Source organism: Salvelinus sp. IW2-2015, linkage group LG20 (assembly GCF_002910315.2).
Source record: "Salvelinus sp. IW2-2015 linkage group LG20, ASM291031v2, whole genome shotgun sequence".
NCBI classification, from domain to species: Eukaryota; Metazoa; Chordata; class Actinopteri; order Salmoniformes; family Salmonidae; genus Salvelinus; species Salvelinus sp. IW2-2015.
In genome coordinates this window covers 6629565-6701099 of record NC_036860.1, presented here as the reverse complement: position 1 = coordinate 6701099, position 71535 = coordinate 6629565, and the positions used below count along the sequence as shown (strand labels likewise).

General features: G+C 42.8%; 5 protein-coding genes, 1 long non-coding RNA gene and 1 other non-coding gene across 8 annotated transcripts in view; 4 read left to right on the top strand and 3 right to left on the bottom strand.

Annotated features, from left to right (window-relative positions):
* The first annotated feature begins 16389 nt into the window (after positions 1–16389).
* LOC111981834 (estradiol 17-beta-dehydrogenase 1-like) lies at positions 16390–20354 on the top strand. The gene is made up of 6 exons (XM_024013289.2): positions 16390–16571; positions 16943–17104; positions 17294–17473; positions 17620–17713; positions 17817–18000; positions 18186–20354. Exons 1-6 carry the CDS (start codon positions 16475–16477, stop codon positions 18351–18353), a joined length of 885 nt encoding a protein of 294 aa, XP_023869057.1. The 5' UTR covers positions 16390–16474; the 3' UTR covers positions 18354–20354.
* Positions 20355–30057: 9703 nt separating this feature from the next.
* Positions 30058–35227, top strand: LOC111982000 (coenzyme Q-binding protein COQ10 homolog, mitochondrial). Its single transcript, XM_024013507.2, has 5 exons — positions 30058–30257; positions 31653–31805; positions 32073–32265; positions 33840–33941; positions 34653–35227. The coding sequence occupies exons 1-5, from the start codon at positions 30154–30156 to the stop codon at positions 34815–34817; spliced, it is 717 nt and encodes a 238-aa protein (XP_023869275.1). The 5' UTR covers positions 30058–30153; the 3' UTR covers positions 34818–35227.
* Positions 35228–36705: 1478 nt separating this feature from the next.
* Positions 36706–37866, top strand: LOC111980483 (uncharacterized). Its single transcript, XR_002879475.2, has 3 exons — positions 36706–37023; positions 37187–37325; positions 37403–37866. It is a non-coding gene; the product is annotated as an uncharacterized lncRNA (long non-coding RNA).
* A 1374-nt stretch (positions 37867–39240) lies between these two features.
* Positions 39241–40484, top strand: LOC111980482 (complement C1q-like protein 2). The gene is made up of 3 exons (XM_024011223.3): positions 39241–39518; positions 39684–39824; positions 39904–40484. Exons 1-3 carry the CDS (start codon positions 39257–39259, stop codon positions 40188–40190), a joined length of 690 nt encoding a protein of 229 aa, XP_023866991.2. The 5' UTR covers positions 39241–39256; the 3' UTR covers positions 40191–40484.
* A 226-nt stretch (positions 40485–40710) lies between these two features.
* Positions 40711–60036, bottom strand: LOC111980481 (myosin light chain kinase, smooth muscle). 2 transcript variants are annotated; one of them, XM_024011220.2, is made up of 17 exons: positions 59744–60036; positions 56249–56404; positions 55590–55742; positions 55166–55345; positions 53245–53289; positions 51832–51956; positions 51570–51723; positions 51175–51492; positions 50652–50754; positions 43605–43808; positions 43228–43445; positions 42806–42929; positions 42485–42637; positions 42207–42336; positions 41996–42083; positions 41503–41643; positions 40711–41186 (listed from the first exon to the last, which is right to left on the bottom strand). In XM_024011220.2, exons 1-17 carry the CDS (start codon positions 59916–59918, stop codon positions 40981–40983), a joined length of 2673 nt encoding a protein of 890 aa, XP_023866988.1. In that variant the 5' UTR covers positions 59919–60036; the 3' UTR covers positions 40711–40980. The 2 variants fall into 2 exon arrangements, with proteins under 2 accessions (XP_023866988.1, XP_023866989.1); XM_024011221.2 differs by lacking the exon at positions 55166–55345.
* Positions 51025–51094, bottom strand: trnae-uuc (transfer RNA glutamic acid (anticodon UUC)). Its single transcript has one exon. It is a non-coding gene; the product is annotated as a tRNA-Glu (tRNA).
* Positions 60037–67109: 7073 nt separating the features above from the next.
* LOC111981375 (EF-hand calcium-binding domain-containing protein 3-like) overlaps positions 67110–71535 on the bottom strand; it is a 4466-nt gene continuing 40 nt past the window's right edge. Inside the window, exons 1-9 of the mRNA XM_024012606.2 lie at positions 70650–71535; positions 70469–70539; positions 70147–70290; positions 69804–69878; positions 69517–69628; positions 69103–69251; positions 68762–68946; positions 68542–68667; positions 67110–68457 (exon numbers count right to left, since the gene is read on the bottom strand). The exon at positions 70650–71535 is cut by the window's right edge and continues 40 nt beyond it. Of these exons, the coding sequence (XP_023868374.1) occupies positions 68110–68457; positions 68542–68667; positions 68762–68946; positions 69103–69251; positions 69517–69628; positions 69804–69878; positions 70147–70290; positions 70469–70539; positions 70650–71535 (2096 nt within the window). The 3' untranslated portion in view covers positions 67110–68109. The remainder of the gene's footprint in view (positions 68458–68541; positions 68668–68761; positions 68947–69102; positions 69252–69516; positions 69629–69803; positions 69879–70146; positions 70291–70468; positions 70540–70649) is intronic.

Genomic DNA, 71535 nt, shown 5'->3' with positions numbered 1-71535 from the left:
TCTCTGGTAGGTAAAGCCCCGCCTTACCTCAGCTCACTGGTCACCATAGCAGCACCCACCTGTAGCACGGGCTCCAGCAGGTATATCTCACTGGTCACCCCCAAAGCCAATTCCTCCTTTGGTTGTCTTTCCTGCCAGTTCTCTGCTGCCAATGACTGGAACGAACTACAAAAATCTCTGAAGCAGGAAACACTTATCTCCCCCCCTCTAGCTTTAAGCACCAGCTGTCAGAGCAGCTCACAGATTACTGCACCTGTACATAGCCCATCTATAATTTATCCCAAACAACTACCTCTTCCCCTACTGTATTTATTTATTTTGCTCCTTTGCACCGCATTATTTCTATTTCTACTTTGCACATTCTTCCACTGCAAATCTACCATTCCAGTGTTTTACTTGCTATATTGTATTTACCTCGCCACCATGGCATTTTTTTGCCTTTACCTCCTTTATCTCACCTCATTTGCTCACATTGTATATAGACATATTTTCCCACTGTATTATTGACTGTATGTTTTGTTTATTCCATGTGTAACTCTGTGTTGTTGTATGTGTCAAATTGCTATGCTTTATCTTGGCCAGGTCACAGTTGCAAATGAGAACTTGTTCTCAACTAGCCTACCTGGTTAAATAAAGGTGAAATCAAATAAAAGATTAATAAAATGGAGCCAGGGTCCTCTTATTGTTGTTTTCACGGTTGACGTACATGTCTCATGCACTCAAGCAACAATGGTTTGAATTATGTCATACTTGTAAATGAATGTTAAATGTATGGGGTTTACCTGATCTGACCTGTGATTTAATGATGTAATGAATCTATGCAGAAAGTAAAATGGCTTGTCGTTCCCATGTATAACATCTAGCATGACAGATCTCACTGTAATGAATGAACAGGGAAGATACCTATTAGCCCTGCTAATTCGGACATTTATTTTTTATACCTGTCAATCTGACAGACTCATTCATCAGAAAAGCCACCATGATGCTTCAGCTGCATAGCCAGGTCACGTATCCCCACTAGCTCTGTCCTCCACTGACCCAGACCATGACTTAGTCAACAGCCAAGACCTCAGGGCTGAAAACAGGCTTGCCCCGGGCCTAGAGCAAACTCAAGAGCTGCCGGACTAAAAGAGAAGCCGGGAACAGGATGTCCCCAACATAACTGAAAATAAAGAATGGCTGGCCGTCTTTTCAAGTAGATGGGGGAAATTTCCCACGACACAATCCCCGGCATTTCCTGGAATGCTGGGACTCTACACAGAAACTGGACTAGTGGAATGCCAAACTGCTGGGTGCTGTGATGGCCCCAGGGGTTAAAACTGACGCACTGAGACTCTGGTCCCGTAAAGGACATTTCCATACCCACCGTTGCCCCATACATCACTCTGCAGACCTGCACCTAGGCTCCCTGGGAAAATACACATTCATAATATATGACCCTCTGCTCCATGGCCGTGACAGGATCTGAGTGACCTTTAACTTTATCCTGTGGCATAGGATTGGCCTGTGGCTTCCCTGGGGACTATTGCTGGAGCCATTGAATGTCGAATATGTTTTTCCTGGAAATGCAGTTGCAGTGAGCTGTACAATTTATCATTTATTTGTCCAGTTCTCAGATTATTGATATTAGCGGTGCCACGGCACGGCTTCAAATACCAATAAGATTATCAATGTTCTGAAAACGTATTTCATTATGACGTATTTATTATCATGCATTATCACTTCAGTATGGCATGCTCCCTCACTTCAGTATGGCATGCTACCATTTTTATTGTTTTGTCAAGTGAGTAATTTAGAAAACATGTGAATTTAACTAATTCCATTTAATCTAATGTGCACAGTATAAAAGTGCTGATTGTGCTTCGAAGTGAGTCTGTTAGCTCAGAGCGATCCATTCTTTCCACCCTTCCTCTTGTGTTTGGGCCTTGATGACTTTACCAGAGAGGAGTGAAAGCTGCTCCCTCCGTGCCAGCTTGTGAAAAATGTGCTGTGCATTTCTCATGCTCTTTCTTCTCTCTCTGCCTCTGTAAACCTGCCATCTACTCCATGGTAGCAAGAATGGAACTATTCCTACTCTCCACGTTTACCACCTGTTTGTGGTTTAGAAGCACTAAGCAGGCATATAAAGTTATAGCTCCTTGGTTTTTACCATTTTGGATAAAATTCTCTCAAAGAGGGGATTTCTTTAAATCTCCCACCACTGTCCCTGCAGACCTGATGGGTTTCACAGAATGGAGAAATACCTTTCATTTTTACCGTATATCTGTAACGGCCATCTGAAGAAGAAGGAGTGGACCAAAGCGCAGCGTGGTAAGTGTTCATGATTTAATAATAAAACGGAACACTAAATAACAAAACAACAAAGAGAACGAACGAAACCGAAACAGTTCTGTCAGGTGCAGAAACACAAAACAGAAAACAACTACCCACAAAACACAGGTGGGAAAAGGCTACCTAAGTATGGTTCTCAATCAGAGACAACGATAGACAGCTGCCTCTGATTGAGAACCACACCCGGCCAAAACCAAAGAAATACAAAACATAGAAAATGAACATAGAATGCCCACCCAAATCACACCCTGACCAAACCAAAATAGAGACATAAAAGATCTCTACGGTCAGGGTGTGACAATATCACACCAAAATCTACAATATGTGACCGACCGCCTCTATTCAGGCTCATGTAGCAAAATTTTAAATTGTGTTTTTTACATTGGATAAAATTAGAGACTCAGAGCTAGAAAATTGTATATCATACACTGCAGTTGAGAAACAGTGGGAAAGTAATTCTGCTTTGAAAGTTAAACTCTTACACCACTTTTGAGAAAATGGCCCTTGAATGTTTTGGTACACCTACGGGAGAGCTCTTCTTTGTCTACACCCATTCAGCATCGTTCACACCCTCTTAAGCCTTAGCCCCATCCACCTCTTTAAGGATTCACATGTGAGGATTCACAAATGCATAGTAGCAATATCAAAAAGAGAAAGTGTCCAGATAAAAAATATTGTATAAATATTTTATCAATATTAGATGATGCCTACCCGACACACTTGTCTAAATTGATGGGTCATGTGAAGGAAATGCTATAATCACCCCCCAGCCACATCTAGTTAAGTGGATGGGTCACTATTGTCTAGACATGTACACATGTTCATGAAATACATAAAGGGGCGTAATCACCCCCAAACATACCTGGCTAATTTGATGAGTTATGTAATAATCTGGACGTGGAGTCTTTTGTTTAGACATGTAGCTAGCTTGCTAAAGAATGAACCGGCATAATCCCAAGTCATACTATTACCAATACAAAACATTGTCATAGCTGTAGTATGAATCTGCAGGTAGCTAAAGCTAACAATCTAGGTTCAATGTTAGCAAGCGAACATTAGGCTATACCTAGCAATGCAAATGGGCTTCTGATTCGAATGATAGTACTACACAGATCATACACGTAACATTAGCTAGCGAGCCAGCAAGCTAACGTTTGCTAGCTAACCAAAAGTACGCTTTAACGTGCAATAAAAACAGCTTTCTGACCGCATTTTAAACTTATATCTGAAAATGTAGCTAGAATCTTATCTGTATACATGGATGAACGCTTCATGGAAGACTGGAACCACTGAACTCCGTTTTGTTTGTAGCTACATCTTGTTTGGCCAGTGTTGTGCCAAGTCACTGAAACGAGTCACATATCGTATCTCTTATCAGCTCTCTATCAACTCTCTATCAATCACACGGCAAGGCCACAAGTCTCATTCACAAACTGTAAGGGAAATACCTTCCAGTAATCATCATCATTGTCACCAGGGTTATCATTATTCTATAATAATAAACACTCATTTCTATGATGTGGTTACATTCCCTGTGTAAAAAAAACAGCATAGACCAGCATAAATTTCAAGCTGGTCAGTGCTGGTTGGATGCTGGTCTGACCAGCATGGTCTAGCTGGTTATCCTGGCAGACCAGCCTTCGTTGTGTATTCACTGGTGATCAGCCTTCGTTGTGTTTTTCGCTTTTTGTTTTTCATTTTGGACACTGGTGACCAGCATAAGCTAACGCAAAACCAGCATCAAATCACATTATGATGGCTTGCAAAGTGCTGTTTAAAGCCTATTGCCAGAGTGGATTCCCACAATCTGCATTCAGAATGACTGCCAGGATAAAAATTTAAGGAAGATATGAGGGTACTGTAGCTAAACCATCTAAACTGGAACTACCATTTCAGTAACGGGATTGGATTAGTTTAGGAAAATGATTGTAATTTATCTTTGTGTGTAGCATGAGATAAATTAATTGATTAATAAATCAATCAATGTACATGCAAAAACACAGATATTGAAAAACGTTTCTAAAAATCAAACTGCAATAGAGCATGCTGGGAAATATGATCATGATGGGTGTGGTTTTGCAGACCAGTAAAATTCTGATTATTTGGGGTCGACCTCGCAGTTGCCAGCAATCTCATTTCCTGCTACACCACTGGATCTGTGGGTGTGATATAATTGTTAAAAGATGAAAACCAATAGACATCCTGGGGGAACCCTTTTGGGTGCCACATAGAACCCTTTGATTTGTCTCTGTAGGTAGGGAAAGACTTTTGAGTTCCATTTAGAACCCTCTCATGAAGAACCCTCTGGTTCCAGGTAAAATGTATTACAGGTTCACAGTAATACTTATACAATACATCAGATGTGCTTATGACACACACTGTTAAAAATTACCTGTAATTTGACATTAAGTTACTGACTGGGAAGCAGTAAAAATACAGTATTTTTACAGTTGAATTAAGGTGTTATTGTTGTAAAATGACTTGATGTTGTTTACCTTACAAGGGAGGAGTAGTACTGTTATGTACCAATGTACTGTTAGTTGATAATGTTAACTTTGCAAGCTACCGGTAAAAACTTTGTTCAGTTGGCTACACATAGTGGTAAGTAGACCTAATGTACTTTTTTCTCCAACCAATGTAGGCCTACCTAGCAAAGTTAACATCATCCCCTTTTCAACATTGTTTTAAGATTGTTGACTGACATGATAGGCTACATTGGCTAGCTAGCTAATAACAAATCACGTCAATATTGCTAGTTAACAAGTTAACTTTCAGGGGATAAACTAGATGGCTATATCAAAATATTGTTTGATTTGCTTGCCATCTATAGTGGTGATGACAGAAGTCCGACTGACAACTTTACCAGGACGAGGACTTGCTGATGTCATGCTCTTTCCAAAAGCCTAATCTCTGTGGAAGCAAGCCAGTTAAATATAGCTAAATGACACGTGTTGTTTGCTTGTGTTGTTTGCTAGCAACATGCCAAATGGATATGCTACCCTCACATATCTGAAATTACATGACCAATTGATGTTTACTGATTATGAAAAGCATGCAGTTATTTGCTTCATAACTCTGATAATTACATTTACATTTAAGTCATTTAGCAGACGCTCTTATCCAGAGCGACTTACAAATTGGAAAGTTCATACATATTCATCCTGGTCCCCCCGTGGGGAATGAACCCACAACCCTGGTGTTGCAAGCGCCATGCTCTACCAACTGAGCCACACGGGACCATAATAGAGCTAAATGTGGAATAATTAGATATGTATAGTTCTGACTATGCTCTTCAAGAGATGATGATATTAAAACCAAATAGGGTTTATATAACAGTTATTTAACAATCCTTTGAAAACAGCACTTATTGTCAATGTTTTTATCTGCGCCGGAGGTCTCCTTTCACCCAGCAGCTAAATCGAACGCTCTGCACAACATTGTGCATACACAGCGTGTACTTGTTTGAGCTCCTGTTTGACAGATTCGATTGGGTTTATCAAGGGGAAGCTGCCCGGTCTTTCCCTCTACTTGCGTCCGTTCAGATAGATTAAGCCTGATACAGAGGCTATTTCTTTTGGGCTATATCCTGTGTATATTTGCTAAATCTACTTGTATATTTTTTATGATATGACACTTTCAACATTGGGTTATCAGTAAATTACAGACTGAGCACGTCAACCTTCCATGCTTTCTGTTGATTTCATGCCCTTGTGCCTGCTACAAGGTCCCACAATAAATAGACAAAGCTTTGTGGTCAAACAAGTTGTTTGCATGTATCCATTTTTATTTTACTTGACTTGAGACTTGACTTGAAAAAACTTGACTCGACTTGCTCTTAGAATGCACGACTTGGACTTGACTCGAGACTCGACCCATTCTACTTGGGAGTCGACTTGAGACTCGGACTTTGTGATTCGCAACTTGCTTGTGACTCAAATAATAGTGACTTGGTCCCACCTCTGCTAGTATGTTACCAGCAGTTAGTTGCCAGTGAGTTACTATCAGTAACTGGCCATTAAGTTACTGTGAATTTTACAATAACTTACTGACAGCTGGTTGCCAATTCAGTAACACAAAAATGTATAGCAACTTCCAGGCTACTGACTTCCATTAAGTTACTGTGAAATGCACAATAACCACTTAACAGTGCAGCTCTTTAATGTCACATATTCTTACAACAATTACAGAACAGCCAGTGTAAATAAAAATAAAAATAATAATAATAAAAAAAATAAAAATAATAATACATTAAAAAAAAAAGCTGCTCAACCTTTGACAGCAAAACCATCAACCACTTAAACTGGTACACCACTTCCAGTGACGGTTGGCACAGATACAGATATATTAGACCATGCCCCCAAATATGCTAATTGACCAACCCAGTACATTGGCCCCACCTACATTTCAAAGCACAGTGATGATTGTACCTTAGACTAGATTATCTGCACATGTACCCTAAAAGGAACCAACCAGTATCATGTGAGTTCCTATGTGTACCTTTGAGGGTACTTTGTTTACCTTTGACCTTTTTGTACCCCAGGGAACCACACTGTACTCTAACTGTACCCTAATTTTGAGTGTGTGGATATATGTTCTTGGTAATGAAAATGTACCTGGTGGCACTGCTGAAACATTAATGCACCATCCACTGGTCTCTACCCACTCATACACTGCTGCTAAAATTATGATTGATTAGATGTATTACTCCAGTACACTGCTGTCCATTGATTATTGATTGCCATTAGTATTCATCTATTTATCCTGCTACTGGTCACTATTACTCCTGTTTACATGTATATATTACCATTAGTGTATTAAGTATTTATGATAAGTATTTATATATTCCTGCTACCAGTCACTTTTCAGCCCTGTGTACATGTATATGCTGCTACCAGTCACTTTTTATGTACTGTATAAACTCACCTCAACCACTCCCGTACCCCTGGACATGGAATAAGGTACTGGGAGTGACCTGTATATACTTGCATTCTCATGTTTCTTATTCACATCATAGTTCGTGTGTTTTTTATTTGTATTTTATTTTGTATTCAATTTTCTATTATTATCTATACTATTATTATTAGCACTGCATTGTTGGGAAAGTGCTCTCAAGGTAAGAGTTTCACAGTACTGTTTTTCACCTGTATCCTATGCGGGTGGCAAATAAAGTTTCAAACTTGAAACTTCCACCCAAAAGCTTTCAAGTTCAAATCCCCAAGGCATTTATGCACACTTTACATCAAGTGTCCCTGAGCACTGCTTTTCTTTTTACATTGTCGAATAATCAGATCATTTTTTACTTGAATCTGGGCAACTTTTAGTGAAGTGCAGAACTGTAATCATGCCATTAAATCTGTGTACAATCTCTGTCATGCCCACAGACCTGGTGGCGTAGCAGCAAATTCAGGTCACTAGCAACCAACGGTTCTGAGTTCAAATCCCAAGAAATGTATAGTCTCAAGTAACCAGCATTCAGCAGCATACTATCCTTTTACACCAATAACACCTTCATTCAGCTGTACAAATTCTGTAACTTGTTGTTTACCTTACTTTCACTGCAACCAGTGGCCTGTAGTGTACCGTTCAATTACAGGAACTTTTTAACAGTGTAGCATTTAATGCCATAAAAGGAAAACATGGTAGAGAATGAAAGAACCGGATGAGTCTTCACAACCATCACAGCAGTAAAGAACCTTTTTTTATGTGTGTATGCTGGTCCAGCATGGTCAGATACCTTTATTTACGATACCAGAGACAAAAGGTAACCAGCATGCCCTCCTCTGTCTGTCAGTTTCAGTAAACATCACGAGAGGATAATGTCTCAACCGGATGAGACAAATCTGAGGTAATTTTCCTATTACAAAAATGAGCAAAAGTTAACGGAAAATTCCACCCCAAAACTATATTTTCGTATTTGTTTCATTAGTCCATTGTTGACGTTGTCCTAGCGCGTTTTGCTTGTCAGCAATCAAGTTTTCAAGATGTCATTTTTTAAATACAGAAATCATACCCATATGATGCAAAACACAGTGTTACGGCTCTCATCGAAGGGAGTGGACCAAAGCGCAGCGTGGAAAGTGCTCATGATTTTTATTTTCAAAAAACACTCAAACAAAATAACCAAAGTGAAAATGAAAGCGCACAGTTCTGTCAGGTACAGACACGAAAACAGAAAACAAGATCCCACAACCTAATGGTGGGAAAAAGGGCTGCCTATGTATGATCCCCAATCAGAGACAACGATAGACAGCTGCCTCTGATTGGGAACCACACCAAAAACAAAGAAACAGAAAACATAGAATGCCCACCCAAATCACACCCTAACCTAACCAAATAGAGAAATAAAAAGGCTCTCTAAGGTCAGGGCGTGACACACAGCATGATATGATGCAACATGCATCATACCGGGATGAATTCTTAATTCTAAAATCTTCATATTGATATAGGATGTATATGTTTATCTAAACTCATAAAGTCATGGCTGTACTGTACCATACTGTGCCTATTACCTTGTCATAATCAGAGGAAAATCAAGGTCATATTTTTTACAAACGTTTTAGAGATCGAATGACTAGCCTAGCAGTTAGAATGTTCGGCCAGTAACCGAAAGGTCGCTGGTTTGAATACTCAATGCGACAAGGTGAAAAATCTGTCGATGTACCCTTGAGTGAGGCACTTAACCCTAATTTGCTCCAGAGGTGCTGTACTACTATGGCTGACCCTGTAAAACAACACATTTCACTGCACGTTGCAATAAAACAGATTTTTCATTCATTTTTTACTATCACACATAGCTTCTGTTCAGTACCAAAAGAATTCAACGCTTTCTTGATTGTTGTTGTGCCTAAACTTATAGTCAGTGGTGCCACCAGCATCTTCATTGTTTAGGAAAGAGATTTAGTTGTGGATATAATCATCCTATCACGTGATCACATTGGAATCAAGCAGAGGCATTATCTCAAAGTAAAACCCTTACTAAACAAGCCCCTATCTCCTTCCTCTAACACTGCCCAGGTGACACAAAGCCACCTGCACGGCCACTATCAGCCAATCACAGACAAGATAAACAGCCACAATGTCACCCTCGTCTGAGCTGAGAAATGAGGAACATGCTGTTGATGACAGCAGAGCAGGTTTTGGTTTTACGCATGTAAGCAAGAGAGTGGGCTGTTGGTGAAGTTAGCAGGGAAGACTGTATGTTATAAGAGTGTTATAAAAGGCATATTGATAGGGGCGGCAGGTAGCCTAGTGGTTAGAGCGTTGGACTTGTAACCGAAAGGTTGCAAGATCGAATCCCCGAGCTGACAAGGAAAACATCTGTCGTTCTGCCCCTGAACAAGGCAGTTAACCCTAAGCCGTCATTGAAAATAAGAATTTGTTCTTAACTGACTTTCCTAGTTAAATTTTAAAAAAATAACAGTGCAGCAGACCTTAAAGATGTAAAGGATTAGGATGAGAGATGATGCAATGAGAATTGATATAGCATGAGGACTTCATCACAGTTAGGCCATTTGACATTTCAAGAATGTTTGTTCAGTCTCACCTTAAGAAAACTCTCACTGTGAGAGATCAGACTCTCACTGCTATCTATAAAGGTTTGGTAACGTGATATTTCAGTTCAACCTCAGTCACCACAACACGTCTGCAGTTGTTTCACTTCTGCTCATCTTTCTCACACGGGACATCCTATTGAGCATGTGCTGCTGTCTTTAAATGTAGACTTTTCACTTTAGTCTACATATTCAATGCGTTTAGCTTCGTTTGATTAGCCAAACTCTATGTGGCTTAGCCTGCTCATAGACCAATGACAGTGACTCTTTCCTCAGTGTGCCAGACAGACATTTATTGTTCATTTCCAAAACATCCTCCAAATTCACTCACATTTCTACTGAGAGAAACACCCATACACAGAGCCTAACACATCGGGAAACCGTTCGGTCTCTAAGCAGCCCATAGGGCCTCCTGAAGGAGGTGTGTATTTTGTGTTGTGTCTGGTTGTAGAGGTGGGCCGAGGAGGGGTATTTTCCAGACCTCCATACCCTCCTAAATTCGCTGTGGGCAGTGGGAGAGGACACGAACAGAAGCACCAGGCTGTAGCATCATCTGATTCTGACTATATGGAAAACAAATCCTTACAAATGACACAGTGCAATCTAATCTACAATCAGTCATCCACAAACATGGATCATAATCCTAAAAAAAAATCATTCTTGAAAATGGGGCAATCCAGTGAAAGAAAATAAATACTGTATTGGAAACTGAGGCTTTATCACCACCTAGTGAGTATCTATGAAGTCTATGGTAGGACACACAGACATAATACACACAGACAGAGACAGACAATACTGAACTTAGGGCAAACCTAGTCTCGGCTCCCAGGCTTCTCTCATGAAGGTGAAGAGAAAGCCTGTGACAGTGTCGAGGGCAAATCCCACTGTGTGTTTGTTCAGTAATTGGGACACAAACACCACTATGCAAGCACTCCATGGGAGGTCTTTCTTAACACACTACACACTATGCATGACCTGATGCATCTATTAGGCCTACAAACCTTAGGACTCACTCTACACCACAAAGCATGCACATAACAGCATAGTAGCCTAATAATAGACCCTCTGTATCACTGGGGCCCTCTTGTTGCTGGCAGACAAACAGGGATGGGCAAAAATGACAAAATACCATAAAGATCAATGCATTAAAATAAACTACAAAATACTATTCTTTTGAAATGTATTTAAAATACACGTATTTTGTATTTTAAAATACAGAAATACATTTGCAAGTAGCCGGCCCGAACAGTAACACCATTCTCAGTAACGGTTCCTTGCTATGACAGTGATATATGTTGTTTATCTACCACTGTCTATAAGTCACTCCGGACACTTGTCACGTTCCTGACCTGTTTTCTGTTAGTTTTTGTATGTGTTAGTTGGTCAGGACGTGAGTTTGGGTGGGCAGTCTATGTTTTCTGTTTCTATGTTGGTTAATGGGTACCTAATATGGTTCTCAATTAGAGGCAGGTGGTTTTCATCTCCTCTGATTGAGAATCATATTAAGGTAGGTGTTGTCACATTGTTTGTCGTGGTGGTTGTCTCCTGTGTCTGTGTCTATGTTGCACCATACGGGACTGTTTCGTTCGTTCGTCATTTTGTGTAGTCATTTTCCTGTTTGTGAGTTCTTCATGTTTCATGTAAGTTCGTTGTCCAGGTCTGTCTACTCCGTTTGTTGATTTGTTAGTTTCAAGTGAAGTTCGTGTTTTTGTGTTTCTTTAATAAATAATGTCATATCAAGACGCTGCATTTTGGTTCAATCCCTGCTCCTCCTCTTCGGATGAAGAGGAGGAGGAACGCCGTTACAACACTGGGTATTATTATTGGCCTTGTTTCAGGGTCATGTCTAGATGGGATACAGTTTAACCTAATTCTCCTAACCTGCTGCGTAAATTCTCCTAAACCTGATACAAAAAGTCAATTTTGATAAAAACTGTATCCCTTCTAGACAAAACCTTGTTTCAGGGCAGAGCTCATTAGAATAATACTCAGCATGCTTTGCAATTGTCAATTTTTACATACACATTTATATTTAATTAATTTAGCAGACGCTCTTATCTACAAACCATAGTGTCATCAAATTTCTGATACCAATGCAGGGTGAAAGGGGGCCACAAAATGGTGAACCACTATAAAAATGGTATAGAAAAGTAATTGGTATTTTGAAAATACCAATTACAGCTCTCGAAAATATCTTGTTACAAAATACATTGGAGTGTAGTTCAGCCCAGTGTAATATAAATGACAAAATTCTCAGAAGTAATTGAAATACATATTTCAAATACATGCAGCAGAAAAACTGCCCATCTCTGGAGACAAGGCCTGTACTGTACACTTTTCTGACAGGTGGAGATTAATGCACTTGGCATGCAGATCCAATCAGCAAATATCCGCGCTAAAAATGAATGCGTTTAATCGACGGCCACTTGGGGCTTTAGGGAGCGCTGCTGAGTGACAGAGTGGTCGAGCGTGGGCTTATGAGGGCCCTGGAATTTGCGATGGCCGTGGGGGGAAGAGATCTATATCGGAGGAAATCAAGGGCTGTCTGGATAGACGCCTTCTTGGCAGATGAACAAACCCCATTTCTCTTTTACCCAGAGGAGTTGACTGGAGACGGCCATTGTGGATGAGGTCACCGTCACCACCATGCGAATATGTGCGTGATGGATTGAGCCCCTGGTTTATTTGCATTGAATAATAATAGTGCACTTATGTTAAATTATTACTCGGCCAGGCGCCACTGATCTGAATACCATATTTAATACTGACCTATATCACGTTTCCCCATGCGCTTCTGACTCCAAATGGAAATGTAGGACAAACTCAAATGTCAGGTGACCTGATGCAGGCACATAGTAAATTAAAATAATAGGCCTACGATTATTGTGAATACTCAAAATGATTAAACAACTCCCCTAAAAAACAACTTCTCACTTAGAAAACTGCCTATATGTGGCATTGATATGAGTCAGAAACATGTATTCTACTGTCAAAATTGACTACAATGTGTAAATAGGATCATAAAGTCAGTGTAGGATTATTTTATGATAAATATACAGGACATAGCACAGCTCAGGCTGTAAGCAAGGTGCCAGGGTTCTGGTTGTAGAAGCACAGTTTCGACTGCTCCTACAGTCTTTTTAACTGACACCCGGCCCAGAAAGAGAATTTCCATAGACGACACATAGAGAAGTTCCTAATAAGACACTTTATTCATCACATTTGTGCACTAAACATCCACAGAATTATTTAAATTGTCACTGAAACAGTTTTTTTTCCTCCATTACTTGCAGCCAAAGATGTTAACATTTTATATTCATCCAATGTCTGCAATGTTTTTGGATGACATGAAGACATCGTCACTGCTAGTGCTGTTCCCTGTGCTCACTAAGTGCTAGTGCGCATGGGAAGTTGGACCATGTAAACCGGACGCAACCTGTATATAGACGGTCCATGAATCGGGGTAAAACAACGGTCAGACATCTTGGGATGCAGTCTCCCAGTTCTTTATACCTCAGTAGCTGTAACAATGGTCACTTGATGATTAAATCTACAAAATAGTCATCAGTCTCCATGCTATTTGTATCCACATAGAGAGTCATCCATCCCCCATTGAAAGAACCTTCTAACTACATCAGTCTCGTCCAAAACGGAGTTTTGTGAGATTTGTGTTCCAGACTGCACACAATGTACATGAAGGTTGGGTTTTTTCAAACCTTCCCACATGCCACAGCTGGGAGCACACAAGTAATCATCAATTCGGAGTGCAACTGCATGTGACCCAATCGTCATGCCCGTGGTAAATTTGGGTTGACTTTGGATATCCCAATGGGGCTAGTTAGGGACCATCGGTAAATTACACAATGTACAGGAGACAATATGTTAAAAAAAATCCAATAGCTCCAAATTTCAATGACTTAAAAACCTCAAACCAACTTTAAATTGTAGAAATTCATATACAAATATTGAACGCGTTTAATGAAAAGACTAAAAGGTGTGCAACATGAAAACATTGTCTCATTTACATTGTGTAATTTATTGACGTCCCGAACAAGCCCCGGAGATAGGCTATCCAAAGGGAAAACAATTTTGCCACAGGTCGCACACCAGCCGGCTGAAGCTAATTGGTGAAATAATTTGTCTAACTCTTCCCACCTGCGAACACACACAAGCGACACCCACATCAAACCACACCCCAAAACCAACTCAAGTTTGAATTCATTCATGGCATCTAACAAGTCTACTAGGCAAGTCAGTTAAGAACAAATTCTTATTTTACAATGACGGCCTACCCCGGCTAAACCCTCCCCTAACACAGACGATGCTGGGCCAATTGTGCGCCGCCCTATGGGACTCCCGATTACGTCCAGTTGTGATACAGCCCGGGATCAAACCAGGGTCTGTAGTGATGCCTCTAGCACTGAGCTGCAGTGCGCCACTCCGGAGCCATGCAGAAATTCTCCAATAAAAATAAACGTTCAACCACACCATGTTATTATTTGGAAGCCTATATGATTTGGAGTTCGGGCATATAATGTTTGTATGTGAAAACTATTTCTAAGATGCATACTTTCAATTTTTCCGAACCAACCCTAACCCTTTTCCTAAACTTAACCTAATTCTCCTAACCTGTGGCATAAGTTCTCAGAAGTCAAATGTCAAGGTTTCAGCACTGGCCTCTGCTATCTATTCCAGCAAGAGAATGCATAGGCCTATATATTAACATTTGTGCTATAACTTAGTTCCTCTGGCTAGAGGTCTGGACTTAAATGGCACAGTTCTTAGGATGGATTTGAAACAATGTTTCAGCCTACCCTACCATAGCACTAGACTTCAGCTTTCCAAAACAAAGAGCATCTACATGACACTCACTACGAACCCTATAACTATCCTACCAGGGGTTTACAGGCTTTAAATGACTGGCTATGTAGTCATTTCAGCCAATGCATTTCTGGTAATAGTGGGTGTCAGTTGGCCAGTATAGCCAACGAGAGACTAATTATACTCTAAATGTCTCTATTCTTCCTTTTATCCAAGATCCTTTTGTGTTCTTCACTGGCTGTTCTCAACATTATTGTTTTAGGTGGAGTGTTAGTGGTCCACTGTGTATTCTAGAAGAATGTGTGGTCAGTGTGGGTTTGAGTGTGACCAGATACTGACCAGAGGGCCCACTGGCTAGGGCTCCTGTGCTGCACACATTGATAATGACAGTGCTTCCATCTCCTGGATAAAGTAACTAACTGCTGTAGGGATCTTTATTGTTCCAGATCATTTTCCTCAGGTTTGGGAGTTTTTTTCAAATGATGTGATAGTTTGGCTGACAATGAGGACAAAATCAAAGCTCCAGTCTCTATCAGTGGGTCATATTTATTTTATTTGTTTGTTTGGATCCCCATTAGCTTTTGCAGAAGCAGCGGCTACTCTTCCTAGGGTCCACAAACAAAACACAAAACATGACAAGTAACAAAACACTGATAGACTGATAGACAAGGACAGTCACACACATTTTAAATACAACCATATACACACCATACAACAAAAAAGGAATACAAACAATACAACAACAAAAAAACGTGTGTGTTAGAGTGTGTCTGTGTGTGTCTGTCTGTCCCCTCACAGTCCCTGCCGTTCCATGAGATGTTGTTTAATTTATTTTTTAAAGGTAATTTTGTTGTTTGCTTGAGTAATTGGAGATGGAAGGGAGTTCCATGCGATCATGGTGTGGTATAATACTGTGTGTTGCCGTGAATTCATTTTGGACTTGGGGACTGTGAAGAGACCCCTGGTGTTATGTCTTGTGGGGTATGTATGGGTGTCTGAGCTGAATGTTATTTGATTATGCAGACAATCAGGAATTTTCATCACAATAATATTTCTCATAAAAACTAGAAGAGAATCAGTTAATCTCTCGTCAACCCTCAACCAGGAAACACTGGCCTGCATGTTGTTGATGTTAGTTCTGTATGTGCAGTTAAGGGCAAGGCCTGCTGTTCTGTTGGGAGCCAGCTACAGCTTGACCATATTACCGGACAGTAAACAAGATAAGACAAGACCAGAGCCTGAACAACTAGTACAGTTGGTTTAGGTGTCAAAAACGCAGAACATCTGTTAAGAACAGACATACCCCTCCCCATCTTCACAACAGCTTTGTCAATATGATTTGATCGTGATAAGTGACCATCCAATGTTATACCTAGAAGTTTAGCTTCCTCAACTTGCTCAATGCTCCACAACTCCAGTTAAGGTTTAGGTCTTAGAGAATGTTTTGAACCAAATAGGGAGTGAAAGGGCTCGGGTGATGGGTTGATGGCCACAGACAGACCTCATGGGAACACCTGGCCTAGCAAAACTTCATCCTGGGCTGGGAAATGAGATCATGTTTACATTCTAGGGACCTTGTGATAGGGATGACAGTGAAAACATGACTTTGAGCATCAACAAACAACACAAACTGTATCTCTTCCCATACCATCTCATCTCACACCCCTCATCAAGCCCTACAGAGCTGCTCCGTGTATCTCCTCGTCTCCTTCCCTCAGACCTCATCTCTCTGTTAGCTACCAGACCCAGAAGACGTGTAGACCAGCAGCCCAATGGAGCAGACAGTGGTGCTGATCACAGGATGCTCCTCGGGGATAGGCCTCAGTCTGGCCGTCCGGCTGGCCTCGGATCCAGCGAAAATGTACAAAGGTAAGCAGTTACTGACTTGCAAGGGCATCACTGTACAGAAAGCGTTTATTTTATTCAGTGCCGTAAGATCATGCAATAAACAGTGTGGGTACAATACGTGATATGTTTGTTGCATAAATGCTTTGAGCAGTAAGCTGTCTGAGTTTTATGCCAGTTTACTACACGGCATCCACATATTAGAAACAGGTTTTGGTTGGTTTATCTGCGTCACAATTTAATTACAGAAAATTCTAGTTTTGGAAACTATGGTGACAATATAATGTCAATGTCAAGCCCTGTATTTCATCTGTTTTGTTTCGTACATGTTTAATGCTAAATCTTTGATGGCGAAGTCTCTGATGTCCTTGACCACTGATATCAACTCTGTTTAGTCTATGCCACCATGAGGAATCTTGCCAAGAAGGAGCGTCTGCTGGACTGTGTGATGGGCCTGCACAAGGACACCCTGGACATCCTCCAGATGGACATCACTGACCAGCGGTCCATTTTGGATGCCAGGGACAGGGTCAGGGAGAAGAGGGTGAACATTCTGGGTATGACCAGAGTCATGACTTACAGTAACAGTGTTATATTGTGTGTGTGTGTGTGTGGTTGTGTGTGCGAAACAGAAAAACAGATGTCCTTCATATTATTACATCAACGACAATTTCTTTACATGTGTACAGCATACAGTATGTCATGTGCTCTGGCTTTCTGTTTATCTGTGGTATTCATGTTGACAGTGTGTAATGCTGGTGTGGGGTTGATGGGGCCGCTCGAGGCCCAGTCCCTGGCCACCATGAGGCAGATCCTGGAGGTCAACCTCCTGGGCACCATCAGCACCATCCAGGCCTTCCTACCAGGGATGAAGGCCCAGGGCCATGGACGCATCCTGGTCACTGGCAGCATCGGTGGGCTACAGGGTRAGAGAGAGAGAGCAGGGCTGGRGTGACAGGRGGRGGARTGGRATGAAATTRCCYTTAGACACTGCTCTGAGGTCAGATTTGGKGGTTTGTTTAGTATTTATTGCCATGATARTCACATATCTMTGTGTRTTATTGTATTRTAGGACTCCCCTTTAATGAGGTGTACTGTGCCAGTAAGTTTGCAGTAGAGGGCGCCTGTGAGAGTCTGGCCATTCTCCTGCAGCACTTCAACATCCAGTGAGTCCAGACAGAGGTCATCAGCTCATGTATCCCTTTGTTAGTGTTTCATTTTGGATGTGCACTGTATTGGTACTGATTGACTCCATCCACCATCATGCAGTGTGAGTCTTATTGAGTGCGGCCCTGTCAACACGGATTTCCTGGACAACCTGCAGAGGGCAGAGCCAGGGGACACTTCGCTGCAGCAGGTCGACGCCCACACACGCAGCCTCTATGACACGTACCTGCAACACTGTGGGATGGTGTTCCAGAACGCAGCTCAGGACACAGAGGATATTGTGAAGGTACAGGTACTGCTTACTTGACATCTATTAGTTATTTAGCTGATCTTATAAGGTGCTCATCCCTGTCTCCAGAGCATACTGCATGTACATACGTATGTATATGATACTAGATATTTATAGATTTTCTATGGAAGTGTAAGTAGTACTGATGAGTAGATTTAATAGCTGGACCCCTCTCAATACAGGTATTTCTGGATGCCATCCAGTCATCGAACCCTGCATTCAGATACTACACCAACAATGCCCTCATTCCGCTCAGCAGCCCTAAGATCTCAGCACTGGACGGGTCCCAGTACATCAGAAATATGAGCAAGATCATCTTCTCAACCAATGGGAAAGGGGAACAAAAATAGCCATCGAACTATGGAATGTAATATAACCCTTTACTTTATACATACAGTACCAGTCAACATTTTTAGAACACCTACTCATTCAAGGGTTTTTCTTTATTTTTACTATTTTCTACATTGTATAATTATAGTGAAAACATCAAAACTATGAAATGACACATATGGAATCATGTAGAAACCAGAAAGGTGTTAAACAAATCAAAATATACTTTATATTTGAGATTCTTCAAAGTAGCCACCCTTTGCCTTGATGACAGCTTTGCACACTCTTGGCATTCTCTCAACCAGCTTCATGAGGAATGCTTTTCCAACAGTCATGAAGGAGTTGTGCTGAGCACTTTTTGGCTGCTTTTCCTTCACTCTGTTGTCCAACTCATCCCAAACCATCTCAATTGGGTTGAGGTCAGGTGATTGTGGAGGCCAGGTCATTTGATGCAGCACTCCATCACTCAACTTGGTCAAATAGTCCTTACACAGCCTGGAAGTGTGTTTTGGGTCATAGTTCTGTTGAAAAACAAATGATAGTCTCACTAAGCACAAACCAGATGGGATAGCGTATCGTTGCAGATTGCTGTTGTAGCCATGCTGGTTAAGTATGCCTTGAATTCTAAATTAATCACTGACAGTGTCACCAGCAAAGCACCCCCACACCATCACACCTCCTCCTCCATGCTTCACGGTGGGAACCACACATGCGGAGATCATCCGTTCACCTACTCTGTGTCTCACAAAGACACGGAGGTTAGAACCAAAAATCGCAAATTTGGACTCATCAGACCAAAAGACAGATTTCCACCAGTCTAATGTCCATTGCTCGTGGTTCTTGGCTCAAGCACATCTCTTCTTCTTATTGATGTCCTTTAGCAGTGGTTTCTTTGCAGCAATTTGACCATGAAGGCCTGATTCACCTCTGAACAGTTGATGTTGAGATGTGTCTGTTACTGGAACTCTGTGAAGCATTTATTTGGGCTGCAATTTCTGAGACTGGTAACTCTAATGAATTTATCCTCTGCAGCAGAGGTAACTCTGGATCTTCCTTTCCTGTGGCGGTCCTCATGAGAGCCAGTTTCATAATAGCGCTTGATGGTTTTTGCGACTGCACTTGAAGAAACTTTCAAAGTTTTAGAAATGTTCCGCATTGACTGACCTTCATGTCTTAAAGTAATGATGGATTGTCGTTTCTCTTTGCTTATTTGAGCTGTTCTTGCCATAATATGGACTTGGTCTTTTACCAAATAGGACTATCTTCTGTATACCACCCCTAACTTGTCACAACACAACTGATTGGCTCAAATACAATAAGAAGGAAAGACATTCCACAAATTAACTTTTAACAAGGCACACCTGTCAATTGATGTGTATTCCAGGTGACTACCTCATTAAGCTGGTTGAGAGAATGCCAAGAGTGTGCAAAGCTGTCATCAAGGCAAAGGGTGGCTACTTTGAAGAATCTCAAATATAAAATATATTTAGATTTGTTTAACACTTTTTTTGTTACTACATGATTCCATATGTGTTATTTCATAGTTTGATCTCTTCACTATTATTCTGAGTTGGTGTGTCCAAACTTTGGACTGTACATAGGCTGTATATAGGCTATACACATGATTTGCATTGGAGCCACACACAAGGACATCATTTCAGCAAACAACATAGATAGCCAAAATCGTCTTCTTTACACACAGTGTTCAACCACCAACTTCGAGGTGGAGGTTTTGCTATCATGTCACAACTTTCTTATACATTTGAAGAGTTTATTTCCAAAACTCTATATCCACCAATCAGAAATGATAATGGGTACCTTCATGTGTGTGTAAGATATTGCTGTTCTTAGATTTTATTGTATGTGTATGAAAATGCGTATTTTTTTGCAAATCTCGATATATCCATTGTTTAGCATGGAATTAAATGATTGTATCCTGTATATTGGACTGTGATGTGTGGTTGTCTCACCGAGCCATCTTAAGACGAATGCACTTTTACTGTAAGTCGCCCTGGATAAGAGCATCTGCTAAATTATTAAAATGTAAAATATGTACATCTTATATTACTGTATTGAATGCTTTTTAAAATATATTTTTTAAATATTGATGTCACAAATGTATCATTCATACAGTTCTTTATAAAAAATTTAGTTATTTTTACATTTGACTGTGTAAAACCTAGCAGTACTACTCATTTATCTGAGAGTGAGGTGAATGTGTCTCTCAGGGATTCTTGAAAGACGGGACAATCCCAACTCTTTCTTTTACAAATATTTTTCTTAAGATTAACAACATTTGAAATATAAATGTTTATAAACCAAAGTATCAGCTACCACACAACGTAAAGGAACAACCTCCTAACTAAAACCTTTTTCATAAAATGCACCTAACTGTATTTCTCTCAACTTAGTCAGACACCATAAAAGGCATTTTATTTGTATATTTATTGTCCAACAAGCGTTTAAGGACATTGGTTGTTTCAGTCTAACCTTAGATTATTCAAATATGTAATACAAATCTTCAAATGTATTTTTGTTTTGTTTTATACTACTGTATAATGTACCAGGGCTAATTTTGTTAGCATTTGGCACGTTTTTCTAAATTCAGAACATAAAACAAGATTTATAAAGCATGTCTAGCACAGCAAGTACTGTACTTCAATAGTTGACATATATTGCAGGACAATGATGAACATATTTTTCCTGAATATTTACAAAAAAATCCATCTTAGCAATCAGTGACGGAGTTGACAAGCCACTGACAGAGTTGACAACAGAAACTCAAAACAGACATATTCTTGTCTTTAAAAATACAAGTTAAATTCAAACATTTGTAAAAATACAGTAAATCATTTATTTAACAATGCACAACAAAATATAGCCATTCTACCATTTCAGCACTCTGACAGAGTTGATGTTTGACAAAAATATGACAGAATGTTTTACGGAGTTATGGCTTCTTTTCTTCTTCATTCAAGTGTTATACAAAATACCAATTTAGTTTTTTCTCAGTTACTTTATGACTCTAAAGCCTACGTATTTCAACCAAAATTCATATTCTATCTTAATATATAATGTAGATGGAGTTGACAGGTTATGGTTGTGACCATGGTGATATCAATATTGTTTGTTTAAATCTATCACAACTAGAGAACTTTCAGATCATGGGTGGTCTTGTCACACTACAGTTAATCAGGAGATGAAGAAGGGAATATCATGGTATAGCTGAATCTGTTAAATTCTGATTCATTTAGGATTTTAGACAAATCTGATGGAATTGACCAAAATTCTGGACACATTTTGTAGAAATCACAGTTTTTAGAGAAATATTCCTTAAAGTCAGAGATGGCTATTGCAAGAAACTACATGTGATACTTTTCAGTTAATATACATTTTTGCCAGTTATTAGAATTTTTTTACTTTTTGGTGGAGTTTGAAATTGTGATTCTTTGCGCCAGACAAGGGCATTTCCGGCCAGAGAGCCGACATGGAAATGAATACAATTTAAAATGTTTGGAAAATTACAAAAACACATATTTTCCCCAATAGAATTCCACTAAATGTAATTTTTAAGATCAAATATTGAAACAAAATTCCCTTTTTTCAACTATAAAAATGAAATTTACCTGCCGGACAATGATTGCCCTGCTCTCTGAAATTAAATTATTAGATAGATTTTAAACAAATTCATGTCTGTCATTGAGCAACCCCATGGCATGATTAGATAGTGAAAAATCACACCAATCTATTTTATAATTTCTCTAAACAATAAAAGCTAATTTACCAACATTTATGAAAATGATATATAGCGTTTTGGAATGAAACTCTTAATTCGTTTAGTTTTTTTTAACCTCCGACTCCATGATTAGATGTTTAAATAAAAAAAAATATATATAATAATATTTTGCACTTATACTGTATTTGTGTTTGGGTTCATATATTTTATTATGGCACACATTGCTGGTACTGTTCCCTCCCACAAGCCTCTGTTGCTGACTGGTGTTTCATGGGTGTGATCAAATTCTCAAGGGCATGACAGGGATATGAAACTGTCATGGGTATTATTCCACCCAACAATTTACTTCTTGGGTCACTCTCTCACAAATGTGTGTATGCCCGTATGCCTGTGTGTGCCCACCGTGTGTGCCCCCATGTCTGTGTGTGTGTGTGTGTGTTCAGTTCAACCAGCCCTACTCCGGCTGTGACAGACTATACCCCCAGTCAGCTGCCAGGCCTTTAGATAAGGCTAACTCAAGGACTCAGATCAGATTATCAGGCCCTGTCTGTCTGGCACTCGTCTAAACATACCAACATTTCGCTTGCACAATATTTCCTTTGAACATCATTTTTTTTCTATTGATGATTATCATGGGGAAGAGCGCGATGTCAGGGAGAGATTTCATTCCAAGACAATGATTGGTTTGACAAGCAAGGCATTTATCATGTTCTGCCCGTATGAGAGAAACTGTTCTTGTATTTCATTGTTTGTGTCAATCATTAGTAGTGTTAAGCAAACAATTACTTCACACTGGAAGAAGTTAAGCCACCCTTAACAAAAATGTATTTTACTTAACAAAAGTTACTTTGAAAAAGTAGTTCACTACATGCAAACTACTTTGTGATAAATTATCATATCTAAATGTCATAGATGACAAATTGCAAGGGCAGATCACTCTAGGGTCACAACAGAATGTCTAATTTAGTGTATTAAACACAAAACGATGTTTCAAGTGAGAATTAGACAGGTCTGATGTCGAAAAACAAAGGAAATTCTTGCCTACTTCACCCATATATCATTTTATTTTTGCAAAAGAAGTAGTGTGTAGTTCCAGTAGTTAAAGTTGCTACACCACCACATGCTAAAAAGCAGTCAATAACACTACCAATAGTTTAATTAAGTTCAACTACCACCAAGCTACTGCAAAATGTAGTTTGAACTACTTGAACTAAGTGTAGTTCACTTCTCCCCAACACAGTATGTTTTCCCTGCCAGTTCACAATGTTCTGACATTGAACTATGTACAGACTCTCTCCCTCATGTGATTTTCTAGCTCTGTGACCTGTTTCATGGACATGTTTGAAATACCTCTAACCCAGAGGAAAAACAGAAGAGGTTTTCTGGCCTTCCTCTCCAAACATTGCTACAAAGTGACAAACAGCTGAACAAAACAAAGCATATGAACGTCTGCGCGCGCACGCACACACACACACACACACACACACACACACACACACACCTGTCTCTTATACACATCTAGATGTGTATAAGAGACAGCACACACACACACACACATGATGTTCTGTTCCCAACGAGGTACATTTCAGTCTCTGTGGTTCTGGTTAAGGTCCATGTTGTGACTCACGAAAACTGATGACAATTATTTCAGTTTGAAGGAGGAGATTTCAACCTCCAAGAGACCGCATACAAGCTACTCATCAACACCCTTGTTTAACCTGTTTATGTGTCATAAGCTGTGTTACTCAGTGATTTACTGTAAATATGAGTGTTTCTCACATGATCCAACATGAGTCGACAGATGTTTTTAATTTTGGCCACCAGGTGGCATATACTGTAATCCTATCCATCGTGTTGGCTTGTTGATACAGATCCTGATTTGAATGAGGGGTAAGCCTATAAAGTTAAATAATTGTCACAACTACGTAAAACATACAGCAAGGGGACTGATGATAATGTCTCTAAAGCGTAAAGACGTCACTGTAAGTGGTGGTTTGTTTTGTCTCCTTTGTGAAGGCCATATATCGTTGCGGACAATGGTCAAATTGTTGTTGTTTTTTACTTTGAATTTGAGTCTAATGAAAACAATGAGGTACACTGTAATTCTAAAAGCCTATGAAAAAAGTTAAAGACAAATATATCTCTCACATGAGGCTCCTGTTTCGTTCCATCCCAAACTGGCACAAAAAGCTGACACAAAATGTCTCCACTCTCAACAGAGCAAACTAGGTCTTATTTTACGCTCTGTGGGTTATGTAAAGTACAGTGTGAGTGTGAGGCTCTAACACCCAAGAGCCAAAATGCTAGTCTAAGAACCTACCATTACAGCACAGAGCGAGCTAGCCTCTGAGTTATGTATATGTACAGTATATGCCATCTCTGATCGCTGTTTGGTAAGCTGGCCTAATAGTGGCCTGATGATCCTGTATGTGACCTAATTCTTCCACTTATGGCTATGTTACCACTAACCATTTAATTATGAATTACCTAACAGTTGTATAGCTGGCCTTATAGTAGCCTAAGCTATAGGACATGAATTAATGTGGGAGGTCAACACACAGCATAGCCACAATTATTTTAATCAAATAGTGGGTTAAAGCAATGTTGCATTTGGTAATACCAATATGGATGTTTTTTCTAGCCTGCAGTACAGTAGGTCATGTCATGTGACCCATGTCAACCTGCTATCATTTGCAAGTTGCCCTGAGTTTGTTTGAACCCACAGTTGGAGATAGTGTACCAGGCAGTGTCCCAAAGTCCAGGTTTGCATCATAACCAGACATGTCGTCTTCCTGTCTCAGTTATCCCCACCGTCATGAAACACCCACCCACATCATGGATGGTGGATTTGGACTTTGACTCTCCACAAGAGCATCACTATGACAGTGTTGAGGACACTGCACTGGAATTTGAGGCAAAGCCAGGGAAGGGCCAGTCTGGGCAGAGGTTCAGAGATTGAACACTGGCCCACCCGTGCATAGGAGGTTCCTGGGATCTAATGTTGTTTCGCAATCATATGGTACCACACACACCCCCCCCCCCCCTCCTGCAATAGCTAGTCATGAGTTATGTTAACTTTTCAAAAAGCCACAGATGGGGATTTTGTCACGGCGAACATCATTTACCAGAGCCTGGAACACGGCAGGGGCGTTGGTGAGGCCAAAAGGCATGACCAGATACTCGTAGTGGCCGCTGGCCATGTTGAAGGCAGTCTTCCACTCGTCCCCATCTCGTGTCCGCACCAGGTGGTAGGTGTTCCGTATATCCAGCTTGGAAAACACAGTGGCCCCCTGGAGCAGCTCGAAGGCCGAGGAAATGAGTGATAGTGGGTAACGGTTATTAACCGTAACGTCATTGAGTCCCCGGTAGTCAATACACGGGCACAGGGTCTTGTTTCTCCATGAAGAAGAACCCTGCGCCAGTGGGAGAGGAAGAGGGAGTCTCTGGTCCCGACAGAGAGTACAGACATCCCCGGGGCGGTATGGTGCTAGGGAGAAGGTCAATCCCACATTCATAGGGTCGGTGCGGCGGAAGCGACGTTGCCCGGGCCTTGCTGAACACCTCCCGGAGGTCCTGGTATTCCGCTGGGATGGTGGAGAGGTCCAGGGCACCTTCCGAGCCCACAGGAAGCCGTCCCGGGGCGGGCTGCGCTGACTTCAGACAATGGGCGTGGCAGAACGGACTCCAGCCCATGATGGCACCCGTAGACCAGTTGTGGTCACTGGAGCCAGTAGAATCCCAAATCCATGGGAATCTGAGGAGACTTGATGAGCAGAAATTGAATAGTCTCAATGTGATTCCCTGACACCCGTAGGTTTATGGGAGTGGTATTATGAGGGGCACCCGTCCAGCTCTCTAACATCCATGTGAATGGAGAGGGGCTGAGTGGGGATGTTCAGCTCGGAAGCCAGGGTAGCGTCCAAAAAGTTCTCATCGGCCCCAGAGTCAATGAGGACCCGGAGAGATTTAGACTGCTTTCCCCACAGCAGAATGGCATGAAAAGGGGTGCGAGCAAGGGAAGCAGAAAAGTTCCCCATATGGCTCACCAGAGTACTCGCTCCTACCAGTGAGCCTGGTCTTTTAAAGGACAAGAGGCCACAAAATGACCCAAAGTCCCGCAATACAGACAACTCTTTGTGTTGATCCTGTGTTGCCGTTCCGCTGGCAACAGCTCAGCTCTGCCTAGTTGCATAGACTCAGGAAGCGGTGACTCAGCCGTCTTCAGCGACTCTCGGGGGAGGGCAGGAAGCCTCGGGTTCTCTCGGCAACGGGATCGTCGGGGACTTCCGGGATGACTCGGAGGCAAGGTGGAATCCCTGGAATAGCGAGCTTAATCGAATTTCCCCTCCCTCCGCCATTCCCGTAATCGGCCATCAATTCGGATGGTCAAAGCGATGAGGGAATCGAGATCCGTAGGTAACTCCTCCGAGATGCCGTGTAGGAACATATCGATCAGCGCTTCCTGGTTCCAAGCACTCTCCGCTGCCAACGTGCAGAAATCCACCGCATAGTCGGCCACACTGCGGGAGTCCTGCCGAAGCTGGAATAGCTTACGTGCAGCTTCTCTCCCAGAGAACGGGGCATCAAAAACCTTCTTCACCTCTCCCACGAACCCCTCCAGGCCAACGCATATGGCCGGATGTTGTTCCCATACAGTAGTAGCCCAGATGAGAGCCCTCCCTGACATCAGGGTGATGAGGTAGGCTATCTTGGAGTGATCTGGGGGGAAGGAGGAGGGCTGAAGCTCGAAGATGAGGGCACTCTGAGCTAGAAACGCCCGACAGGTGCTCGACTCTCCATTGAAGCGTTCCAGGGGAGGTAAGCGGGGCTCCCGAGAAGCTGGAGTGACTGATGAGACGGCGCTGCTCACAGTTGAGTTACAAAGGGGCTGTGGGGTTACCACCGTGGTAGGCTGCCTCCCAGACAACCCTCAGAATTGCGCCAGCAAAATGTCCAAAGCCCGGTCATGACGTTCAGCCAACGTTTGGACCCCCTCCACAAGGCCACGAAGCAATTCTTTGTGCCAACCGATGGTGTCTCCTTGGGAGGAGATGGTGTTGCGCAGCTGTTCCGGGTCTGCTGGGTCAGTCATGGCCAGTTCGTACTATCAGGTTTGAAGGTAAGACCCAGATGTAGACAACGTCAAATAAACAACAGCTTAATAATCCTACAGGGGCAGGAAAAAGACAGGTCAAGAGCAGGCAGGGGTCAGTAATCCAGAGGAGGCAAAGGTACAGGACGGCAGGCAGGCTCAGGGTCAGGGGCATGCAGAGTGGTCAGGCAGGCGGCCTCGTGTCAGGGGCAGTCAGAGTGGTCAGGCAGGCGGGCTCAGAGGCAGGACAGGCAAGGGTCAAAACCAGGAGGGGGAGAAAAATTAGAGACTTGGGAAAAGGAGGAGCTGAGAGAAACACTGGTTGACTTGACAAACAAGACGAACTTGCACAGACAGACAGAAAACACAGGGGATAATGATAAAGATGGCCGACACCTGGAAGGGAGTGGAGACAAGCACAAGGACAGGTGAAACAGATCAGGTTGTGACAATTCATACCCGATATTAGGCCATGAGGAGAATGAATCAGAATTAGTTGGGTAACATAGAAGACGTTTTATTTACATAATATGCTTATGTGAGATACTTGTCATTAGAATGTCTCCCTTTGGACTATACTGTTGACAGTTGCACTTTTCCCTTCTCAGCTAGGCCTCAGACACTTGGAGCCCAGAGAGGGGAGAGGTCAGGCTTGTCTTTTACATGTCTCACTCCCCTCAGTGAGCTTGTCCAGGGGTGGGGAGAAGAGGGGGTTTACTTGAGATGGGAGAATATAGAGTTGACAATTGAGTTATGCCTTGGATGAGGTAATGTTTTGGTACTATGAAGTACCAGGAACGAGATTAGAACCTCGTCTTAGAGACCAAACTGAACGATAATTTATAGCTAATGCTATCTGGCTATGGGATACTCCTTTCTCAAGTAAAAGGCCCTTTGTGAAGTTTTCCTAAGATCTGTGGTTCGTCATGTAAGTTGAGAGGGGTGTATCTTGGCTATAAAAGATCTTTGTATTCGACTGTAGGGACTCTCAGAATTCATTATAGACACTGAATTGATCTGAGAGTCAAAGGGCTATGGTGAAGCTCATATAATTAAAGATGAAGTTTAAGTATAACTCTGACTGGTGTGTGGTTTGTAACTCTCCTCATTTAGTAATACAGGAAATTGCTACGACAGCCATGTATGATGATTTCATGTTTTCATGCCTGCCTTGGTAGGCCAAGTTTATGTTTGCTGATTCAAGTGAGCTAGTCATTTCATACCTGCCATACAGTTCAATGTATAACCCTAAAGGCTTTGTATTGTATTGTGTGTGGCTGTTTTCGTTTGGTAAAAATTGTGCTCTTTTGGGCTTAATGAAAACACCTTCAGAGCTTTCTATTTTTCCTTGCTTATTTGCGCAATAAATTGTTAGCGCATATTCCAATCCAGTGCCGAGCTGGTGTCTGGCCAATGCGCTGACCATGGTCCTGAATCCACCTGTTGCGCCTGTGCTGTAGATCTCTCTCGCTCTCTCTTCCCCTCTCTCTCTGAATATGTAGGTGATAGACATGTTGTATATTTCATTATGTTGTAAGCGGTTGTGTAGTTGTGCAGTTGAGCATTTGCGCTGACTACTTTGCAATAATAATGGGCTCGTTTGTCAAGGGAAATTTGTGGTGTTTTCTGGTCACATTTATCCTGTGTTGTGTGTTAAATTATGCAATGTGATTGCGCAAATTTTCACTGAAATATGTTGGGGGGGAATTTGTGCTGTATTTTTACTGGAAATGTTGACCCAGCCACTTTTTACTTATGTCCAGCCCAGTGACAGTTCTAGCTTGTATGGCTCCCTGGGTGGCCAGTCCTCTTCTGGCTGTGCCAGGTGGAGATTATAACAGAACATGGCCAAGATGTTCAAATGTTCATAAATGACCAGCATGGTTAAATAATAATAATCACAGAAGTTAGTAATATAATATTAATGATACCATTTAAAACTATATAAATATAAAAAGATATACAAAAATAAGACTCATAAATATCAAAAAGAAGTAACAAAGACAAATAGAAACTTTTTGTGTTGATTTGGCTCTCGAGCATTAATACATTACCCATCCCCAAACATTTTCAACCAAGGGTCAAGACTAAACCAATTCACCTTGGTGGTGTGCAGACTGCTTTTAGATTATTCTTAACGATTTCGCACAAACCAGAAAAAAATGCAACAATATGTCTGTGAAACTAAATATTCACAGTATTATGAATGAATTGTGTTTTATTTGGTAGCATTTCGTAGTGTGACTGATTTTACTAATTGCATTAGTACTGTACAAAGATAGAGGTGAGCTATTTGATAGATTCCCCCGCTTCCCATACCTTCGGCTTCCAGTGGGGAGACCTGAGGTCAACCTACCCCCGCCCCCCTCCCCATCTCGTACTTCTGAGTGGGAGACCTTCCCAGGCAGCAGCCTGCCCAGCTCACAAACTAGAATCAGGGCGCCCACTCCGACAAGGTTAATTGACCCACAGTCCCACACGGTGACATGATATCATTGACCGCGAAGTGCAAATGAGCAATAGAAAACCGATCGCGCAAATGTCACCATTCCGGCGCTCCGTGCAGCCCCCGGCAAGATGCCGCCCGCCCTGAATGTCAAGTCAATGAGGTAATACACAGCATGATATAGTTTTCATACCTGCAGTAGGCAACTGAATGAGAGTGCGTGCGTGTGTGTATGCGAGAGAGAGAGAGAGAGATAGAACGGAACGGAAACGAAACGGAAACTACCCAAAATAATGAATGGTCTGTATGGGAATTTACAGCTTGATGACTGATTGATCAAACATGAATACTCAATGCCTATAACACGAACATCTTTCGTTCCGATTGGTTGTCTGACATAGACCCCACCCCCCTCACGTCATACATTATTGGTCCAACTTATGCAACCTGAGTGACACATGATTTTATAGCAGACCTTGGACAAAGCCGAGGAGTAAACGCTTCTCTTCAAACTTTTGAGAATTTGCATTTCCACAAACCTCTAGCATGGCCATCAAAACCACCCCTCTTCTTTTCCGGGCACTGGTTGAGATGTCTGAAGTACACTCTTCAAAAGTTATACGAGGAAATCCCAACAGAACAAATATCAGGTAAGTGCAAAAATGCCGGTGAGCGATCCTCCAGCATGTTTACGAAAACCGGCGGCGTGTAGACTGTTTGGATCATTCACCAACTGTAGCCTGTGGCTTATTTATTTTTCACAATGGTTGAATAGAACGGCAATATTTTTTTTTAACATAAAATAATATGTTTTAAATCTGAGACGCTCCCCCTAGGGTTTGCAGGGGGGCAGCAGAGAGGTAGATGATAAACTAACAAAATAAGAAACAAAACAAAAAATGTAGAGAATTTAGATGGATTTCCGGTTACAATTAAAGTTTGGTAAAATCCTGAGCTAATTTGGAACAAATAATAGTGCAGTACAATTGAACATGTTAAGAATTATGGAAAAAGAAAAAAATATCCAAATGGAGAAAGTTTCTATTGCTAAGTGACAAGATGCACATCTCGCGATTGTTAACGGTTTGTCCTTTATTGGCGTACATTCGGCTACAGAATTAGAAAATGTCTGTTTATCTGAATGTCAGGCAGTAGGCTCCAAAATGTCTGTTTCTCTCCCCAGTAAGAGGCAGCCTACCTGTCTCCCAGACTCTGACCAGCAGAATCAATCATTCCTCTGTATTATGTTTAGAATACACATTTGAAGGGGGGGGGCAGGAGATGTTCCCTCATGATGAAAGGGGGGCATGCATATCCGTGGGAAGTAGGGCCCCCTTAAAAAAAAATATTTAGGCCTTTACTACTCCTGTATTAGGGGTGCGATACAGCCATCTGCAGCTCACGCCACCGCAAACATCTTCCCGTGGCAATGGGGGCATGAGTGAAAAAGTTCAGGAAGGACTGGCCTAGGTGATTATGTAGGGAAGGCTATCAATTTGGCTAGAAGCTGGGGGTTTCATTTTTGAAGCAGTGAGATATTTTGTATGGCAATGTTTTTTGAGCGGGCCAATGTGAGATGTTGTATTGGAATGTTGAGTCACTTGAGTCACAGGACTGAGAGAGGAAGGGGGTCCCTCTGGCAGGTCTTCTAGGCTCCTACACACGGTGCAGTCAACATGCTCTGTTCATACCCCGCAGGTGTCTTACTTTATCCATCAAATTCGTCTGAGTTCAGTAACCATTTTAGATAGGCCTACTACATAGTGGAAGTTATAGAGCTCTTTGAAAGGGCTTGATCTGATCTCATTGTTTTTAAGTTTGGGATTTAAACACACAACAAGACTATTTTCACCAAATTGGGACAAAATAATTTAGATCGTCTTTGTTATGATACTTTAAAACTGTTATTTTTTTTATTCTGGAGTTTGGAAAGATTGACTATCAAAAAGAAATTCGCTACAGCAGGTGACTTAACCTATGTGAGCATAAGACCAGTATGCTTTACCAAAGATTAACACATTTTCTCCCTCTTCTCCTCCTCCCAGACACCTGGGCAGCTGTGGGGCCCTGTCAGCACGGCGTGCCACCCTTCTGCTGTCCTCCCCCCTCCTCCGAACCACACCCTCCCGCAGCTTCATTAACCTGGCTGCCTCCATCACTGCCCGCAGGATGGAGTACTCTGAGAGCCGCACACTAGGGTGAGACATCATCACATACACAACTCCTCTCTGCCCCTCTGTCTTGTYAGCCCCTGTTGACCAGAGGTGATTCTAAAGCCCCACTTTCCAATTCTCAACTTCAAAACCCTTCAGTTAACATGTGGTTGGATTGAAATAGACCGGAGCATATTGTATCTTTCCTATATCACAGGCCAATGTTTAATCCTGACTTATTTTTGTTTCAAGTGTACTTGAGTAGTCCTATGAGCATCTTATTGATGGATCCCCCTCTCCTTCCCCATCCAGGTACACTCCAGAGCAGATGTACAGTGTGGTGGCCAGTGTGGACCAGTACCAGCACTTTGTCCCTTGGTGTAAGAAGTCCCGGGTTGTGAAGGGAAGTAACGGGGCTGTCCGTGCCCAGCTGGAGATTGGGTTCCCTCCCATCGTGGAGCGTTACACCTCGGAGGTCACAGTTGTCCCAAACCACCAAGTCAGGGTAAGCCCCGATAACATTGTAGAACACGGTTTATAGCAAGGAGAGGGTAGACATCCTGTATCAATATGGAAATTGTGCCCTATTTAGAGTGCCTTTTAGAAAGTATTCATACCCCTTGACTTATTCCACATTTTGTTGTTACACACTGAATTCAAAATGGATACAAATAATTCTTACCCATCAACACAGAATTCCCCATAATAACAAAGTGAAAACATATATTTTTGCAAATTTATTAAAAATGAAATACAGAAATATATAATTTATTTAAGTCAATATATGTTAGAATTGTCTTTGGCAGTGATTACAGCAGTGAGTCTTTCTGGGTAAGTCTAAGAGCTTTGCACACCTGGATTGTACAATATTTGCACATTTATTATTTTTTAAATTCTTAAAGCTATGTCAAGTTGGTTGTTGATCATTGCTAGACAGCCATTTCCAAGTTTTGCCTTAGATTTTCAAGCCGATTTTAAGTCAAAACTGTAACTCGGCCACTCAGGATTATTCACCGTCTTCTTTGGCCTTGCGTTTTATGCTACTGTCATGCTGAAAAGGGAATTTTCTTTGTCTTTCGGGAAGTAGACTCAACCAGGTTTTCCTGTAGGATTTTGCCTGTGCTTAGCTCAATTGTTTATTTTTATCCTAAAAAAACTCACTAGTCCTTGCTAATGACAAGCATACTCATAACATAATGCAGCCACCACCATGCTTGAAAATATGTAGTGGTACACAGTGACGTGTGTTGGATTTGCCCCCAAACATAACCAAACATTTTGTACAGGCTTCCTTATTTTTACTCTGTCAATTAGGTTAATATTGTGGAGTAACTACACTGTTGTTGATCCATCCTCTGTTTTCTCCTATCACAGCCATTAAACTCTCTCATGGTGAAATCCCTGAGAGGTTTTCTTCCTCTCTGGCAACTGAGTTAGGAAGGACGCCTGTATCTTTGTAGTGACTGGGTGTATTGATACGCCATCCAAAATGTAATAAACAACTTCTCAATGGGATATTCAATGTCAGATTTTTTTTTTTACCCATCTACCAATAGGTTCCCTTAAACACTATGGCACAGAGTGACTTGTTTAGCAACATTTTTACTCCTGAACTTATTTAGGCTTGCCATAACAAAACGGTCAAGACATTTCAGCTTTACGTTTTTATAAATTTGTACACATTTAAAAAAAAAAAACGTAATTCTACTTTGACATTATGGGGTATTGTGTGTTGGCCAGTGACACAATCCCAATGTAATCCATTTTAAATTCAGGCTGTAACACAACAAAATGTGGAAACAGTCAAGAGGTGTGAATACTTTGAAGACATATCATCTGGAATTTTAGTACTGTAACTTGTGGGATTCAAATGTACTATGGGACCGGATGAATTGGTTAAATCATCTAATACATTGATTAGATACTCCTAGGGGATAAATACTGAGTTGTATTTTTTGATCACCTAGCTGCTAACATTGTGCTCCTACGTCCATAGAGCAAGGATTAGAGAGGCTTTATCTGGGGCCATGTCCTGGACAAGAGCAGTGTGTAATGAGGAGTGTGCATGTTGTCTCCCAGGCCGTGTGTACAGACGGATCCCTCTTCAGCCACCTGGAGACGATATGGAGGTTTGCCCCTGCAGCCGAGGACCAACCAGACTCCTGCAACATCGACTTCCACGTGAGTACCACCATTTTGTCCACCAGAACAGTTCACTTTCATTTGGTGTCAGCCTGACACCAAAGTCAAAGGTTAGATAATAGCCCACTGAAGTACACCGTCTTAGTGTAGTTAACATTTATGAATGTTACATAGGTCTACTCACACAAACATAAGTGATTACTAATGAACTTTAGGGCTTGAGATCAAGTTGCCTGCCAGGGGGCTAGTTTTACACCAGGCCTTGCATTTCTCTTCAACCTCTATAGATACTTTTTATTGGAAGGAAGAGGTTGAGTAAAGCCAATGTAGGTTTTATTTATATCCAGTACAGTTGTTAGTGTTCCTAGCCTCTTCACATAGCTGGCCAGAGGTCATAGCGATATCTCTCCCTCTCTACTCCCTGTCAGGAACTTTGTGACCCAAATATTGTGCCAGGTTACCTGTAGTGGAAATGGCGTGAGGGGTTTTGGAGATGGAGGACAGACTGTCGTTTGGACAGGCTCATTAAGGCCTTAGGATGACTTGGCAGGAATAATGAATAGTGCGGAATGGAATGAGTTCGTTCCGTCTGTTTGCCAGCTATTAAATCGGGAATACAGATGGTGGTCCCTCGTTTCGATCTGAGAACTGTCCTCGAAGGAAACAATTTTCCTCAGATGGATAGGGACACTTGTGTCAGCAGCATGGTTATGGAATTTGAGTACTTATTTTCTCCCCTTCACTCTTCAGGTATCCTTCGAGTTCAGGTCTCTGCTGCACTCCCAGCTGGCCACCCTGTTCTTTGACGAGGTGGTGAAGCAGATGGTGAACGCCTTTGAGTCGCGGGCAGCCAAACTATACAGGGGCCACCACGCCCCCTTCCAGGAGGCGCCAACGGGAAGGCGAGCAGCATGAGAAGACCCCCACTCACTGACACGGACTGAAATAAGACCCACTCCCTACCACCATCCCCACCTGAAACCCTCACAACTCCATTTCACCATGTCTTGTGCAGGAGACTGGGTCTTCTATTTTGGATTTTGTTCTTATGTACACAAAAGCACCTATTTATTTGTATTACAGAAACTTTAATTTATTTACTTGAATGTACATGCTATTTTTATTTGGGATGGAAGTGGATGTTTGTTGTCAAATGTTCATGTTTGAAAGGGACCTTCTTTTTATTTAAGTTACAGAAGATGAAGTGACCAAGTGACTCCTTTGCGGTGTTCAAAAACATCTGAGAGGTCAGCTTTTTCTTCCTGGCACTAATACAATAAAAAAAAGTCTGAATGGAAAATTAAATAAAGCTCATTTTGATACTCTTTGTACCTCATGCATTTATTTTGTATGTGTTGTCAACTGTGTCTTCTGTTTATTGTCAAGACGGAGCTAGGTTAAAGTTGGTAGGATCACAGATGTGTAGAAAGCATTGTTTGAACAGCCAAAAGAACAACTCAGCTCCAGTAACAGAACGTTGTCCTGTAGTAGACCTGATCTACTGTCTACCAATGTTCTGTTCCATCAGGACAGTTCCAGGAAGGCACATGACTTGAGGATTAGTTGTGTAAGAGCCAGGAAGGAACACAACACAAAAGACCTGAAGGCAGGGTCAACTCCTCCCTCCTGCTTCCTCACTGTTAAACCACAGCCAATCAAGATTTAGGAACATTTTCAGCAAAGGCTTTCTGCTGTTGTGAATGTGGATACTGGCTTGCCTTGGCAGTTGGGTTATTTTTCAGTTGAGAAGGTGCTCTGGGGGTAACTGAAGGTTATACTCTCAGTTTGGTGGGATACTCCTCCACGTAAAAGAACGTAGACAAAAGATGAGACATGGCCCAGCCGCATATTTTAAAAAGCTGTGAAGTTGCATAGGCAAGGAAGGTCACAGTGTATGTTGTCTCCACAACCCAACTGGTTTAAACTGACCGGACACTTTTTAGACATCCTGTATCAATATGGAAATTGTGCCCTATTTAGAGTGCCTTCAGAAAGTATTCATACCCCTTGACTTATTCCATGTTTTGTTGTTACAATCTGAATTCAAAATGGATAAAAAAGAATAACTCTTACCCATCTACACAGAATACCCCCCCCCCCCCCAACCTAGATGCCTTGTCTCCTCCCAACATGTGTACCTGACCAAAATAAATGTTGTGGTAGCCTTACCCATTCATCCTCTCATAACTGGTTCCAAGAACATTATGTAGTTATACAGCATCAAGTACAGTAATGTACTGTTAGAATGCACTTTTCTCAACCAATATGTCATATCAAGCCAATGAAAAAGCCCCACATTGACTTCTCTTCCTCCAATGAAAAGGCTGCTCTCTAGTGGACATAATGTTGCATGGTGCATTAAATGCATTAAGAATCAAAACATTAAATACATGACACAAAATCAACTACTTCCATCAAAACATACAACTTATCTAAATGAAAAGTTATTTCAATCAATCGTTACACAATGGCCCAATAAATACTAACTACAACTATCAATATACCCTAACATGGTTAACCCTCTTTTATATGTATTTGCTATTTGTTGATGCTATAACTATCGTATGCACTATAAAAGGTGCATCTCCTAAAATGATTTTACCAAAGATATCCAATGCAGAAAGAATGACATAAATATCCAGGAAAAAAATACTTTGACCTTTTTCCATTTTAACTGAGAGCTGAACTATCTTCCTCTATGACCCCGTCTACATTTCCTTTACCCTTGCCCTTGCAAGGGCAAAGGAAAGTGTGTTCAGCACTTCTCAGATAAATAGTTCCTACTTCCTGATGGCATATTTATAAAGAGGAAGACTGAGAAAAAATGCAGAACCGTACTGCAGGAAAAGTTTCAGAAGAACATGAGTTTGAGAATGAAGGGTATTGCAGTCTTTTTGCTGGCACTATGCTGCTGTCTGTCTGGGACACAAGGAGACCACGAGGACCAGAAAGCATGCTGCCCATCTGACACTTGCTCTCTGATGAAAGAACTGACATCTATAGGAGAGAAACTAGGAGCCATGGGGGAGAAACTGGGAACTATGGGGGATAACCTGAGACCTGGAGACCCGGTTACAAACCAGTGAGAATGAAGTGGAGGAGCTGAAGAGACTAACTGGAGGTAATATGCGGCTTTTCACGCGTCACCGACTCCTATCCACCAATTGCTTCTCTGTCTATTATAGGGATTATCCTATATTTAACTTTCTAACAGCCTCTGATCTTTGAATACATTATGACAACTGACAGTTCAATATAACTCATCCATCCTGTATCTCTCCCAGGCCGGCCTAAGGTGGCCTTCTCCGCAACTCTCCGGGAGACAGCGATGCCGATGGGAACACGGGACCTTTCACCACTCCCATTCCCCTGCAGTACAAGAAGGTCTTCTCCAACACGGGCAGCTCCTACAACCTGCCACAGGTACTAGATGTTGTCTGTTTGTGTTGCATCATGTTGTGTGGTGCTGTGTTTAGAAACTAAATGCTATGTCCCTACAGGTATCTTCACTGCAATGGTCAAAGGAATGTACTACTTCCATTTCACGATGATGAACAACGTGAATGCCCCCCTAATTCTGTGGTGTGTTTGACAAAGAATGGCCAGAGGTGTGTCTGTCTGGGACACTGTAGGAACCGATGCCCATGACAGTGGCAGCAACGCAGTGGTCATTCTCTGGAGGTGGGAGAAATGTCTATGTTGAGTTACAGGCTAACAGCTGGTCTGCAATGATTGACATCATGAACTACAACACCTTCAGCGGCTTCCTGCTCTTCCCCATGTAAACATGGAACACATTTCAACAGCTAAATGGTTGAAATTACTGTATTTTCTTTAGTAGACATAAAATAGTAATCTGTGCTTCATAGCACACTGTGGGGTTATAATGCAGTGCAATAATGTATAAGAGTATGTTGTCATCAGGTGGACATGTAACTGTATAAATAAATACAAAATATATTGATCCTAGATGTAACTGAACATTTTTGTACGGTAATGCTTCACTGAAGTGAAAAAATGTAATAACTTTTACTATATGTACATGAACTTACATCTGTCAATAAACTTTTAACCATTCATGAAAAAACATTCCTTTACTACTCAGATACTTACTCTTAGTATGTGCAGAGTAGTCCTTCTCCTAAGTGCCTTAACTCAAGTCTGAATTGCCCCTAAGTGAACTGGCTATTATATTGATCATGGTGAGGTACATTTGAAAGGAAGATACATGCATTTCAAAATGGATTTTCCAAGATACTGACAAAGTAAACTCCATTTATAAAGACCCTGTCAGACACATTTAATGTATATGTAAATAAGTGACACATAAAAATCAAATAATGTCCTGTAATCATATGAGTTTCAATTGACCATTGGTGGGAAAAGTACTGAATTGTCATACTTGAGTCAAAGTAAAGATACCTTAATAGAAAACGACTCAAGTAAAAGGGAAAGTCACCCAGTGATATACTACTTGAGTAAAAGTCTAAAAGTATTTGGTTATAAATATACTTAAGTATCAAAGGTAAAAGTCATAAATCATTTCAAATTCCTTATATTAAGCAAACCAGACTGCATTATTTAAAAACATTTATTTATTTACGGATAGCCAGGGTCACACTCCAACACTCAGACATAATTTACAAAAAAAAGCATTTGTGTTTCGTGAGTCTGCCAGATCAGAGGCCATAGGGATGACCAGGGATTTTCTCTTGATAAGGCAACGAATTCAACCATCTTCCTGTCAAAATGTAACAAGTACTTTTGTGTGTCAGGGAAAATGTATGGAGTAAAAAGTACATTATTGTCTTTAGGAATGTAGTGAAGTAAAAGTAAAAGTGGTACAAAATTGAAATAGTTAAGTACAGATACCCCCAAAAACTACTTAAGTAGTACATTAAAGTATTTTTACTTAAGTACTTTGCACCACTGCAATTGACCGGGTCTTCATTTCAATCATACATTCAACATAAAAGTTAGTTGTGGACAGGGGTTTCAGATCTGAAATAAGTGTTTCCCATGTATCATTATGGAAGAACAGTAATTTAGGGAGAGGCAGAGGTCATGGGGGCACATAAAGCATAGAGGGCTGCATGGTTTATGATTGTTATAAGCTAAACACGTTTACATTTTGTAAGTGACCTTTAATAAATGCCCTGCTGTCTTTAAGCTTCTGTTTGTAACTTCATTGCCTCTCCACTCTATTTGTTTTTAAAGCAGGTCCATTTATTTGTCGTTTTGCGCAAGTCTGTATTTTCCCTCTCTGTTTACCACCCAAAACTTTCCAGCGTCTTGTGCAATATTTGACAAGTGCACAATATAAAGAGGAAGACTGGGCTGAGAAACAATACAAAATGATGCTGCAGGAAAGGTTTCAGAAGGCTTTGAGAATGAAGGGTATTGCAGTCTTTTTGCTGGCACTATGCTGCTGTCTGTCTGGGACACAAGGAGACTACGAGGTCTCTTGCTCTCTGATGAAAGAACTGACATCTATAGGAGAGAAACTAGGAGCCATGGGGGAGAAACTGGGAACTATGGGGGATAACCTGAGACTCATGGAGACCCGGTTACAAACCAGTGAGAATGAAGTGGAGGAGCTGAAGAGACTAACTGGAGGTAATATGGCGCTTTTCACGCGTCACCGACCTCCTATCCACCAATTGCTTCTCTGTCTATTATAGGGATTATCCTATATTTAACTTTCTAACAGCCTCTGATCTTTGAATACATTATGACAACTGACAGTTCAATATAATCTCATCCATCCTGTATCTCTCCCAGGCCGGCCTAAGGTGGCCTTCTCCGCAACTCTCCGGGAGACAGGCGATGCCGMTGGGAACACGGGACCTTTCACCACTCCCATTCCCCTGCAGTACAAGAAGGTCTTCTCCAACACGGGCAGCTCCTACAACCCTGCCACAGGTACTAGATGTTGTCTGTTTGTGTGTTGCATCATGTTGTGTGGTGCTGTGTTTAGAAACTAAATGCTATGTCCCTACAGGTATCTTCACTGCCAYGGTCAAAGGAATGTACTACTTCCATTTCACGATGATGAACAACTTGAATGTCCCCCCTAATTCTGTGGTGTGTTTGACAAAGAATGGCCAGAGGCTGGTGTCTGTCTGGGACACTGTAGGAACCGATGCCCATGACAGTGGCAGCAACGCAGTGGTCATTCCTCTGGAGGTGGGAGATAATGTCTATGTTGAGTTACAGGCTAGCAGGATGGTCCATGATGACATCATGAACTACAACACCTTCAGCGGCTTCCTGCTCTTCCCCATGTAAACATGGAACACATTTCAACAGCTAAATGGTTGAAATTACTGTATTTTTATATAAGGGTTGTATTCAATCCGTATCGCAGAAGTTCCGCATTGTAGCCCGATTGCCTTTAAAATGTCAATGTCAACTGCATTTACAGCAAACCGGCTCAATTGGAAATTACATTTAAATTTCAGGCACGCTCAAGCAGATTTTCACCGATATGGATTGAATCCAGCCCTTAAATTAGTAGACATAAAATAGTCATCTGTAGCAGTAGTGGGGTTGTAATGCTGTGGAATTATATGCTTCCTGTCTTTTGTCACACTTTCCACAAGGCTGCTGTTCCACCACACTCTATTTCAAAAGAATATGCTGTCATCTGGTGTACATAACTGTATAAATAAAAAGCCATTGGTCTTAGAGGCAACTATAAAATGTTTGTACAGTAACGGTTCACTGACAAAAATAAATTATTCCAAATTCATAGCAGTTACAATACATGCACATTAAACTTACATCTGGCAAATGTTTAACAACCATACTTGGTGCAAAAAGATTCCTTTATTATTAAGACACTTACTCTATTCACAGTAATATTAATTCACAGGATTATTATTTTCAAACCCGTACGCATGTCCAAAATAACTAGTAAGACTTAGGTTTTCAATCTGAAATCAAAGAGTTGTTTCACAAGAGCCGTAATGTACAGAGTTTAGTGGTTCAAGCGCTATACTACATTTTCTGGAACGTTTGAAAGACATTTCACAAACATGGGCGTCTGAATTTCTGCTATTCACAGGTCTGAACAAACCTATTCCTTTACTATGAGTTTGGCTGAACACAGTGCCTTCCCCTGGTCGTTGGTGGCCCTACAGGTGTAAACATCCGAGTCCTCTGGCCCAACTTGGGCCAGGACCAGGGTGCAGAGCCCATCCTCTTCATACTCTATCTGCACCCGGGATGACTCCTCCAGAGGCTCCTCCCCCCTCAACCACACCACCTCTGGGTCAGGATACCCTGAAAGGAAAGGTCAGAGGGGTGAGAGAGGAAACATCCAATGACAAGAGAGCAGGAAAATGGAATGTAACAGTTACACACTTGAAAAGCTTAACATGTATTACACAGCAGGATGCAGCTGTGTGGCCTTGAGCAAGGGACTTAGTTAGGCATGATTGCTCTTAATCAATGCCCAACTTTAAAACAAAGCATTTAATATCTTTACAAGCACCAGCTGAAACTCAGTGAAAAGGTGTAATTCGGTCAACCAAACATGTCTACTAAAGCGATTGAGATGGAAACTGTTTGTAGTGTAATGCAGTGTATAGGTAGGTACCTGTGAGGTGACAGGAGAGGCGGGCGGTGGAGCCCTGGCAGGCAGTCTGGTCCGTTAGGGTCAGGGAGAACTGGGGCCCCCCCCGGAGTTTGACCTCTAGAGACTGCAGGGCCTGCTCTGCCTCACGACTCAGGGGGCTGTCTGTCAGGGGTCAGACACAGGGTCAAGGCTCACATCAGAGTCATAGCCTGGTCAGCCAGACTGAGGACAAGTCTACCAATGGTATGCGTAGCGCTCATCTGGTTGACAGGTCTAACAGGGTCATATCACTAGGGGCGCAACTTTGGTTTTAGAAGTGGGTCCACGTGGTCCTAAAGCACACCGCTGGTTTTGTATCACACTCCAACTATAAAACTGTGGGGGGGACAAAAATGCAATTTCCGAATGAAAAGTTGCACCCCTGTATATCACATGAGGAAAGGTAGGGTTATGAGAAACTGACATGGTTTGTATTGAGTATGGCAGGTTTTGGAAGTATGGAGGGAGGTCTCACCTTCTGCAGGGGTGGTGGCAGTGCCAGGCCCATCGGCTTTAGACAGCAGAGCCATCCTCTTTAGCGCCAGCAGGGCTTTCCCCGTTTTCTACAGGAGATACACAGAGAGGCTTCAGTCAGTTTCACACCAACTGGGGGATGATGAAATAATTAAAGAACTGAAATGTAGTAAAATACAAAGTGTCCTCCTGGTGGGGAACCCACTACCTACCTTCCACTTCTGCTTGGCGAGGTACCTCTTCATCTTCTCCTTGGAGAGACACTTGGTGGTGCTGGGGTCTGATGAGATGGGCTCAGCTATCCAGGAGTGGACCAGAGCCTCCTCACAGGATATCCTGCGCCTGGGTAGGGACAGACAGAGAGGGTTAGAGGACAGACAGAGAGGGTTAGAGGACAGACAGGGCTAGGCTCATCCATAGACAGTCACTCAGAGACACACACACACATATATATTGGTACAGGTATATGGAATATGGTGTTGTCCCAGACCTTGGTTCCTTGTTGAGCAGAGAGCTGATGAAGTCTTTGGCCTGGTCAGTGATCTCTTCGAAGCTCTCCTCGTCAAACTCCCACTGAGCACCAGTCACCAAGGCCAGGGTCTCTGCCTCACTGTTACCCTGGAAGGGAGACTCGCCACTCAGTCTGAACACACACACACGCACGCAGACACATTTGAACTTGATATATCAGCAATAGCAATGTATGGCCACTAGATGGCAGAAAAGCTCAATTTTGTCAAGCCCTGTTGTAGGCAGAGAAGAATGTCTCTAATTGAGAATGAATTAAACAGAATATTGCCTTAGTACTCACAATATGTAGCAGATGACTCCAATGCTCCACATGTCTGTAGCTAAGCTAACAGGCTCATAGCCAATCACCTCTGGAGCCACAAACTCTGGTGTCCCGTGCATCACCTTCAGGGGAGTGGAAGGGTCTGGAGGGCAGACAACACCTCAGGGTAATGAGGATGCGTCCCAAATGACACCCTATTCCCTACATAGTGCACTAATTTTGACCAGGGCCTTTTTAAACACAGCCCCTATGGGCCCTGATCAAAAGTTATTCCCTATATAGGTAATAGGGTACCATTTAAGACACAACCATATCACAGTGAACACAGAGGCAGACATCATTCATTTCCCAGGTGTTGCAATGCAAACCAACAATGTTTCCAAAACCTGCAGCGCCATTCAACACCCTTGGCTCTGTCCCTCAGCCAGCCCCACACTCACCCAGCTTGCTGGCCAGGCCAAAGTCGATGATCTTAATGCGCGTGCCAGTGTGGTCAACACACACTATGTTTTCAGGCTTCAGGTCCAGGTGGATGACGTTCTGCTGGTGCATGTAGCCGATCCCCTCCACGATCTGCTGCATGTAGCGCACACTGGCCGGCTCCGTGTGCACAAAGCTGTCGTCCACTATACGCTCAAACAGCTCACCTCCGGCAATGCTGTACACATACAATCACAGGATCAAGGTTGTATTTTCAATTTGATTCAATTCCATTCACATAGTGACAGCGGACGTCATGCATTTACTTCTACAGGGCTCTATGGCTTCCACTGCCAAGCATTGTGGTCAATGATTGTTGTCTAGATTCTATACTTACAACTCCATGACCATGACCATCTCTGGCTTGAGATCATAGGCCCCCAGACACTGGACCAGTTTGGGGTGGTGCAGGAAGTTCATCAGCTCTATCTCTTTACGGGCCGCCTCCCTCTCCTTGGCCCGCCGGCCCTTGTAGAACTTTCCGGCACACACACGGCCCGTCTCCTTGTGAGTCAGTTTGAACACCTGGCCAAACTTCCCCCTGTAGAGTGTCACAGGAGATAGATGTCATTAACTTCACTGACGTTATTGTCCCCATGGGGAAATTTTGTTGCAGTGTCATGTACATGTTTAAAGTGGCGTTTAAATAACAAAAACAACTTTGATAACAGTTAGATACCGTTGAAGTCGGAAGTTCACATACACTTAGGTTGGAGTCATTAAATCTTGTTTTTCAACCACTCCACAAATTTGTTGTTAACAAACTATAGTTTTGGTAAGTCGGTTAGGACATCTACTTTGTGCATGACAAGTCATTTTTCCAACAATTGTTTACAGACAGATTATTTAACTTATAATTCACTGTATCACAATTCCAGTGGGTCAGAAGTTTACACTTAGGTTGGAGTCATTAAATCTTGTTTTTCAACCACTCCACAAATTTGTTGTTAACAAACTATAGTTTTGGTAAGTCGGTTAGGACATCTACTTTGTGCATGACACAAGTCATTTTTCCAACAATTGTTTACAGACAGATTATTTAACTTATAATTCACTGTATCACAATTCCAGTGGGTCAGAAGTTTACATACAGTAAGTTGACTGTGCCTTAAAACAGTTTGGAAAATTCCAGAAATGTATGGAGGTGTACCTGCTGATGCATTTCAAGGCCATACCTTCAAACTCAGTGCCTCTTTGCTTGACATCATGGGAAAATGCAAAGAAATCAGCCAAGACCTCAGAAAAAAATTGTAGACCTTCACAAGTCTGGCTCCCAAGGATGAACAATTTCCAAACGCCTGAAGGTACCACGTTCATCTGTACAAACAATAGTACGCAAATATAAACACCATGGGACCACGCAGCCATCATACCGCTCAGGTTCTGTCTCCTAGAGATGAACGTACTTTGGTGCGAAAAGTGCAAATCAATCCCAGAACAACAGCAAAGGACCCTGTGAAGAAGCTGGAGGAAACAGGTACAAAAGTATCTATATCCACAGTAAAACGAGTCCTATATCGACATAACCTGAAAGGCCACTCAGCAAGGAAGAAGCCACTGCTCCAAAACCGCCATAAAAAAGCCAGACTACGGTTTGCAACTGCACATGGGGAGAAAGATCGTACTTTTTGGAGAAATGTCCTCTGGTCCAATGAAACAAACATAGAACTGTTTGGCCATAATGACCATCGTTATGTTTGGAGGAAAAAGGGGAACGCTTGCAAGCCGAAGAACACCATCCCAACCGTGAAGCACGGGGGTGACAGCATCATGTTGTAGGGGTGCTTTGCTGCAGAAGGGAATGGTACACTTCACAAAATAGATGGCATCATGAGGGAGGTAAATTATGTGGATATATTGAAGCAACATCTCAAGACATCAGTCAGAAAGTTAAAGCTTGGCCGCAAATGGGTCTTCCAAATGGACAATGACCCCAAGCATACTTCCAAAAGTTGTGGCAAAATGGCTTAAGGACAACAAAGTCAAGGTATTGGAGTGGCCATCACAAAGCCCTGACCTCAATCTTATAGAAAATTTGTGGGCAGAACAGAAAAAGCATGTGCGAGCAAGGAGGCCTACAAACCTGACTCAGTTACACCAGCTCTGTCAGGCGGAATGGGCCAAAATTCACCCAACTTATTGTGGGAAGCCTGTGGAAGGCTACTCAAAACGTTTGACCCAAGTTAAACAATTTAAAAGGCAATGCTACCAAATATTAATTGAGTGTATGTAAACTTCTGACCAACTGGGAATGTGATGAAAGAAATAAAAGCTGAAAGAAATCATTCTCTACTATTATTCTGAAATTTCACATTCTTAAAATAAAAGTGGTGATCCTAACTGACCTAAGACAGGGAATTTTTACTAGGATTAAATGTCAGGAATTGTGGAAAAACTGAGTTTAAATGTATTTGGCTAAGGTGTATGTAAACCTCCGACTTCAACTGTACCAATAAAAAGAGACAGGCCTGCTGGCCTTACAGGGATGATAGGAACATTAGCCCAAGCTATTTAAGAGGGATATCACACCTGGCACAAATGATTGTCTAGTTCTGTTTTTCCTGCCGAGGGGTGCCCTATTCCTGCGCCCAGAGGGGAGTAGTTCAAAGTCCGGGTACAGGGGGTGGCTTGGGTCTAAAATTATTTTGTGAGCCTTGTGGAGGGCCCTGACCTTAAAGATCTCATCCAGGCCTGTCTGTTTGACTCCAAGTACCTTGCATGCTGTGGTGATAATCCTTCTCAGCATATTTCTCTGGCTGACAGTGGAATTGCCAAACCAACAAACAATACAAAAAGTTAAAATACTCTCAATGAAAGACTTGTAAAACATAGTCAGTATAGTAGTCTACATTAAAAGATCCCAGGTCTTTGAGAAAGTAAGTCTCTATTGGCTCTTTTTGTAGATCAGGTCTGTACATTTACTCCACTGAAGCTTATTGTACAAGAGGACACCCAGATATTTGTATACCTCTACAATCTCTATGTTCTGACCTCTGATAGATGTTGCAGAGGTAGGTGTTGTATGCTTCCTGAAGTCTATGCACATCTCTTTGGTCTCATTGGTATTGAGGACCAAGTGTGATTGGTCACACCACTCTACAAAGTCATCTAGGACCGGGCCATGGTGTTCCTCATCATCATGCAACAGGCTGATCAAGGCAGGGTCATCAGCGAACTTATCGGTGTCTGTCGGGATGGGAACTAGTACAGCTATTAGTGTACAAGATGTACAGAAGTGGGGACAAAACACATCCCTGAGGAGAGCCTGTGTTGGTGTTGCGCATGTCCGACACGTGGGGGACATATTTTGACCCGCTGTGAGGGTTGGCTCAGGAAGTCCAACAGCCACAAAACCAGCCCCCCCATCCAAGGAGAAGTCCCAAATGAGTCTCTGTGCCAGAATGTAAGGCTGGATTGTGTTGAAGGCAGAAGAAAAGTCAACAAACATAACCCTGACATGGGATTTGGCACCTTCTAAATGTCTGTAGACCAAGTTGAGGAGAGTAAGAATGGCATCATCAACTCCTCTGCTGGGCTGATAGGCAAACTGAAATGGGTCGATGAACTTCTGGGTGACGCTGAGAATATGATGACTTTTCACAAGTGTCTCAAGACATTTCATTACTAAGAATGTCAAGGCAACAGGTCAGTAGTCATTCAGCACAGAGGGATTAGGTGCTTTAGGAATTGGTATAATTGAGTTTTTCCACAATACTGGTACGTGTTGCTGGTCAAGCAAAGATTGACTGGTGTTTTTACAGACATTTTCCAATTGTTCAGCACAGTACTTGAACACATGTTCACTTATTTTGTCTGGGCCTGGGCTTTAGTGTGTGTTACATTCTCTGTACAACTTCAAAACGTCAGCCTGTTTAACAACAACCCTCTCAAACATTTGTAATGATGCTTCCATTTGTTTTACCTCCGACACAAGGTTGTCTGATTCAAATCTTGAGAAGAAAACATTCAGTTCATTAGCCATGTTCTGGCCCTCATATCTCCCAAGGTCAGCACTGTTTTTCCCCCTGCCTGTGTGTGTGTGTGTGGGGGGGGGGGGGGTGGGCACTAGCCATGGATTTAATCCCTTGCCAGGCCACCCTTGAGTTTCCTGAGGAGATGGTCCTCTCCACCCTTTGCTTGTATGCCTCCTTGTCCACCAGTATCTGTCTTTTGATCTCACGTTGTACATCTCTTAAAGCCTGTCTATCACAGTCAGCATAAACTGCCTTCTTCCTGTCAAGTAGTGATTTTAGATGTTTTGATACCCAAGGCTTGTTGTTAGGGAAGATTTTACAGATTTTAGTAGGCACAACTGACTCAACACAGAAGTTTACATAGTCTGAAACAACATCTGTGAGTTCATCAAGATCAAAGCAGCTGTCCTCAAATACCTCCCACATAGTTCAGTCAAAACACCCCTGGAGACAAGTGATACCGTTGTCGTTCCAGATCTGGACAGTTTTAACTGTGGGTTTCTCCCTCTCCAGGAGGTGACAGTAGGTTGGCCTGAGGTAGACAACATTGTGGTCTGATGTCCCCAGGGGAGGTCTGGTGGTGGCAGAGAACACATTTAGTATTGTCCCATAGCACAAATGAAGAAAATTTGGTTTTCTTGCTCCTCTTTAGGTGTTTTTCATGGTATTGAAAGAAGTGGTAGTGGCAGCTGTAGCAATAATGGTTGTAATAGGTTTTTCATAGGCTATAGTTTAGTGATAGTGACCCATTTTGGATTGGCTGTAGGTGTGGAGTTACTATAATGGGTTATAGTGGGCTGGTATAGTAGGGTAGAGGGAGCACTACAGTATATCACCATAAGCCATATAAAGTGTTTTTAAGCTCTCACAGTGTTTTGTCTAAAAGTTGTGGCACTGATTTCAGTTTTTAAATGTTGAAGCCTGCATTCCACCACTGAAATGAATGGGGATACAACCAGCTTTATGGTTTACGAAGTAGGACTGATAGCAAAAAGTTGTGTTGAAGGCATCTATATTGAGTCAGTCTGCACATGTCAACGTCGGGGGGGGGGGGGTTTGTAGCGGTGGGCAGTAGTTGCGTGGTTGTGGTCAGTATACAAGCAACCTATTCCAGACCGGTCTGCATGTTTTAAACTTTGAATGGCGTTTCTATCTTAAACGGTGGAGGACTAGTAGTCATTTTTCCCATTCAAGTCTATTACCCTTGAAATCCATTGGGATTCATGCAAATATTATGGTAGTGTGAAACATATAAGTAGTATAATTATTATTATTTTTTTTTACCAACAGTACCACTGCAAATGTTAGTTGTTTTGGTGTTGGTAGTTTTAAATGGTTCAAGAGCAGTAGCGTAGCCAAATACAAATACCAAATACCAATTCAAGCCTATGGAGCTGAAAAGTATAAGTGGTATCAAAAAGTTTTTTTCCCCGCACTGCGGAGGGTCAGCCTGCACATTTGAAAGTTGTTTTGGTGTCGGTAGCTTTCACGGTTTTGGCCCTACAGGTGGCAGCGGAAGAATAAGTATGTTTAACTGCTTTACACATACACAGAGCTAGTCAAGTTTGCATTAACATTGCCATCCACGCAATGGATTGATGAGACTTTTGTCCATACAAATCAGATACAGTCTATGATGTGTGTGTGTGGNTCGAACCCACAACCCTGGCATTGAAAGCACCATGCCTGTCTCTTATACACATCTAGATGTGTATAAGAGACAGGGCAAACATTGTCTCGAGGGCCACATCTGGATTTAAAAATTCAACAGAGGGCCACACAGATTTTGGGGGGAACCGATTTATTTGTCAAAATACATTTGCGGGCCAAAAAAAGGACAGTTACTTATATATATCGGTCCATTATAATTTCTACAACTTTCTATCCAGTTTTAGACGTTCAAGAGTAGCCTGGAGTGTTTGTTTTTTACCTACTACAATAATCATTTCCCCAAAAAATATATAAATACTCAAACCTCCCGCAGGCCAGATCTGTATTTTGCCCACCCCTGCTCTAGACATACATAGACACACAGACCTGTGAACCCCATAGACCATAATGCAATGGTAATCGGTGCCAACCCGTCTGTATAATCATGGCTCCAGAACATAGATAGAGATCTGACCAGGAATGTAAAGGAAGAGTTGTCCCTGACCATGTGACCTGACCAGGAAAAACTCTGGGGTTTTCACCGGAGATTTCCTGGTCAGGTCATGGTCAGGAAAATCTCAGTGTCCTAACTACAGTACTAGAATTTAGAGATTCTATTCTATGGTCCTAACCACTAAATCACTGAGACAACTCTCTGCCTTCATACTGTACAAGTTCAGAGGAGGGAGAGGTGTTAGTAGAGATACATACACGTGTAAATGATATGGTAGAGTGGGAAAATTAAAGCACATCCCTTATTCTGACTAAATGGAGAGGATCAGGGTTGCTACATGCTCTGTCTGAACACTTCTCTCCTCTACGCTCTGTCTGTCTGAACACTTCTCTCCTCTACGCTCTGTCTGTCTGAACACTTCTCTCCTCCATGCTCTGTCTGAACACTTCTCTCCTCCATGCTCTGTCTGAACACTTCTCTCCTCCATGCTCTGTTCTAACACGTCTCTCCTCTACACGCTGTCTGTCTGAACACTTCTCTCTTCTACACGCTGTCTGTCTGAACACTTCTCTCCTCCATGCTTCTATCTGAACACTTCCTCCTCTACACGCTGTCTGTCTGAACACTTCTCTCCCTCCATGCTCTGTCTGAACACTTCTCTCCTCTACACTCTGTCTGTTTGAACACTTCTCTCCTCTACACGCTGTCTGTCTGAACACTTCTCTCCTCCATGCTCTGTCTGAACACTTCTCTCCTCTACACGCTGTCTGTCTGAACACTTCTCTCCTCTACACGCTGTCTGTCTGAACACTTCTCTCCTCTACGCTCTGTCTGTTGAACACTTCTCTCCTCTACGCTCTGTCTGTCTGAACACTTCTCTCCTCCATGCGCTGTTCTGTCTGAACACTTCTCTCCTCCATGCTCTGTGACTCAAATTCCCCTCTGTTGACTAAACACTGAATCAACAAGTGTTTTGTCAAGCGTAGATCAGCCATGTCTTTGACATTTCAGAGGGGAGGAACCATTTTTTTTTGCTTGAAAAACCTTGTGAACAAGAGCTTGCATGAACCAAGAGCTGGCATGAAACCAGATAGTGAGTGTCCCTTATCTGTAGATGAACAGACATCTACAGATAAGGGATAACAGATAAGGTTAAGGTTCATGTCAATGAACCTACCAGAGGATAAGAGAGATTATCGCTAAACTGCTGATCTGGTGGCAGTGAGTTTAACTCATTTGTTATCTACACTGCATACACACAGGCATGTGTGTTTTTTTGTGTATTGTTTTCATGGGAGATACTCACACTCCCAGTTTCTCCAGTACATTGTAGTGATCGGTGACCTTGTGGGTGGAGTCGATGGTGACGTCCTCATATGTCCGAGGAGACTCCTCCTCTTGTGGCTCAGCTACAGATCACACACACAGAGACAGACATATGAGCTGTCAGTCATCATAGGCCGCATCAAGCGATGCACCTAATGCACGCTATTGATACAAATCTACTGGAAACAGATTGATTGAGTTGAAAAATCTTGTTGAAATGTGTTCCTCTCTGCAGCTGAAGGCATGAAGTTCATGTGATAAATAAGAATGATTAAGATTTGACATTTGAATCATTTAGAAAACGCTCTTATCCAGAGCGACTTACAGTAGTGAGTGGATACTTTTTCCTGTACTGGTCCCCAGTGGGAATCGAACCCACAACCCTGGCATTGAAAGCACCATGCTCTACCAACTGAGCCACACGGTATACAGCCACACATGATGAAGTTCACAGTATACGACTCCTGCTGGAACCAAATCAACTAGACACCGACATGGCTCACCTATCTGCTCCATCTTGATAAGCTGAGACTCCTCACTGGGCTCGCTCACCCCCACCACGTTGTAGGCCCTCACCCGGAAGCAGTACTCCCCCTGAGGCTCAAGACCGGAGCGCACCTTGTAAGAAGTACTCTTGCAATGGGCTGTGAGTTCACTCCAGCCCCCAGACTCGGCGGGGCCTTTTCTCCTCACCTCCACCACGTAGCCCAGGACAGCACTGCCTCCGTCGTAGCAGGGCCCAGACCAGGACAGGACCAAACAGAGAGGAGAGACAGAGAGGAGAGACACCACGGGGCTGGAGGCTGGGGACTGGGGCCGCTCTGGGACCAGGAAGACACGGTACAGGTTAGGCACAAAAACACACAAAGCACAGAAATGTTTTGCAAGTGTTATTTACCAATGACAGAAAGAGTGAGGGTGTGCTGCGCCGAGCTCTTGCGGTCTCGTACTACAACGGTGTAGCGTCCTGAGTGCTCAGGTCCTGGCTCTGCTATCACCAGCGTACTGCTCTGATCACTGCTCTCTACCCACAACTCAGACCCATCTACAACCTACAGAGAGAGTGAGTTAGACAAATTATACACTCACACGCTCAGAAGGCTAGTGATATTTGTTCACTCGTTAGAAAATAATATTATTATTTTTTTAAATATTGGTACCGGTTCTTTATTTCGTATCCAGCAGGACACCACAGGGGGACTTCCACTGAACACACACGTCAGACGGGCTGTCTCTCCTAGCCGTGCCTCAATGTGGGATGGGGGATCCTTAAACTGCAACGAGGCTGCGAAAGACAGGGCAAAACAAACTTCTGAGTTTTGACTAGAGTCCACTAGAGGCCTCAAGGGGCCACAATAATTATTTGTTTACAAAACATGATTAACTATGTGTGAGACCTGCGTTTGTTTTTGTACATGTAAGTGTTATTGTGTGTGCATGAGTGGTTCTGTTTGCCTGTACGACTGTTGTGTTTGTGTGTATGTGTTTGCGTGCGGGTCTGCAAGCAGGATTTTATGACCAAACAAGTAGCAGCAGTCCTTATGAAACCAACAGTGTCCAACAACTACAAACACCTACACACACACACCAGTACATAACATGGTCAAGCATTCAGACCAAACATTCATTTTCAATGTAAATGAATTGCCAATACTGTTATCAAGTATGCTGAAGATAGAAATGGTTAGATATCATTTATAACCAGGTACAGATGACTTCCTTATAACCCTGACATTACATTGGAGAAATCCTTTTAAGAGCAAAGCCCCAAAGGGCGTGGGTGGACACAGCCTCTTTCTGGTCAGTAGTCAAATCAGTATGGCAGTATGGTACATTTGACTAAAACCACTGTGATAAAGATGCACTTCTGTTCTAATTGGTGTGAGTGTATAAAGCACTTTCTCTTTGAGACGAGAAGGACTGACGCCACAAAACCTCCCATGGAATGCATTCAACTGATGCCCGTCTAGCCTAACAAATAGCCCTATTTTAAAATCACTCCATTTCAAATTGAATACATTTATTTACCGGCCTACTTGTAAACAACTTTCCTCTTTCTTACACACAGATTAGAGGCAACTGATAAGACTGGACAGCCAGCATACATTAAGTTATGACAAATCAGCTTCTGGGCAATCCACTGAACGATGTAAACCTACACCATCTATTGACAAAGTTACAAGTTATCTACACAGAAGTATGCAATTAAGTCAAGGATGGGCAACTGGTGACCCACATGAACTATACATCCTCGTATGGTTCTACCTGGTAACACCCTTACCCAGTTCATACACAATAACACTCTAGCCTTACCCAGAGCAAAGTCCCTCACTACAGCAGCACAATACACACTGACAATACAGAAGAGTACAAAGGGTCAAACTAAATGTGTAACTCTAGTATCGGAGGCTGGACGACAATATGATTCAAAAGCTGTGGGTTGATAAAAACACAATAGATGAAAGCAAGGACAACAACTGGAAATGTTCTACAGAATAAATGCACTGAAAGAGAGACAGGTGCAGCTCTTGGCTTGTTCACAGAGGAGAGAGAGAGACTAGTGTGTGTCTTACCTGTCCCCGAGCTGACTCTCTTCTTTGGCGTGACTTCTGTGGAGACTGGTGGAACGGAGGTGATGTGAGATGAGATCACAGGTGCAGGTAGTTAGTGATAGGGGTGTGGGAGGGCGTGGCTAAGCTCTCTCTGGACCATAACCAAAGATTGTCTATTATATTGACAAGATATTCGAGTGACAGCTCTAACAATGGAAATACATGTCCTCAAATATGGAAGGCAGGCTGGAGGAGGCAAGATCAGGTCGGACCATTCTAGCCAATGAGAGGGCAGATACACGTGTGAACACCAGGCCATAGAGATAAATAGAGGGCTCATATTTTTATCTGTGCCATTATAGTGTCTGTGACAGCATGGGCTTCTCCATTTTAAAGTAGTCTGATTGGCTGATTGCTCCCAACTCATAGGAATCTCCACCCAGTTGACTCATTTAAAATGGTGGAAGCCCTCAAAGTTTAAAATGGTGGAAGCCCTCAATGACAACGTCCATGCTAAAATGGGTTATATCCATGATGAGGCCTTTATCTCTATGACAACAGGAACAACTCCGATATAAAGTATTTTTGGGGTAAGTTACCCAAAATGCCACGTGTCCACTTATCAGAGCATTTGTAACAACCTAAAAATTGCTAAACTTCTATTCGATCATATATGCCTCACGTAGTAAATGAACCATTACAGTTTTTGTTCACAAAATTGTCTGAATACCAGAGTACTAAATAGTATGCGAAAAAAATAATGTTTGATAGTATGAGAAATTTCGTCATCTAATGCGCGATTGCGTTGACTCTTGTCATTCGTTCATTTTGGTACAGCAGAACAATTTATCTGATTATCAGCTGTTGTCAAACACATGAGTTGGAAAAGACGAGTTAATTCTATTAGTTGAAACCCTGAAATGAGTATGCAGTTTTAGTTTGTAGTACGCTAGCATGGGTATTTGGACACCCACTGTCTCTAGGTTTAACTATGCTACAGTGGACTGTATCTTCCCCTCCATGGTGCTGGACAGAGAGCAGTGAGAGAGCAGTGAGAGAGCAGTGAGAGAGAAGATCAAAGCAGCATTGTAATACAGAACAAGGGAAACGGTACAAAGGCTGGATGAGACTTCCATGCAGACACTCTGTTGTTGAACTAAGCATTGATTGGTTGAAGTGATTAATGCCAAATATGACTGATGTGGTTCATCTGAATGAAGAGAAAATAACCAGGTATCCATAATAACCCATAGTGTGCTGGACAGAAAGCATATTCATGTCTTTGGAAATGAGCCAAAAGTAAATGTAGCATTTTTGCAGAAATAACTTTGCCTGCTTTAAAGAGTTGTATACCACATGAAATAGGTATACACTGAGTGTTCAAAACATTAAGAACACCTGCTCTTTCCATGACAGACTGACCAGGTGAATCCAGGTGAAAGCTATGATCCCTTATTGATGTCACGTGTTAAATCCACTTCAATCAGTGTAGATGAAGGGGAGGAGGCAGGTTAAAGAAGGATTTTTAAGCCTTGAGAAAATTGAGACATGGATTGTGTATGTGTGCCATTCAGAGGGTGAATGGGCAAGACAAATATTTGAGTGCCTTTGAACGGGGTATGGTTGGTGCCAGGCACATCAGTTTGAATGTGTCAAGAACTGCAACACTGCTGGGTTTTTCACGCTCAACAGTTTCCCCATGTGTATCAAGAATGGTCCACCACCCAAAGGACATCCAGTTAACTTGACAACTGTGGGAAGTATTGGAGTCAACATGGGCCAGCATCTCTGGAACGCTTTCAAAACCTTGTAGAGTCCATGACCCAACAAATTGAGGCAGTTCTGACAGCAAAAGGGGGTGCAACTCAATTTTAGGAAGGTGTTCCTCATTTTTTGTACACTCAGGGAATAAGAGAGAGTCTATAATGAGTTCATGTTTTACCTTTTCGGGGTCCTACTGGGCTCGGGGTGTTAGCGCTTATTGGGGAGCTGGATTGTCTGAAGACACTGTCAGTGTTGGATGACAGCAGTAACTTTGAGCCTCTGTTTTCCATAATGTTGTTGTTGAGGGGAGGGGAAGTGTGTGAAGTTGCGTTCAGGACTCCGCAGATAGTTTCAAAGTCTGCATTGTTTCCATCAGGGGACAATTTCAGTTTCGTATCCCGTAACAGAAGGGATAAAAGAAAACAACCACAACATCAGAATCTAAACTCTTATTGCAGTGTAGTTAACCCTTTGTGTTGTTGGTGTTCATGCAAAAAGCCAGTGGCATACTGCAGTTTCGCTGATCTGCGTGTGGTACGCCAGTGATCTGAGCACACTTCAGCATTGTGTGTGTGTGTGTGTGTGTGTGTGTGTTGTCTTACCTCTCACACACACAGCTGCACTGCTGGAGGTCTTGCCCGCTCGGTTCTCTGCCACACAGGTGTAGGCGCCCGCGTCCTCAGGTAGGCATTCCCTCACCACCAGCCTAGTCTCACTGCCATCGAAGAGGGGCTTCCCAAAAAAGACTGCCTCACCTGCCCACGGGAACACCCATATACAGCAACATGAAACTCTCTCAGAGCTCAGGCCACTGACGCTAGTTCTCAGCTTCAGGGTGTGTGTCTGTTCGTCTCAGAGAGTGTGAATGTGAAAGAGAGAGACCGGCATAGAAACGGAAACTGAGTATGTGGGAGGGTGAACACCCACTGTCCTAAAATTAAAATGTAATGAAGGTGTTAACGGAGGAGCGTGAGCAGTATCACTTGGAAGTAGTTTCTTATCCTTCTAAAGTGGTGATATATAAAGAACTAAAAAACATCACAAGGTATTACTAATTTGCAACATGGGCAGCAGAGTGACGCAAATGTGATTTTTATTTACCTTGTTGTTTGGGCGTTCAAGTCCATTTGGCAATGGATATGAAATGTCACAGTGGACATTGATTTTAATGAAGACATTTTCTATTCAAATTCCAAGTAAAATTCATAAAGTTGAGCCAAATTGTGCAGGACATGGAGAATAAGGCCTGTCCTCAGCTCACCATTGTGCAGCCAGGACACACTGATTGGCTGACTTCCTGTGATAACCCCTCGGAGTGTGATGTCACTTCCTTCATCCGCCGAGCAGTCCTCCAAAGGCTCTGTGAACAGGGGTGGATCCAGACTTCTGAGGGGGGTTGGTGTGTGGCAGCTGTCCCCTGGATGAGATGCAGGTGAGAGACAGGGTAACGGGGTGAGTGGGACGGGGTCAGGGGACAGAGAGTATCATAAGCACATTTGAAATTCATACAGCGTGCCATCTGTTCTATGACAGCCTGATAAGCAGGCTCCTATCGCTGTGTTGCTTTGGCACGTGAAACAACCACACGTACATGTAACGTCTTTGTGCATGTGCTCTGAAGTTAATCAATCAACACTCAAATCAAAGTTTATTTGTCACATGCGCCGAATACAACAAGTGTAGACCTTACCGTGAAATGCTTACTTACGAACCCTTAACCAACAGTGCAGTTCAAGAAGAGTTAAGAAAATATTGACCAAATAATAAAAAGTAACACAATAAAATAACAATAATGAGGCTATATACAGGGGGTACCGGTACTGAGTCAATGTGCGGAGGTACAGGTTAGTCGAGGTCAATTGTACATGTACTATAGCACTTTTATACCGGTAGACCTAGTAATTTGGGTGGAATTTGGCCACTCTGTTCTCTCACCCTGGGGGAAAACAACTGCTAAAACACTTTTGGTCAGCCTGCCGGCACTAACAGCGGGGTGTTCTGCCTGGCCTGTCATCTTGCGTTACTGACAACGTTTCCTTATCGCTGCGTTTGTATTTCTGTTCTTCCTCTGCTCTAATGTGCTAACCACATCTCTCATCTAGCAGAGTATTTATCAGCTCTCCCTGTTACAGGAAAGACTCCACAATACCTTGACAACTACTATATTGTCTACAACACAGACACAAATAGCCCAAACCCACACATGTACTGTATATTGGGAAAATAAGCCTGAACCAAAACATCTGCAACAGAAACACTGAGATACTTCCTCTGTGTTTCTCCACCAGACCACCAAATTAGTATAAAGACAGCAGTAGCACACAGCCAACATCTTGGCACTAAAACATCTCACAGTATCTAAATTGTAAATCTGTTTGTTATGCAACAATACATATTTATTGACAACAACTAAACTTATATCTTTATTTTCATCTTAACATTGATCCCTGGCATTAATCTTCAGCCAGATCCAACGGGATGACACTGTCTGCTTGCTGACGTCAGCCACTAGCTTCTTCCTTGCCACTCCTTCAATGCTGAGCACCCCCTGGGTTCTCTAGAGTGATTGGCCTGCGACGCTCCTGCAGCCAACCTCAATTGGTAGATTCCAGGCTCTCCATCCATTCTTCTGACACAAGGATGAGGGACTGGTATTTCTCGAGCTTCCACTCATGTGCCTCCTCTATCCTCTCCTCCCAGGGCACTGTGAGCTCGATGAGGACCGCCTGCTTGGTCCTCTAGACCAGAGAACGATATCTGGTCTGAGGCTTGTGCTGGCTATCTTCTCTGGGAATTGAAGCTGCTTCTTGAAGTTGGCCCACATCTCCCAGTCACCTGCTGTGTCAAGGATCCCTTTGGTCCTTGTTCCCTTTGCTGCGCTGTCTCCTGGCCTGAGGAAGTGGATGATACAGGGGCCCTGGGTGAGTTGTTTGGGCTTTCTCCTTGCTTGCTCCATTCCCGCGGTGATTTCCGCGGCCAGTCCCGAGTCAGTATTTGGTCATGTTGACACCTGAACTTTCCATTGGTCAGAGCTGCTTGTCAAGAGGACACGTGCTCCAGGTTGGCTGGTCATCCACATAGTGTGCAGCTGGGGCTCTCTGCCAACCCCCATGTGTGGAGGTTTGTTGGTGTGGGCAACAYATCATACACAGAGAAAAGCAGAAACTTAATCCGCTGCCCTTCCATGTTCCAGATCTCTTGCCAGGTGAGTGCCCTCTCTTGCACGCTCTTCCATCATGTCCAGCTGCCCTGTTTTTTCCTGACTTCGATCTCTGCCTGGCAAACCCTCTCATCCTTGCTGTCCCGCAGCATCATAGCCTGACGTGCTTTTGTTGCCTTGTACTCCTCTACAAACCATTTTTTATTGGAAGCTGCAGATTGCTGTCTGTGCTGTACAGGCAGATGAAGCTTCATGGGACCGCCAGCCATCTCCTGAGGAAGTTGTTAATTTTCCTCTCTAGTGCCTCCACTGTTGAAAAAAGTACCTCGTAGGCAAGCAGTGGCCAGAGGAGTCTGGGAAGTACCCTGTGTTGGTAGCCACATGCCTTAAACTTGCCTGGCAGGCCGCTTTTCTTCAGAGATGTCATCCACGTATCAGCTTGCAAGAGCATCTCCTTCACACTCTCTTTGTCATTGAGCTCGGCCCTGTACCACTTCCCCAGGCTCTTCACACTTCCCCAGGCTCTTCACACTTCCCCAGGCTCGAGGTGGACTACCTTGGTGCCTCTAGACCAGAGAACTTTAGCACTTCCCCAGGACCATAACCATCCTGACGGTGGGGATGGTCTCCTCTCCAATCTTGAATGGGTACCGTTCCTGGACACTTCCCTTTTTCAGGCTTGAACTCCATTCTGGACCATTTGGTGAGCTCTTGGATGTCACATCATCCATGAATGTAAAAAACATTCTAATGTCACGATATAATTCACACGCTGCTTACGCGCCCCTTTTACTTTCCAGTGCGGATGGAACTGTCACAGTAATGTCATCCTACACTACAGGTGTTTAGGATACTGCACTCTGAGAAACACAGTCACAAAACATGTACAAAGGAGGCTGAGTGCGGGGGGACCCATGTTTTTTTCTCCAAACCCCTTCCTCAGGCTGTTCAAAACAAGAACCACATGGCCTTTAAATGCACTCACAAACAACAACTGGGCATGTAGATTCCTGCACCCTTCACTTCTCAGGTAATGGGCATGAAGCCAATGCAAATCAGGGAAATCTGAAAATACATGGAACACTGTACATGCTATGCACTTTGATGGTGCGCGTACAAGGAAGTACACACAATAAATCTTAATACATACATGTTCAAATATTTTGTTAGGTGGATGGCAGTGGACGTTTTGCACTGTAACTATAAGCAACGACAAAACAAAAGCCAGTACTCAAGAAGTACAGAGTCCAAACACCAATACAAGATGTTAACATCTACAATATCAAACTGGTAAGCAGAAACAAAACCAATAAATATCATTGTCATGTAAAACAAGCAAATATACTGTCTGAAAATGAAAGAGAAATGCTTTGTCATGGTGTGTGGTCAGGGTTCATTCAGCTATGCAGTCTCTAGGATAAATGTCTGTTCTAACTTGTCTATTACTATGATGACCTGAACAACTAGAAAGAAATGTCAATAGTTACACTCCTAGACCCCCCCCCCCCACCACATACTACACCACTACACACTGACAGACATTACGCACACACACTGAACACACACACACTATCACACACAAACACACACTCTTACCTGTACTAGAGGCTGTGTCTATCCCAATCCTAGTGGCAGTAGCAGAAGTCCTAGTAGCAGAAGAGGTACTGGTTGCCAAGATGTTTTTTCCCTGCCCAGGGGAAGTGTTGGTGGGTCCGATGTACATCCTGAGGGTTGATACATAKCGCTTCTTGGAGCTGCTGTCACTGCTCATGTCCGGCTCCACAATGTCTCTGCATTCAACGCACAAACTTAAACAGTCATTTCCCAAGCCGCTTATCAAACATCCTCTCCCTCTCTCGGTCACTGTTGCTTCTCACACTCACAGCCAACTCATAGTTCAGTCATAGTTAGTCTCCTCCCTCATGCCCCTCTATCTCTTTCTCCCTTTCACTTTGTCCCTATCAGTGTGTCTGTGTATCTCTGTCCCCTTCTCACACACACCCACCCCCTATGCTCACTATCCCCACAGCTAATAGAAACACACACACACATATACAGAAAGAGAGAGATTATCCACACAAACACAGCCAAAGGTTGCTTGGTCAAGTGTTTGATTTGTTCACATTCACCTGTCTTACTGTTTTGAGTGCTCACTTATCAGTGTAGAGACTGAACTTTTGGCTGTGTGTGACATCTCTGTTACGTACGGTATGTATAATTTCACACCGGTGGGTGAGAGCATTGAACACAACAGCCACGCCCCAGAACAGTTAACATATAATTCCCAGAGAGACAGCCACTAATAAATCTTTCCCACAGTTGAGCCGTTGTCCATGTAACACAGACCTAGAACAAGTGGCTGCTACTGCAGTAACCAAGCAGCTCTGTGGGTGCTTCCCTATCCCTCGGGCTCAGTAGAAGAGGAAGCCTTTACTGTACATTTACTTACAAACACTATTATAATGAGCACCCCTGAGTCAATAGCTATATGAACCTATGTAGATTCTGTACGGTCTAGCGTTCTCAATCACACAGCACAGCAAAGCCAGAAATACAGCCACAATATGTCACCCTGACGACACTAAGTCTTGTGTTCCAGTCTTGTAAGACCAGTGTATGCACTGAGACCAAGCAAATACACTAGAATGTTTGTATATCATGCCGATATTTGAAACTGTTCACTGAAACTGTTGATAACCTTTACTGATAGTTTACTTTAAGGTACCTCAGTCTTCATAGCCTCTGCATCCCTTCCTCACACAACAGAGCATTTGTGGTTTCACTGCCCTGATTTCGAAGTACTCTGTTAGTGATCTTCACTCAATATCACTCTGTACGTCCCTTCATCTTCATCATCCTGCTCCAGCCCTCCCAAATTCCACATCAATTAACCACACAGAACGGACTGCCATGATTCAGTCTTGTGAGATGAGAATGGGCTGTGTTGGGTTTCTGGTAGAGATCTGGGATAAGAATTATCAAAGCAAATACAAGTCGAGAGATAGAGAGAAACATTGATGAGACGGTGTTAGTGTAGCCGACCATTGGTGTGATTGTAGACGACCCTCCCACTGCTGTCCTGCCGTTATTCTTTTCTTTGCTTCTTGTTTTCCTTGTTTAGGATGCTGGTGGGCGAAGCCCGGGAGGGTCGTCAGCGACATGGACACACCTGGGCCGGGTGTGTTCCCAGTAATATACAACTACACCTCCCCCCATTTCGAGTGAGGAGAATCACTCCCATGCAGACATGCTGATGAGAGTTTGTTGTTGTTGTGTTGCTTTGTTGTGTTGTTCTGTTGTGTTGTTTTGTTTGTTTTTCGTTTGTTGTTTGTTTTGTTTGTTCCTGTTTGTTTTGTGTTGGCTTGTTTGTGTTGCTTGGGCACCTCTTCCACACCCCATCATTATCACATTTTATGCCACGCAACACTCACTTACACTACTGATTACTGACTACACACACCATTGTTCATTGTATTTAGGTTACTTTAGTTAATGAATATGTTTTGTTCTTCCTTATCTCCACTTTGTCTCCCTTTTTGTTACGAACTTCGAGCCGGTTCGTGACATGATATAAGTACATTCTTGCTAGATTACACGTTGACAAACTCAGACAAATTGGAATTTCACCACTTGCAATGCATGTCATATTGCAACAACTCATTGGTTCAGTAACTGAACTAAAGCAGAGACTATGGATGGTCTGCATGTTTCAAGGTGCGCTGCTAGGAGGTGCATGCTAAACTACTCTGTTAACCATCACATTTCCACTAGAATGACAGCACTGTAATAAAAACCGACCATGTGTACAGGCAGGTGGATTCCCTAGAATTCCTTCTAGTGGGATCCACTAGGATTTAGACTTAAGACTTACAAGATGAATGTGAATGGCATTACTCAACACTGTGTCCTCAGTCCTCATAGATAGGTCAGTCTGTCGTTTTATTTCACAAGCCAACTTGAGGATGAAGCTGAGACGCTTTACTAGAAGGACACTAAAGATTCCCAGGCTGGTCTAATAGACTAGATGTAACATAGTAAACGAAAATCCGGGACACTAAAATTAGTATGATTTGTTACGTTTGGTATGGCTACATAAGACAGAAGGTTACTTAAGGCAAAAACAAAAGGAGGGTGGTTGGTCGGGGTGGATGGTTTGGCATATAACGCTAACGTCTAGTAACTCAAAGGTTGCGTGTTTGAATCTCATCACGGACATTAGCATTTTAGCTAATTAGCAACTTTGCAACTATTTACTAGTTTATAGCTACTTTGCAACTACTTGTTAGCTAACCCTTCCCATAACCCTAACTTTTAACCTAACTCCTAACCTTAACCCTAAACCCTAGCCTAGCTAACATTAGCGTAAGCCACCTACCCACCTAGCTAACGTTAGCCACAACAAATTGGAATTTGTAACATATACGTATTGCAAATTCTGAACATATTGTACGAATTGCAATTATGAACATATTGTACGAATTGCAATTCATAGCATATCATACAAATTGCAATTCCGAACATATAATATGAATTGTAATTCGGAACATATAATATGAATTGTAATTCGGAACATATAATATGAATTGTAATTCGGAACATATAATTTGAATTGTAATTCGGAACATATCATTTGAATTGTAATTCGGAACATATCATTTGAATTGTAATTCGGAACATATCATTTGAATTGTAATTCGGAAACATATCATTTGAATTGTAATTCGGAAACATATCATTTGAATTGTAATTCGGAAACATATCATTTGAATTGTAATTCGGAAACATATCATTTGAATTGTAATTCGGAAACATATCATTTGAATTGTAATTCGGAAACATATCATTTGAATTGTAGTTTGTAACATATAATATGAAATGGATGATGGACATCCACAAATGAATACTTACCATACCAAATGTAACATATCATATTAATTTGAGTGTCCCGGATTTTCATTTACTATGTTAGGTCTACCCCTGAGTCCCGATTGCAGGCAGATTCCAGAGTGTGAGTCAACCAGGTAATAGGGGCTCTTCGATAAATCCATAAGATAACCTCATGCCTAAACCTATTACCTCATCCAACAACCACACAGCTACAATACACTCAGTATGAGGCCACACACACACCACACACCACACACACACATAGAGTAGACCGTGCACACACACACGTCTAATTTGGCATCCGAAATAGACGCTAGAGCGAGAAGTGCTCAATTTTGTTAACACAGGACCATTCATATAGGCCCTATTATGCAGGACAGAATCCAAACAAAAAAAACTATTTGTACTCCCTAACAAAAGCCTACACAGGAGTTTGAATCAGAGCAGTGTTGACAGACGGACAGCATACAGGACAGAGTTGGATAAACATTTGGCAAGTCATGCTGGAAGCAGCTCGTTACGAGGAAAGAGGGTGATAATGCTTCATTCATCAGCGGGAGCCTCTAACGACAGACAGGACAGAGAGGCTCCTGGGTAATTGATGGGAGGAGCCACACCCATACAGACAATATAAACTTTACAGGACCAATGACACCAATTGACTGAATGACTTAAATGGTTTACATTTGTTGTGTCTGTCCTTAGTGAGGCCTACTCTCCCTCACCCACCTGGCACGCGGGGTCTTAACGTTCACTCTATCTAAATGTACGGTTCCAATGATACGTCTAAATGGCCTCTAAAGAGAGATGCCAGATATGCAGCTGAGGTTAAAAATCTGGTAAAAGCTTTCATGTCATTTTCACGTTTTTGGAAATGTGTACCTGATATACGTTGTCACCCACTAAAAGAAAATGAGCTAACTAAATAGGTACAGAGAGAGAACTGAGAACTGAAAATGAGAGAAACAGAATAATACTAAAGATCTGGAACCTTCCTGCATTCTGAGATACAGAATGTAATAATGAAAGCTGAGAAAGGACCGATGAATAGCCGGAAGCCTGACACAATGCTGCTGTTGCTTGGACTTCTCCCCTAATTACTGAAAAACACATCAATATAAGTTTCCTCTGTGGAAATAATATCTGGTGAGGATAAGGAAGTGGTTTCAGAAGCCAACAGCTTGGTGTGAACATCATTGACAACATTAAGATCCTGTTACAAACATCCTACAATCTAAGCTAGATGCCCTCAATCTCACACAAATCATCAAGGAACCAACCAGGTACAGCCCTAAATCCGTAACCATGGGCACATTCTTAGATATCATCCTGACCAACCTACCCTCTAAATACACCACTGCTGTCTTCAACCAGGAGCTCAGCGATCATGCCTCATTGCCTGTGTGAGTACTGGGTCCGCCGTCAAACGACCACCCCTCATCACTGTCAAACGCTCCCTAAAACACTTCAGTGAGCAGGCCTTTCTAATCGACCTGGCCCGGGTATCCTGGAAGGATATTGACCTCATCACGTCAGTAGATGGTTGCTTTCCTCTCCATCTTAAATAAGCATGCCCCATTCAAAAAATGTAGAACTAAGAACAGATATAGCCCTTGGTTCACCCCAGACTTGACTGCCCTTGAACAGCACAAAAACATCCTGTGGCGTTCTGCATTAGCATCGAATAGCCTGCGTGATATGCAACTTTTCAGGGAAGTCAGTAACCAATATACTCAGTCAGTTAGGAAAGCTAAGGATAGCTTTTTCAAACAGAAATTTGCTACCTGTAGCACTAATTCCAAAAAGTTGTGGGACACTGTAAAGTCCATGGAGAATAAGAGTATCTCCTCCCATCTGCCCACTGCACTGAGGATAGGAAACACTGTCACCACCGATAAATCTACGATAATCGCTAATTTCAATAAGCATTTTTCTACGGCTGGCCATGCTTTCCACCTGGCTACCCCTCCCTTGGCCAACATCTCAGCACCCCCTGCAGTCAAATCGGAGGGCCTGTTGTCCAGACCTCTGGCAGTCTCTATGGGGGTGCCACAGGGTTCAATTCTCGGGCCAACTCTTGTCTCTGTATATATCAATGATGTCGCTCTTGCTGCTGGTGATTCTCTGATCCACCTCTACGCAGACGACACCCATTCTGTATACATCTGGCCCTTCTTTGGACACTGTGCTAACAAACCTCCAAACGAGCTTCAACGCTATACAACACTCCTTCCGTGGCCTCCAACTGCTTTTAAATGCTAGAAAAACTAAATGCATGCTCTTCAACCGATTGCTGCCCGCACCCTCCCGCCCGACTAGCATCACTACTCTGGACGGTTCTGACCTAGAATATGTGGACAACTACAAATACCTAGGTGTCTGATTAGAATGTAAAATCTCCTTCCAGACTCACATTAAGCAGATCCAATCCAAAATTAAATTTAGAATCAGCTTCCTATTTCGCAACAAAGCATCCTTCACTCATGCTGCAAACATACCCTCGTAAAACTGACTATCCTACCGATCCTTGACTTCGGCAATGTCATTTACAAAACAGCCCCCAACACTCTACTCAGCAAATTGAATGCAGTCTATCACAGTGCCATCCGTTTTACCAACAAAGCCCCATATACTACCCACCACTGCGACCTGTATGCTCTCGTTGGCTGGCCCTCACTACATATCCGCCGCCAAACCCACTGGCTCCAGGTCATCTAAGTCTTTGCTAGGTAAAGCCCCGCCTTATCTCAGCTCACTGGTCACCATAGCAATACTCACCCGTCGTCCTCGCTCCAGCAGGTATATTGCACTGGTCATCCCCAAAGCCAACACTTCCTTTGGCCGCCTTTCCTTACAGTTCTCTGCTGCCAATGACTGGAACGAATTGCAAAAATCTCTGAAGCTGGAGTCTTATATCTCCCTCTCTAACTTGAAGCATCAGCTGTCTGAGCAGCTTACCGATCACTGTACCTGTACACAGCCAATCTGTAAATAGCACACCCGACTACTTCATCCCCAAATTATTACTTACCCTCTTGCTCTTTTGCACCCCAGTATCTCTACTTGCACATCATCATCTGCACATCTATCACTCCAGTATTAATGCTAAATTGTGATTGTAATTATTTTTTGCCTCTAGGGCCTATTTATTGCCTACCTCCCTACTCTTCTACATTTGCACACACTGTACATAGATTTTTTCAATTTTTCAATTTTTCTTTTGTGTTATTGACTGTATGTTTGTTTATGTGTAACTCTGTGTTGTTGTTTTTGTCGCACTGCTTTGCATTATCTTGGCCAGGTCGCAGTTGTAAAGGAGAACTTGTTCTCAACTGGCCTACCTGGTTATATAAAGGTGAAATAAATAAAATAATATTGACCGATCTGACATCAGGAGTTTGATGAAGCGTAGCATTTTAAAGAGCTTTGAGGACTACTACTACAGTATATTATTACTTCGTATCAACCGTAATAAACTACTATACTAAAGTGTAGATTCATTAGACCTAAAAATGTATATCTTCTTTATAACAAGACAGAGAACAATTTAAGTCATTATCAAGTCAATGAGCTTATCTGAGGAAGTGAAGCGACTGAACCAGACAATAAGGGCTGATACACTGGCACCACCTTGTGGTACACCACCTCAGTCAAACAACAATAATCCTTTAGGAACCAGTCAAAGGCACTAGGGGGCCCTCTCTCTTTCCCCATGACATCCAGAGAAACAGACACAGGCCAGCCTTACCTAGTTTAACATTTCCAAACAATGATCGATTTGTTTGAAGAAAAATATGACGAGATATCCCAGGCAGGACCAATGTCCTACTATCCAATTAGCTGAGAAAATATCGAGCCCAAACTGTTGTATTTGCCACAATAGCGCTTATCTGGTCTCGGCATACAGTAAACAGAAGAGAGGAAAAGGAAACTGCTGAAACTAAAGCATCTGGTTCACAGGATGACAGGGGCCATCAGGCCAAGTACGCTTCGTCTGAGTAAACAGTGTCACTGCTAATTTATGATATCGCCAAATGCACAGACACATGCAAGCACAACAGCTTTAACAACAGAGCTCCCTGTTTCACTGTGGTTTATTTTATTACCCGTCGTCTTCTTAATGGGAGCCAGGCGGAGGGCGAACGTACGCTGTGTCTGTGTCTCAGGCACGTCTGGTTAACATCAGACTGAGACTGTTCATAATGAATGGATCAGACCAGCACTGATCCCTTCCTCAATTGGGCCTGATACCAGGGTCCTCAACCCTATCAGGACCTGGACCCGTCAGGGACTTCATCAGCAGACTATAGTGTAACCCAGCCAGTTGGAGCAGGCCAAGGGGATGAGTAGTCCTGGCTCTCCTCCTAGGCTCCATGCCTTGGCCTTGTAGGACCCTTAGATTTAGACATAGACTGATGTTAATGTGGGATGTCTAGAGTGGAGAAGTGGCTCTTGATGTGGGAGTTATTGGAAATGACTGTTTGAACACAACATCCAGGCAACACACACATATATATATATATATATTAGCTCTGAACCATATTCTCATACCCCATAATCTTGCTATTCACATTGGACATCTAATCCCAAACTAAAGCACTGCCACTTCCCCCTTTCCATATCACTCTGTCAGTTACCTTCATGGTTTCATGCACATCGACCCCAGATCCCTCCCTACCTATCCTTCCTCCTCCTCACCTTTGCATGGTGCAGTGTTCAAACAAACCAGTGACACTCGTTTGACTCATTCTGCTATTTTTTCAGAGATGATGGGTTTATTTCTGCTGAGCAGGGAGACACTGCATGTCCTCTCCTCCATTCCTCCCCCTCTCATGGGCCTCAGGGGCGGGCTAATGTAAGTTAGGCCCAGGGCAACAGATCAGCTAGGGGGCCGGTCCTGTTTGTACACATAGCATGGGAGGTTGTTGCACTCATAACTACAGCCGCTCTGGTCGAAGTCATCATAGGGACTGGGATCAGGAGGGGTGGGTGAGTGGAGACTGTGGTCAGAGGGAGTTGGATCTTTGTGGTTAAAGTAATTGATCGTATCAGTATTGTTATGATTGCTATTGGTGTTATTCCTCTTTTCTACAGTGTACTGCTCTTCCTGTCAGCGGGGGTTGCCGCCGGGGTCTTCTCTTTTTAGCCTCCCTGATTGGACGAGGCACGCTGCTTCCTGGCGATGGGCTCCAGTGGTTGGTTATATAGGGGCGTAGGGTTGGCCTACAGGGAGCGTCCAGGTCTCCAGTCTCCATCATGTTGCGACAGCTGCTCCAGGACCAGGAGTAGGTGGTGAAGGTTTTGGGGAAGTCCTTCCGGCTGTGGAGGACACAGTAACACTGAAGGGAGCCCCAGGAGTTCCACATGTCCCTGCGCTTCAGCTGGTTCAGGTCCTTCAGGTACTCCTTCAGACTTGATTTAGACTGGACAGACAGAGACAGAGAGAACTTCAATGTTCGACTGGCTGCATCAATATTGTCATACATTCAGTTCAAATCCCATCTTACCTTCTGTTTTATCCGGTTGATCTCATTGTAAGTGAGGTGGTCCCTCTCCTTCATGGACATGTTCACCTTCATCTTCACAGGCGTGATCATCTCCATTTTCTCCATCCCAGGGTGCTTGATTGACAGCTGGTACAAATACAAGAAGATCAGCCACATATTTCCGCTGCCTTTCTATATTTCTCACATAATTCAATATGTGAAAATGTTTTTCGAAAATTACTTGTCTGATGCGATCCTCGATCTCAGCGGTCTTCCAGGTCTTGACAGACTTCATGCGGCCCATTTTGGCCCTCTGTGCAGGGTTCAGGGACATGCGCCGGGGGTCCCAGGAGGTGTAGGCCACGTTCATGCTGGGACGCCTCAAGTACGGGCTGTCTTTCTCCTTCTGGCTCTGGGCAATTGTCTCTGCACATCAAATCAACAGCAGTCCCTCATCACTCCTCTGCCAATCAATATAAATTTGACTAGGAGAGTATGAAAGCTGAAGCAGTTCAATATGAATATAGGGAGGAGGGAGAAAGGAGTACTGTGTGTGCTGGGTGTTATCATGTGTTAGCTCACCCACTGGCTGGATGTACTTGAGGAGCTGCTTGCTCTTCAGGCCTATGAGATGAGCTCCCTTGGTGTAGTAGTTGAGAACACGGTCCCCGTCCTCCCTGTCTGGTCGCACGGCCCGCCGGATCAGCCTCGGAGTCTTTTTATGGTAGTACCTGGTCAGAGGTAGGGGACAGTCAAATATGGCTGACACAGCTGACCACAAGAATGTATTATTTCTGTGTAAACAGATAACGTTTATTTAAAATTCATAAGATACTGCAATGAAAAGTTGTCTCTTTGTTTTTCCCTGAAAACGTCTTGTTAACCTTACATGATCTCTGACGACATCCAGTGAGTACACACTCATGTATAGCTTCACATGATGTCGGTCGGCTATTCATATACGAGAAGAAAGTAGCATGACTTAGAATGGCTTACTGTACTATCGCTCTTGTAGTACCACTGGACAGGATACCAGCAGCCAGCATCTTGGTCAGGGTCTTGTAAAACACTGTCTCACACACCTCAACAGACTGGGATGGGTCTGCTCCTTCAGCTCAGAAAGGAGTGAGAGGTAAAGCGATGTAGTGAGAGAGAGAGGAAAGTAAGCACCATCTTAAAACAGTCTCACAAACGCTATGGCAGCTCTGTGAGTCGTACGTTCATATTTCCATGTGAATCCAGATATGTTTAGTGAAGGCAACATCTTAGTCGGGGATCTTCACCTTTCACACACTTGGAGAAGCGCTGGCTGTCCGCCATCACATGCAGGAAATCTTGAAACCCCACCTCTCCGTCCTCTGAAGCCAAGAAACAAAAACAGCCAGTGAGCCAGCCTGTCAACTCATGTCAACTAAGGGAATGTGTATGGCTGCACCCCAAATGGCAACCTATAGTGCACTACTTTTGACCAGAGCCCTAGATGGGTACAAATGTCACGCACTATATATGGAACAGGGGGCCATTTGGGACACAAACAATTGTTATGTATTCTGTTCTAACATGTTTATAATGGAAAGCACGTTATTATATTTTGGGGTAATTCCAGATACTGAGGCAGAAACATACTGTCGTCGTGAGCCTTCTGCAGGGTTTTCTTCACCTCCTCTGGGCTGATACTGATCCCCACTCTGTCCAGCGTGGACGCCAGGCCCTCCTCATTGATAGAGCCATCGCTGTTCTTTGCAAACTGCTCAAAGACCTCTTTGAAGGCTACATGTGGTAGAATAGACAATAGATATGACTGTTGCTCATAACATAGGAACATCACTTCAAAATAAATGTACAATAGAAGATCATCATAAATTAATTAATAAAAACATGTGTTTTGTATTGGTAGGTAGTATTAGTTGACAATATAAGACAGGCTAACAGTATGCATGCTACTTACCATCAGACTGGGCATCGATCTGGGGATCGTCCGGCACCATATTTGCCAGGTCTTCAATACGAGCAATGCCGCTACAGGTAAACAGGTACAAGCAGATAGTGGTGTTAGGGAATAACAGTGACAGTTGTGGGGAATAGAACAGGTATGAATGGTAAGTATGGAGCAGAGGGTAGGTACTGACAGTGAGTTTAGGAACTCATCCAGGTGCTCTGTGTGGATGGTGCTGTCTGGCATCTTCTGGTTCAGCTTCTGGTACTCCTCATATGAGATGGAGCCCCTCTGCTGTGGAATCGGCGGGAGTTTAACCAGGGCAGCTTTATCTGGCTTTGGCATTGGCTGGTTGGGCCTTTGCTGCAGCTCATCACAGGGAATGATGCCACTCCTCTTGGTGATATGCCTGGGTTTGAATCGCTCCAACTCTGGCATCTGTCGGTTAGGCCATTGCTGGAGATTCTCACAGCGGATGGTTCCAATTCTCTTGGTGACTTCTCTAGCTTTGAGTCTGTCTGAATCTGTCATGGCTTGGTTGAGTCTGCGCTGGATGTCGTAGGAGAGGCGCGCCCTCCTCCTGCTATAGTCCCTGCCTCTGCCTTGCTCTGCTCCATGGAAGGACCCTTTTCTCAGGGGTTCTTTGGCTATTGGCGGGATGTTATCTTCTTTCTGTTTACCTAGTTTGGTCTTGCGGACGTCTTTGACTTTGCCCTGGACTTTGTTATCTTCTTCACTTGGATTGGGCCGTGACCAGCTGAACTTGGGTATGGCCGGTAGGTTTTTCTGCATGACCTTAGCTCCAACACCAATCTCCTCTGGGATACCGGCCACCCTCACAGACTTATGTGCCTTTTCTGCCTTGGCAGAAAGCTTCATGCTGGGCCGTTCATTCTGAGTGAGAAGGGGGTTGGTGGTGGTCACAGCCACGGCTGTCGTGGTGAAGAGGAATGGGAACTTGACCCTCTTCCTGCCGCTGTCAATGTTATCTGGGGACGTAGATCCCTCTGCCCCTCTGCAACTCTTATTAGTGCCAGTGGGTGGGGAGTGCTGCGGTGAGTTATTATGGATAATTCCTT

Bases quoted from the DNA above. Each gene is read 5' to 3' on its own strand.
- LOC111981834 (XM_024013289.2), top strand. From the start codon at position 16,475: ATGGAGCAGACAGTGGTGCTGATCACAGGATGCTCCTCGGGGATAGGC. The intron at 17,105-17,293 runs GTATGACCAGAG...TCATGTTGACAG, and splicing joins GAAGAGGGTGAACATTCTGG to TGTGTAATGCTGGTGTGGGG. The intron at 17,714-17,816 runs GTGAGTCCAGAC...ACCATCATGCAG, and splicing joins CTGCAGCACTTCAACATCCA to TGTGAGTCTTATTGAGTGCG.
- LOC111982000 (XM_024013507.2), top strand. From the start codon at position 30,154: ATGGCCATCAAAACCACCCCTCTTCTTTTCCGGGCACTGGTTGAGATG. The intron at 30,258-31,652 runs GTAAGTGCAAAA...TCCTCCTCCCAG, and splicing joins CCCAACAGAACAAATATCAG to ACACCTGGGCAGCTGTGGGG. The intron at 31,806-32,072 runs GTGAGACATCAT...TTCCCCATCCAG, and splicing joins TCTGAGAGCCGCACACTAGG to GTACACTCCAGAGCAGATGT.